The sequence below is a fragment of the Parambassis ranga genome, chromosome 5 (genome assembly GCF_900634625.1).
Source record: "Parambassis ranga chromosome 5, fParRan2.1, whole genome shotgun sequence".
Taxonomy (NCBI): domain Eukaryota; kingdom Metazoa; phylum Chordata; class Actinopteri; family Ambassidae; genus Parambassis; species Parambassis ranga.
In genome coordinates this window covers 5,569,033-5,638,700 of record NC_041026.1, presented here as the reverse complement: position 1 = coordinate 5,638,700, position 69,668 = coordinate 5,569,033, and the positions used below count along the sequence as shown (strand labels likewise).

At 43.8% G+C, this 69,668-nt stretch overlaps 7 protein-coding genes and 1 long non-coding RNA gene across 13 annotated transcripts; 3 read left to right on the top strand and 5 right to left on the bottom strand.

The window, feature by feature from the left end:
• Nucleotides 1-1,250: 1,250 nt before the first annotated feature.
• Nucleotides 1,251-3,229, bottom strand: LOC114435714 (tripartite motif-containing protein 16-like). The gene has a single exon (XM_028405630.1). The coding sequence runs from the start codon at nt 3,190-3,192 to the stop codon at nt 1,546-1,548; it is 1,647 nt and encodes a 548-aa protein (XP_028261431.1). The 5' UTR covers nt 3,193-3,229; the 3' UTR covers nt 1,251-1,545.
• Nucleotides 3,230-14,805: 11,576 nt separating this feature from the next.
• LOC114435752 (tripartite motif-containing protein 16-like) lies at nt 14,806-17,052 on the bottom strand. The gene has a single exon (XM_028405696.1). The coding sequence runs from the start codon at nt 17,006-17,008 to the stop codon at nt 15,362-15,364; it is 1,647 nt and encodes a 548-aa protein (XP_028261497.1). The 5' UTR covers nt 17,009-17,052; the 3' UTR covers nt 14,806-15,361.
• A 5,562-nt stretch (nt 17,053-22,614) lies between these two features.
• On the bottom strand, nt 22,615-40,346 carry LOC114435753 (tripartite motif-containing protein 16-like). 2 transcript variants are annotated; one of them, XR_003670609.1, is made up of 3 exons: nt 40,157-40,346; nt 25,771-27,513; nt 22,615-22,839 (listed from the first exon to the last, which is right to left on the bottom strand). XR_003670609.1 is itself a non-coding variant. In XM_028405697.1 (2 exons), exon 2 carries the CDS (start codon nt 27,498-27,500, stop codon nt 25,857-25,859), a length of 1,644 nt encoding a protein of 547 aa, XP_028261498.1. In that variant the 5' UTR covers nt 27,501-27,513; nt 40,157-40,346; the 3' UTR covers nt 25,301-25,856. The 2 variants fall into 2 exon arrangements, 1 of the variants encoding a protein (XP_028261498.1); XM_028405697.1 differs by lacking the exon at nt 22,615-22,839 and having other exon boundaries at nt 25,301-27,513.
• On the top strand, nt 23,538-36,281 carry LOC114435821 (uncharacterized). Its single transcript, XR_003670657.1, has 3 exons — nt 23,538-23,574; nt 29,122-29,124; nt 36,233-36,281. It is a non-coding gene; the product is annotated as an uncharacterized LOC114435821 (long non-coding RNA).
• On the bottom strand, nt 37,932-40,296 carry LOC114435746 (tripartite motif-containing protein 16-like). Its single transcript, XM_028405691.1, has one exon. It carries the CDS (start codon nt 40,141-40,143, stop codon nt 38,488-38,490), a length of 1,656 nt encoding a protein of 551 aa, XP_028261492.1. The 5' UTR covers nt 40,144-40,296; the 3' UTR covers nt 37,932-38,487.
• Nucleotides 40,347-41,478: 1,132 nt separating the features above from the next.
• Nucleotides 41,479-43,840, top strand: bmp15 (bone morphogenetic protein 15). The gene is made up of 2 exons (XM_028405698.1): nt 41,479-41,982; nt 42,186-43,840. The coding sequence occupies exons 1-2, from the start codon at nt 41,607-41,609 to the stop codon at nt 43,151-43,153; spliced, it is 1,344 nt and encodes a 447-aa protein (XP_028261499.1). The 5' UTR covers nt 41,479-41,606; the 3' UTR covers nt 43,154-43,840.
• A 4,355-nt stretch (nt 43,841-48,195) lies between these two features.
• Nucleotides 48,196-50,093, top strand: leap2 (liver-expressed antimicrobial peptide 2). The gene is made up of 3 exons (XM_028405727.1): nt 48,196-48,434; nt 48,636-48,805; nt 49,165-50,093. The coding sequence occupies exons 1-3, from the start codon at nt 48,354-48,356 to the stop codon at nt 49,220-49,222; spliced, it is 309 nt and encodes a 102-aa protein (XP_028261528.1). The 5' UTR covers nt 48,196-48,353; the 3' UTR covers nt 49,223-50,093.
• Nucleotides 50,094-52,971: 2,878 nt separating this feature from the next.
• Nucleotides 52,972-66,558, bottom strand: phka1a (phosphorylase kinase, alpha 1a (muscle)). Of its 5 annotated transcripts, none has more exons than XM_028405681.1 (35): nt 66,259-66,558; nt 63,541-63,699; nt 63,400-63,447; nt 63,147-63,315; nt 62,977-63,059; nt 62,816-62,896; nt 62,116-62,214; nt 61,887-62,033; nt 61,530-61,583; nt 60,963-61,085; nt 60,776-60,871; nt 60,577-60,684; nt 60,410-60,488; nt 60,200-60,334; nt 60,023-60,132; nt 59,802-59,946; nt 59,646-59,724; nt 59,405-59,568; nt 58,249-58,410; nt 58,077-58,171; nt 57,842-57,987; nt 57,604-57,757; nt 57,374-57,532; nt 57,166-57,295; nt 56,993-57,094; nt 56,787-56,902; nt 56,404-56,439; nt 55,881-55,916; nt 55,759-55,794; nt 55,551-55,580; nt 55,092-55,136; nt 54,754-54,915; nt 54,625-54,678; nt 54,105-54,305; nt 52,972-54,031 (listed from the first exon to the last, which is right to left on the bottom strand). In XM_028405681.1, the coding sequence occupies exons 1-35, from the start codon at nt 66,334-66,336 to the stop codon at nt 53,858-53,860; spliced, it is 3,795 nt and encodes a 1,264-aa protein (XP_028261482.1). In that variant the 5' UTR covers nt 66,337-66,558; the 3' UTR covers nt 52,972-53,857. The 5 variants fall into 5 exon arrangements, with proteins under 5 accessions (XP_028261482.1, XP_028261483.1, XP_028261485.1 ...); XM_028405682.1 differs by having other exon boundaries at nt 59,501-59,568; XM_028405684.1 differs by lacking the exons at nt 55,759-55,794; nt 55,881-55,916; nt 56,404-56,439.
• Between the last annotated feature and the right edge of the window lie 3,110 nt (nt 66,559-69,668).

Sequence of the window (69,668 nt, the reverse complement as noted above, 5' to 3'; positions counted from 1 at the left end):
CTTGATTGTTGGTGGTTTACCCTGTTGGTAGGAGGTAACATTTGTGATTTTTACAGTTAACAACTTAATGACCATATTAACCCTTTACCTGCAGGCCTGTGCTCATGTACTGTAGTTTCTGGCTTGTATATGGAGTTATAGGGAGTATTTTAGATAAGATAAGATAAGATAAGATAAAACTTTATTAATCCCGAAGGAAATTCTTGTGCCAGAGGTATCAAGTCACATTAAATGCAGTTAAGTACAGAGTATAAGTATAAGTGTCACTATAATCCAAAATAAGAGTATAGTACGCAGTATGAGCACAATATATGATACATGGATACAAATTTGGAGATGTAAGGTGCAAGTAAACATAAATATAGACCAGTGGAGGGAATGACAGTGATGCCTGACATGATTATCTAGCGCTTCTCCCTACAGAAAGGGGAGGAGTTATACAGTCTGATGGCCACAGGCAGGAAGGACCTCCTGTGGCGTTCTGTGCTGCTCCTCGGTAGTCTCAGTCTACCGCTGAATGTGCTCCTGTAGGACAGCAGTGTGTCGTGCAGGGGGTGAGACGTGTTGTTACGAATACTGAGGAGTTTCCTCAGTATCCTCCTCTCTGTCACCTCCACCACAGACTCCAGCTCCACTCCCAGCCTGTGGTGGAGGTTTTAGCACATAATTGTGTGTCTACACACTGTGTGTGTATGTTAGAGAGGAAGAGAGCCATTTGCATACTGTCAGGGAAGGAAAGTCGGGAAAATAAAGTTACTAAGTAAGTGAAGTGTACCTAATTCAGACATACAACGGCGATGCATAAGCATGTAAAATGAAAACATCCAGGAGTTCTGGCGTCTGAAGTTGTGGAACTCGCGGGTTGGTTGAAGTTGCAAAAAGGAATGTGGACGTGATGACGTCAGACGCAGGAATCCCAACCCCCAGAGCTGCGTGCGTGCTAAAATGGAACGATTCATTATTATCAATGAAACAATTTTGATGGAGCTCCTACGTCTGGAACATTCCTCACACAGAGTTTTTCCTCTTTACTGAAAAAAATAAGATTAAAAATATAAAAAAAAATAAACAAATTACTTTGATGAATTATATTTATTTCATATCATGTGTCACACACAAAGCATCCAACATAAAAGATCAAACTATTATATAATGACAAACTATTATATGTACTGTAAAATGTGAACAAAGATTAAACCATCATCATCAGGAAACACCAGCACAGCAGCTATAAACTACAACTATCAGCCTGATCAGATATATATTTATAGAAGATGTGTAAATGTATCTACAGCTTTGATCACTACAGTGTCTGTGCAGACTTCTGATTATTTTCACCTTTCTCTGTCACACTGAGTTCTGTCTGTGTGTGACGTTGTTTACTCCACTTTCAAAGATGGCCGACTGTCTGCTGAGTCTGCATGTAGAGAATTCTTCCTGTAATAAATGTGATGAACTTTAACAAGCTGTTAACCCCTCACAGCTTCTTTAGAGAGCTGCAGACATGTTCTGATCATAAACCTGTCCTCTGCCCCTGTCATTACTCTATTGGACTTTAATCAGCTCAGCAGTGGCTCCATAATAACCATAAGGGCAAAGTCCAGCATAGAGAGGCTGAGTGAATGTGGTCTGGACTCTGTGGAGGAGAGTCATGGTTTCAGAGACGCTGTAGAAGGACAGAATACCTGCTCTGTGATCCAGGTACACTCCTACTCTGGAGGAAGGAGGACCTGAGACCTCAGTGTGGATGTTTTTGTGGATAAATCTATAACTGTTTGTGTCACAGTCTAATGACCAAGATTTATCATTGTCTCCAAACAACTCTGCTCTGTTCATATTCTTGTATGCGACTGATACATGAACTCTTCCTCTCCACTTCACCTCCCAGTAACAACGTCCAGTCAGACTCTCTTTACTCAGGACGTGACAGTAATCAGTGAATCTGTCTGGATGACTTGAATAAGACTGTTTTTCTCTCATTAATGTTACTTTCCTGTTCCCCTCAGATAATAACAGATGTGTGTTTGCTGTGTTTGGATCCAGGGTGAGTTCACATGAATACTTCAAGAAGTCAGCTCTGGTCTGTGGTTCTGACAGTAGAACATCCACTTCAGTCAGTGAGACGTTTGTCCACGTCTCCCTCAGAGTGTCCTGTAGTTTGTCTCTGAGCTCTGACACAGCTGCTGTCATGTCCTCAAAGTACCTCAGAGGACGGATGTTGATGCTGGATGAGTGTGTGGACTCACTGAGTGCTGGCAGTGAGCGGTACTTGTGTAGAAAGTGGATGTGGTCCTCTGTGTGTGAGAGCTGCTCCAGCTCGGCGTCTTTCCTCTTCATCTCAGTGATCTTCTGCTCCAGCTCCTCCTGACGCTCTTTGACTCGACTCACTTCAGCTTCCTCCTGGGATCTGACCTGCTGCTTCACATCAGAGCTTCTTTTCTGGATCAGACGGATCAGCTCAGTTAAGATCTTCTGACAGTCCTCCACTGTTTTATCAGCAGAGCCTCTGATGGCCTCCACCTCCTGTTGGAGCAGCTTCACATCTTTCTGTGCCTCCTGGATTCCCTGCTGGAGGTTTGTCCTGCTTCCCTGGAGCTCCTTCTGCTTCTCAGCTCTCTCTGCTGCAGCTGGGACTGTGTCATGGCCTTTATGTTCATCCATTGTGCAGAGATAACAGACAGACTGCTGATCAGTGCGGCAGAAGATCTTCATCACCTCATCATGACCAGAGCAGATGTTCTCCTGGAGCTTCTTGGAGGGCTCCACCAGCTTGTGTTTCTTGAATGCAGCTACATCATAGTGAGGTTGGAGGTGTTTCTCACAGTATGAAGCCAAACAGACCAGACAGGACTTGCTGGCTTTCAGCTTCCTGTCAGTGCAGAAATCACAGGCCACATCTTCAGGTCCAGCATAGCAGTGATCAGCAGGAGCAGCTTGGAGTCCAGTCTTCTTCAGCTCCTCCACTAACTCTGCTAACAGGAGGTTTTTCTCCAGGACAGGCCTCGGTGTGAAAGTCTTCCTGCACTGAGGACAGCTGTGGATTCCCTTCCTGTCCTCTTCATCCCAGAAGCTTTGAATACACTTCATGCAGTAGCTGTGTCCACAGGGGACAGCCACCGGATCCTTCGGGAGATCCAGACAGATGGAACAAGAGAACCTCAGTGAGTCCTGCTGGTTACTTTGCTGCGCCATTTCAGCTCTCGTCCTCCTCACCAGGAAATGGAAGAGCTTTTACATTTACTGACTGATATGCTGCAGTTTGGTCATTGGACTTTGAGTTGTTGGCAGATCTGTTAAAGAGGAGGAACCAGGAAATGTACTGTCAGAGCTGCACTCTGTGTTGGAGAGAGAGGAGGGGCTGTCAGTGGTTCTTTGAACAACAAGCAGGTTGAGTCACATCCCAGCCTTCAGTTTCCTGCTTTGGCAGCACGTTCAGCTGTAAGGTGCAGGTTTAAAGCTGAGGTCTTTGTTTATTAGTTTATTATAGATCCCCATTATTCACTGCCTCAGCAGCAACTGTTCTTCCAGGGGTCCACAGTTGTGATATTGAAATAGTAAAACTTCATGTGCTCAATCTGAACTAAACATCTATATATAAATATACATACTTGAATACATCACAATACTCGAATACTCGAATACTTCACAAAGACAGTTTTAACAATCCAAGCAAGTCAACTGAGTCAAACTAAACAAGCAGATGTAACTCGTACCTCAGTGAGAACACACCTGACTAATTTACTCAGGTTCAGCTCAAGAAGAGAGGGATGGGTTAGTGCAAAGGGTAAACACAGGGTGTTTATTTCCTGTCAACAAACATCAAAATCACAATTTAGATTCTGATCCCAATATATATAAAAATAAACAGAAAGTTAAATGTCCCTTCAGAGCTTATTGCTGTCTGATATCAATGTCCATCCCTGTGTCCAGTGTATATGTGCTGTGTGCTACCCAGGTAGGATGTGCGTTTGTGTGTATGTATGCTTGTATGCTTGCTGCAGCTTAGATCTTACCTGCTCCAGACATCAGGAAGATGATGAAGATTAGAATCCTGATCCTCTCTAACCCTGCCTCATGTCAGACAGGGACTCTGCATGATGTCATCACTGTTCCAGAATGGAGATCCAGCAACTCAAATAAAAACAATCTGCAACAGCAGGAAAAAAAGTAATTATTCATCATTTACTGTACAGACGTTAAAACCTCACCCTGGGGGTCCAACTGGACAAAAAACTGCAGTGGTCCACGAGCAGACTGTACTTCCTGAGGAGACTCAGGTCCTTCAGTGTTTGCAGCAGGGTGCTCCACATGTTCTACCAGTCTGTCATGGCGAGCACCATCCAATCTGGAGGAGGTGGTGAGGGACAGGATGCTGGCTAAACTGCTGTCAATCACAGCCAAAGTTGTTGTTTAGCGTGTTTTATCGCTCCTGTCACGCTTTAACTTTAATCACAAGATCCTTGAGGGTGTTTTGCTTCACATGTTTAGCTAATAATTAGCGTAATTATCCACAAGAAGCGAAGTAACGGTTTTATTTTTATATCTACGTCGTGTACATCCGGGGTCTTCCAAGATGGCGACCGTAGCAGACGCATGTTTTTATGGTTGAGCAGTTTTTTGAATCTCTATCCTCTGATATCGTTCCGTTAGTCCTAATATGATGCTATAAATACCTACAAACAGTGTTAAAACAGTCTCTTGGCATTTTGGAAGACTCGTCGTTAGTTAATACAAAGTTATTTGCTTTTTTTTAAACCGACGAACGGAGTACTCAATCACAGCTAGCCTAGAGGGAGCGACGGTGTTTCTGTGTGGAGCCCTAATCTTCTTTCAACATGATGCAAAACGAAAAGGGGTCAAAACGCAAAGAGAAAGAACCTCCTATCTACAGAGAAGGTATGGTTTTTGGAGTTCCCTTAAATGCTAACAAGACACCAACAAGCTCTTCAGCTGCTGCACCTACTGCCTCAGTCAACATGGATCATGACTGTTTAAGCTCTGAAACTCACTGCGACCTCTGCCGGACACACCGATCAAACCAAAGGAGAAACGTTTCAACGTTGTTGAAAACTATTCAGGAATTCGAGAATTGGCTAGAAATATTGTCACAGAGGTCATAAGGAGAGACTGGAGTAGCTGATCAGTCTTCCCAAGATCACAGAATTTATGAAACATTGCGTCTTAAACGCAGTGGAAGAGAAGTGGATGCCAGCGGACTAGTCACATACACACAAGCATTCCCCATAAGACAATATCTCTAAAAAGAACAAAAACATAACATAAAGTGATGAATAAACTCTGATCGGCATGTAGAAATAAAAGTTGTGAGTGAGACCCCTAGCTGACTGACTGAAGACTGACTATTGCCATTGATAGGAATGAATCAGTACAGTTTGTGAGGTGTATTTGTTATTTGTGATGAAAAGTTTGTGCATGTAAATATATCTATAGTCATATTCACACTAAAAAAGGTTAAACATCAATGCATCAACCTGATCTTTGTGTTGGCACACGGTTTAATGTTTGTATAAGTGTTTGTGAAAAACAGCTTCTAAAATTGATCAAATTTCATGCGCGTCTGTGATAAACAGGCTTTGTTAGTGACTAAAAATATTATGCAGAACAAGGGTTAAAGTTGTTTAGAATAGACCACTCCCGAGACTCCTCCCGCTAACCTAAAGTAAACGCCTACTGATCAGTGTAACTGTAGAAGGGAGGGACGGAGGGACTACCCCTCCCCTCCGCTTAGAGCCAACTGTTGAACGACGCCTCTTTCCTAAGGGAGGGGTTGCTGGGGTTTTTGGGGTTTTGCTGATTACTATACAGTTGTTTTAATAAAGTTTTAGGTGTGTGTGTCTTTTCCTTTTCATACAAGCTTAATAAAACATTGCTGAATATTTTAACAAAGGCCTCAGTCAAAATGAGTATAACACCAGTTCTACTGATTGGCAGCAGATATCCTGATCGTCTCAAAGTAATTAAAAAAGTCTCTGAGAAATGGGAGAAAAGAACAAAAGGCCACATGGCCAAAGGAGGGCACATTTGATGTGAGTGTGTGTACTGATATGGAACTACGAATAAAAAACTATAAATCTAAACATAAATCTAAAAAGCGGGAGAAGAAAAGGGAAGTGGAGCTTGAAAACATAAAAATGTTTAAAACCGAAGGCCAGAATTACAGGAAAAAACGTCTCTGAAGCGTTGAGAGAACTGAAAAACAATAACAAAGCTAGCACTAAAACTGCTAAACGTAAAATGAACACTGGAACGCTGGAACGTACCTGTCGTTAACTGGGGCGATTCATTTCGATGGGAACTTTGACAACGGTTTAAGTGACTCACATTTTGATGATCAAAATGAAGGACACCCACCCGCTGATGTGCAGCAGGGATCCCTCAGGAGAACTCCTAATGCTAACACAGCTGTAGGTCCCCAGCGGGGCACCCCACAACAGGCAGGTGCATGGGTGGATCCTACAAACATAACAATTAAAACACCATCTCCTAATGGTAATCCAGCACAGGGGTGGTCGCCTGAACACTGCAGCACCACTAGGAAGGGACAGGTAGGAGGAAAGTTACCAGTCCTAGACTGCTATGCAGAGAAGAGGAGGCGCATGAGAGATCAAACTGGATCCACTGCTTATTGGGTTGAACTTGAAAGCACAGACATTGACCAGGACAGAGCAATTAATAGAACAGTGATTCAGGAATTAGAGGAAGACATAGATGTACAACATGGAGCTGTATGTGCACAGTCAGGTGAGAGTAGTGCAGGTAGGCAGCAGGAAAAAGAGAGAAATTATGATCTTAGATACAGACCAAACATACATCCACCTGACAGATACACTGATCAAGGCCAATTTCCAATTCTGATTAAAGGGGCTCAAGGCCATTACATTCCATGTCAATCCACTGACCTTGCTGGGCTGGTTAGCAAACTGCCTGATGTCCATGAGGGGGCTGGTAAGTGGATTATGGCATTTGAGGAAGAGACTGTGGGCAGAATTCTAGCTCTGGGGGACATCAAAGCTGTGTGGGCCCAAACCATGGGTACCCCAACAATGGAGAACTTACTGAGGCACAGTGGAAAAGGCTGGATTCTGACCCCAATGGCTGATGGGATTGAATTCAATGCCTATCGCGAAGCACTGTGGCAAACACTGCATGCTAACTATCCATCTAGGATAGACCCGAAAGCACTGAAGGGAGAGCCGCTCCTGGACACTGAGAATCCAGCTGCCTACATCAGTCGTCAATTAGATGGAAACAAGAGACTGAGGAAGAAATTGAGCAAAGCCCTGTGCTATTGACTTTGTTCAGAAATGTAGCTCTTAGCGTAAGTTCAATCAGGAAGACTCTGTTTCCCATCATTCTCCATTTATCCCTATCCACTTCCTAATCTCTCTCCTTCCACTTATCCCTCACTCCTCTGCTCCCCCTCTCTTCCGCTCTCTTAGTCGGGTGCTTAATAGAAAGCACCTCCCTCACCAATCAGCTGTCACTTTCGGTCCCTCTCCTGACCAATCACAGCTTAGCACGAAATTTAAAAGTCTCCATCTCCTCTCCAGCTGTCTTCGAACCCGGCAACCCTCCTCCACCCCAAGCACCACCAGATCCACGCCAGTTCAGGCCTCCTATCTCCTGCCCTCCAGCTCTCCACTACCACCAGTTCTAGACCCCGGGGGGATCTTCTGATCCAGCGGCCTCTCCTCTTGTGTTTTTCCCCCTTTTCGGATGTGGTCTTCACAACGGGACAGTTTGCTGTCTCTCATGATTGAAATGCAATTGTGGAAGCTCTTCCAACTCCTGTCCGAAGCAGACTGGACGATGTAGTGGGTCTGACGTCTACGCCATGCAGACAATTTAATGACCACATTGTGCACATTGTAGACAAGTACAGAAACGATGAAGCCAAACTCAAAGACCAAGACAAGCTTCTCCAACATAAGCTTGCTCAAATGCAACTAACTGATCTGCAGAATAAAGGGAAAGTAAAACCCACGCTGCAGTAATGAAAAGAACTCACACGACAACTGCTACAAACAGCCGCAGCCACGAACGTGATGCAACAACAAAACGTATGTGGTGACCCAGGACATTTCGCTAACAAATGCCTGAGGCTGCAAGCTGGTCCCAACTAGGTCTAATCGTGGTTGTGAGCCCCAGCCGATGCAACGCTGTGGTGGCGGTCCTGTAACGTCCAATAATAGCTATGAAAGCTGACAAAGAACCAATCATTTAAGTTGAAACTAATGATCTCCAAATTCCAATGTTATTTGACACTTAGGAAACACTCTGGAAAGTTTGTTAAGACAATAGGATTTTAGAGATTACACAGTTCATTCCAATGACAGCTCCAGTGAGAACAGCTACTAGAAACAAAGTTCCAATTCTAATTTTAGATCAAAACTCCTGTACATTTTTTAGGTCGAAGCCAGAAGTAAGGAGCAGGACAAAGTATTATGGTGGAAAACAGGGAGCCACAGTAGATGACAAAGGGTTGTAGAGGTCACACCAAGGTGTCATAGTCGCACCAGTCACATTGTTAACCATATGGATATCACGATTCCACAGTATAGATTACTGTGGAAGGGGGGATGTGAAATAAAAATAAAGATTATGGTAACTTAATGGTTAATGAAGTTCTAAATCAGTGTGAAATTCATGTACAAAACAATGTTCTAAGAGTACAAAAACACCGGTAGGACACATTCCTACTCCAGAAGGACTGTTTACCTCAATTATGTTGATGTGATAAAATCAGTGCACGGGAAACAATATACGCTTGTTGTAATCGACCGATTTATCAGCTGGGTGGAGGCGACTCCATCCAAAGATCTTGGAACAATTGTTGTTAAATTTCTGATAAGGGAAGTTATTCAATGATTTGGTGATTGGTAAAATGAATAAATAGAACCTTAAAGGCAAAAATGAGTAAAAATCTGTGCTAGCACAAAGTTAAACTGGGTTGATGTGTCTTCACTTGCTTTAATGAGCTACTGCATGTAAATGAATCGCAGCACGCATCTAACTCTGCATGAAATGCTAACGGGTCGACCCATGCTAGCGCCTCAGCTTCTTATATGAAGTAACTAATGTTAATACATAGATCAGTCTATCTGCAGGAGAAAAGGTGGGAGCTAACTCTCAACCAGGAGATTGAGAGGCCAGTTGTGCCCGGTGACCAGGTCTACATCTAGGTGTTCAGAAGGAAGTGGCACCAACCCTGACAGGAAGAACCATATAAGGTTGTCCGAGCAACACCCACGGCTGTTCAGGTCGAGGGGAGCACAACTTGGTATCATCTGACTCATTGCACAAAAGTGCAGAGAGAAGACAAGGGTGACGTGAAAGCAAAAACTGAGGAGCGAAATGACTCTGACTCTTTGCATAATAAACTGATTGCTACTTCTGTTGAGGATCTCAGTGAACCTTCTGGTCCAAGGAGATCCAAACGGTGAACTCCAGCAGAGGGAACTCCAAAGAGGAGCCAAAGTCAATAACTCAGATGAGAACGAAGCAACACACTCGCACCCACAAGTAGAGTCAGAACCCATGCCAGTGTACTCATTCACACTCCGTAACAGTTATGACATAACAGATACATCACCACAGTATGCTAAAGGACAACTGTGTGGGGTAATAATAACATAGAAAGGACTGAAAGAGTGGGATATAAATGCATGCCATGTAAAGCTAGATGCAGGAAATCCATACAGGATAGAGATGAGACTTACATCCAGGTTCAGAACTGATTTTATGTACGTTGTGCAGATGCAGGTGATAAATGCTGACATAGGATTTGATCAGAGAGTCATTTAAGTTACTTAAGTGCTGTTGCAGTTAGACAATGTAGAACTAATTTACTAGCTACCCCAGTAAATTCAATCACATAACTGAATATTTGAGTGCTGTAGGTAAACAACTACACACAACCAGTGTAATGGTCTGGCAAAACAGGCACATGTTAGTTTGGGTAAATGCTGAAAAAGGAGGTGTGTATAAACTGTTTGGGAAATGGTGTACTAACATACCTAATGAAACTGCACCAGAGGGAACATTTACCATTGCTATGGAGAACTACAGGACCTGAGGGGGGAGGTGTATGAGAATGATGTAAGGGGGGACTCTCTTAGGAAGGGTTAGATTTTAGGAAAATTTTGGCAAAAGGCAGCAATCCATGCTGCAATAGTTCTGATTATAATTCTTTTTGACATGTTGCATCGTGTCCGTGCTGATGGACTCACAACTGAATGTAATGATGGGACTACAGAAAGCCCACATGCTACATTTCTCTACTCTACAACAGCAGGCCCAAGACCACATCGCTCTCCAGGAACTGGGAGTGAGGACACCTGATCTGTTTCCAGATCATCATCATATCTGGAGGACGATCCAGAGGAGGAATGAATTGACATACACCTGACATACATGATACACATGACAGAACATACACATAAAGTGCAGCACATAGGTTCATAGGGAAGATGACATTCCTACATTCAATAAAGAGCATCACATCTTCATTGTCATATATTCATGATTGATTTCATAACATTCATAATCAGTTTATGTTTTGTTTCCAGTGATCTCATTAATTCAGTAATTCCATAGTTATTTGGTCATTTAAACATTTACTCTAAGGTTGTTAACATGTTCGTTTCATTGTGAAAGGTGTTCTCAGTTAACATGGTCGCCTGGCGGGAGGGGCCGTAGGAGACTTTTCCCTGGAGATAACAGCCGACAGGGTTTTTCACTCCTACACTCTGAGAACATCCTTAGGATTGCTTTGCTATCAGTTGCCATATTATCGTTCATATTCATGCATATACAGATTTAGCTTTGTTGACACATGTGATATTGATGCACTCATATAACTGTCAGTTATCATTTACTTTGCACTTCACATAAGCAGTTTGCCATTATTCATTTAGTCAAGACTCACTCATGCACACATAGACTCACCTGTGCACACAAAGTAACACTTCTGATGACAACATTAATTTGATTGACACACTTCAGGTGGGAAGAACCCAACTGAGGGGGGATATGTGGAAGAAAAATGTTCATGTATTGATAGGTTAGGTTCCTAGAATGCTTTTTCTTGGTACTTCCCAGAACCAAGGAAGTGTTTAGTTCAACAGTTGAAGAGTTGAAGCGCTAGGTCGGAATAAACTGGTTTGTCCTCGGTTGAACTGGCTATGTATGCAAAAACAAGTCAAGATGATAGGAAGCAGATCTGGAAACACACATAAACACCCTCTTTAGCACACACACGCACAAAGACCATGCATACACGCACACACACACACACACAGGCAGGCTTGGCTATAAGAGATCTTCAGCTTATGGGTTCAGGGGACTGTATCTGAATTTTCTGGCTGATACATGTCGAACAATTGATCTCAATAAATTCCCGCTGAAGGCTGACTTCTGGCTCTTGACCTTTTGTTCAATTCTAATTGACAACAAGGCAAAGAGCTGAGACATCTCTAGCAGACTTACAGAGCAACATTGTCGCCGCAATTAACGTGCGTGCTGATAATCTGGAGGGCATGATCACAAAGAATGCAGTGAGCATCGAAGCTTTGAAAAAATCAGTGGATTTTGCATTTGCAGAAGTTGAGTCACTTAAGTGTGATGTGAAGGAAATCCAAACTGCCAACAGAAGATATGAACAGCAGATAGCTGACCTGCAGCAAAAGCTCAATGAGGCTGGAAGATACGGTAGGAGGTGGAACCTCAGACTCCATGGCGTCCCTGAAGGTAACGCAGAAGACATCAAAGCCAAAGTCATCAACATCTGCTGCGCCGTGTTGCCTGATTCTCAGCAGAAAATTGCAGAAAACATTGATATTGTCCACCGCCTAGGGAAAAACCAGGGGCCTGAAAACAGACCCAGGACCACCTTTGTCCGCTTCACTAACAGGTCTTCAAGAGATCTTCTGTGGCGAACGGCAAAAAAGAGCGAATACCTCAAAAATAACAAGCTGAGGTTCGCTGAAGATCTAACAGCGGATGACAAGGCAACACGCAACAAGCTGTGGCCCATGATTGAAGCGGCAAAAAACGATGGAAAGAAGGCTCACTTCGCAGGTACTCGAGTTATCATTGAAGGGAAAGAAATCATCTTGACTGTTCTCAGGTGAACACATTACCCTCTAATGTGGCTCCCCACGACTAAAGGACTTTATTTTGCCTTTTGACTTTTTTGGACTTTTTTTGAGGTTATGGATCCTTATTGCACTATTGTATTAGCAAAACTCGTGTGTCTTCTTTCTAGAAGAAGCAGTATGCTAAGGATGTAACAAAACTCAAGAGACACTACTATATTACTTTGGTTTATTACTATATTAGCAGAGGACAAGTTAAGGTGTTAAAAATACAAAACCTTTTTTCTTTTTGCCTTTATATACATTTTAAAGAAAGTCTTTAATCTCCCACGCTGCACCTTATTTTTTATAATACAGAAGCTGAAAAGTGTTGCCACACTTAATATTTCTTACTTCACAGGGAGACTGTTTTGCACTGAGTTACAGCCTAATTTATCATTATAACCCTTTAATGGATAGAGATTATTTCTTTTGGTACTTAAGACCTTTCTTCTTCATAGTATTTGATCTTTTTTGTTACATTGTCTTTCTCTGTTTTTTCTCTTAATGCCAGGGGGTTGAGACAGAATGTCAAACGAAAAGCTTTATTTTTATTTGCAAAACAACAAAAAAGATTTTTCTTTTTTTCAAGAGTCACATTCAGTTATGGATGATGCACAGTTATGGAGGGCTCAGTGGTGCGAAGACATTTGGCTGTCTCATGGCTCAGAGCGAGCAGCAGGTACTGCTGTTTTGAAGAACTCCTTTAATGGGGCTATTTTACATTCTGAAGGTGATCCTACAGGTCAGTTCTTTATTGTGGTTATTAATACCAATGAGACTTTAATCTTACTTGTTAACCTTTATGGGTATAATTCAAAGGTTGAAAATGACAAATTGTTTGATGTTTTAGAATCTGGCTCCTTACATTGGCTTTCTATGTTTCCAAACGCAATGATAATAATGGGGGGAGACTTCAGTGTTGCTCTAAATGGTCTTCAGGACAGATGGCCTCCTCTAGCTGATTATTCAAAGGCCTCTACCTTAATACAATTTATGCATAAATTTGATTTAATGGATATATGGAGAGAAAAAACCCTGGTGTGATCTCATACTTGGAACAATAAAACATATACTAGCTTATCACGCATAGACTTTTGGTTGAGCTCCAATTGTTGGGATAAAAATACTGTTAGGGTTAATATCCTCCCTGCTCCTTTAACAGATCACAATCTCCATACAAATCTCTCTGAATTCTAATATTCATCATAGAAGCTCTTACTGGACACTGAACAGTTCCATCCTCACACATGAAACGGTTTCTACAATGGTAAAAGTCTCTAATTGAACGTTACTGGAAAAAATCTGTATCAGAAAATCAATTCTGCAATAACTGGGAACTTTTACAATTTGAGTTAGTTAGTGAGTTAGTTAGTTAGTGAGCTAACATACTGTAGTTCACTTGTCAAAAAAGCCTGAAGAAGAAAACATTGTCTCAAAAATAACATCTTTATCACAACAAGCTCATGGAAACTTAGCTGAAAATGATTCAATTAATTAATCAATCTACAAAACCAGTTAGATGACATTTATAGGTCGAAGGCCGAGGGGGCGTTTGTAAGAAGTAGGAGGAGATGGCTAGAGGAAGGAGAGCAGAATACTGCTGATTTCTTTCGGCTTGAAAAATGTCAAGCTAAAAGTAATACCATACAAAAATTAAATATTGATGGTAAAGTTACAGATGACCCCAGAGAAACAGCTAAATATTGCTCTGACTTTAAACTGTATGATTCTAAATACTGCGAAGAACTTACCTGTCAATTCATGGACTCTCTCACAGAAACAAAACTAATTGACACTGATTCAAAAGAATCTTGTGATAAATCACCAACTCTACAGGAAGTTGTATCTGCTATTGAACATCTCAAACTTAATAAATCTCCAGGCACTGACGGTATTACCTCTGAATTTTACCAAATCTTCTCTAAACAGCCAGCACCTTTCCTTCTTGGTCTTTTCTCTGAATGCATAAGCAGTGAATCCCTGCCTCCTACTCTGGCCCAGGGCCTTCTAATAAAATTTATAAAAAAAAAAAAGACAGGCAACCCCGCCCCCTATTTGAACGGCGGCTGTGATTGACGCAAAGATTGGCCAATAGGAGAAAGGTTCAGGCAGGAAGTGTCCAATAAGAACAGACCAAAGGGGCGTGGCCACGGCTGCATCAGAGCCAAAGAACAGAAACAGAAGTGTGTTTGGCTTTTCATTTGAAAGGTGAGACCTGTTATTTAAATATCTTCACGTTTTAATCGACTTTATTCACACCAGAGAGATTCTGTGTCATGATTTTGTACAAAATTACTCACTTACATTCAATTCCACGTTTATTTTAGAGGTCAAAAAAGGGGAAAAAAAGAATTTCTGATTTTATTTACAGATTAAATGAAAGCAACGATCGTCATATCTGTCATCCATCCACACTGAACCTCTGCAGACCTGCATGAGCAACAACAACATTTGGTACCACTGAACACCACAGTGCGGCTCATGTTCTTCGACTTCTCTTCTGCCTTCAACACCATCCAGAGACTGTTGAGGACTAAGTTAGAGAAGATGCAGGTGGACGCTCCCCTGGTCTCGTGGATTGAGGACTACCTGACAGACCAACACTTCAGAAATATACTGAGAACTACATCAACAAACAGTCAAGATACACATGTGTGGAATTACATTTATTTCACATGTCACACACAAATCATCCGACAGAAACGATCAAAGTCTTTTTATGATGATGATTATTTTCTTTGTGAGTCCATTAAAGTGTAAAACGTCAGAAAACAGTGAAACATGTCCACTATGAGCTCCCACAGCTCCAGGACTCACTTTCTTTGTTGGAGTTCAACAGTACAGAGCCAAAGAATCATCATCAGGAAACACCAGCACAGCAGCTATAAACTACAACTATTAATCAGCCTGATCAGATATATATTTATAGAAGATGTGTAAATGTATCTACAGCTTTGATCACTACAGTGTCTGTGCAGACTTCTGATTATTTTCACCTTTCTCTGTCACACTGAGTTCTGTCTGTGTGTGACGTTGTTTACTCCACTTTCAAAGATGGCCGACTGTCTGCTGAGTCTGCATGTAGAGAATTCTTCCTGTAATAAATGTGATGAACTTTAACAAGCTGTTAACCCCTCACAGCTTCTTTAGAGAGCTGCAGACATGTTCTGATCATAAACCTGTCCTCTGCCCCTGTCATTACTCTATTGGACTTTAATCAGCTCAGCAGTGTCTCCAACATAACAAAGCAAAAGTCCAGCATAGAGAGGCTGAGTGAATGTGGTCTGGACTCTGTGGAGGAGAGTCATGGTTTCAGAGATGCTGTAGAAGGACAGAATACCTGCTCTGTGATCCAGGTACACTCCTACTCTGGAGGAAGGAGGACCTGAGACCTCAGTGTTGATCTTGTTGTGATAAAATCTATAACTGTTTGTGTCACATCGTAATGACCAAGATTTATCATTGAATCCAAACCACTCTGCTCTGTTCATATTCTTGTATGCGACTGATACACGACCTGCTCCTCCTCTCCTCTCCACCTCCCAGTAACAACGTCCAGTCAGACTCTCTTTACTCAGGACCTGACAGTAAACAGTGAATCTGTCTGGATGACTTGGATAAGACTGTTCTTGACTCATTCTTGTTACTTTTCTGTTCCCCTCAGATAATAACAGCTGTGTGTATGCTGTGTTTGGATCCAGGGTGAGTTCACATGAATACTTCAAGAAGTCAGCTCTGGTCTGTGGCTCTGACAGTAGAACATCCACTTCAGTCAGTGAGACGTTTGTCCACGTCTCCCTCAGAGTGTCCTGTAGTTTGTCTCTGAGCTCTGACACAGCTGCTGTCATGTCCTCAAAGTACCTCAGAGGACGGATGTTGATGCTGGATGAGTGTGTGGACTCACTGAGTGCTGACAGTGAGCGGTACTTGTGTAGAAAGTGGATGTGGTCCTCTGTGTGTGAGAGCTGCTCCAGCTCGGCGTCTTTCCTCTTCATCTCAGTGATCTTCTGCTCCAGCTCCTCCTGACGCTCTTTGACTCGACTCACTTCAGCTTCCTCCTGGGATCTGACCTGCTGCTTCACATCAGAGCTTCTTTTCTGGATCAGACGGATCAGCTCACTGAAGATCTTCTGACTGTCCTCCACTGTTTTATCAGCAGAGCCTCTGATGGCCTCCACCTCCTGTTGGAGCAGCTTCACATCTTTCTGTGCCTCCTGGATTCCCTGCTGGAGGTTTGTCCTGCTCACCTGGAGCTCCTTCTGCTTCTCAGCTCTCTCTGCTGCAGCTAGGACTGTGTCATGGCCTTTATGTTCATCCATTGTGCAGAGATAACAGACAGACTGCTGATCAGTGCGGCAGAAGATCTTCATCACCTCATCATGACGAGAGCAGATGTTCTCCTGGAGCTTCTTGGAGGGCTCCACCAGCTTGTGTCTCTTTAATGGAGCTACATCATAGTGAGGTTGGAGGTGTTTCTCACAGTATGACACCAAACAGACCAGACAGGACTTGCTGGCTTTCAGCTTCCTGTCAGTGCAGAAATCACAGGCCACATCTCCAGGTCCAGCATAGCAGTGATCAGCAGGAGCAGCTTGGAGTCCAGTCTTCTTCAGCTCCTCCACTAACTCTGCTAACAGGAAGTTTTTCTCCAGGACAGGCCTCGGTGTGAAAGTCTTCCTGCACTGAGGACAGCTGTGGATTCCCTTCCTGTCCTCTTCATCCCAGAAGCTTTGAATACACTTCATGCAGTAGCTGTGTCCACAGGGGACAGCCACCGGATCCTTCAGGAGATCCAGACAGATGGAACAAGAGAACCTCAGTGAGTCCTGCTGGTTTCTTTGCTGCGCCATTTCAGCTCTCGTCCTCCTCACCAGGAAATGGAAGAGCTTTTACATTTACTGACTGATATGCTGCAGTTTGGTCGTTGGACTTTGAGTTGTTGGTAGATCTGATAGGGGAGGAACCAGGAAATGTACTGTCAGAGCTGCACTCTGTGTTGGAGAGAGAGGAGGGGCTGTCAGTGGTTCTTTGAACAACAAGCAGGAGGAGTCACATCCCAGCCTTCAGTTTCCTGCTTTGGCAGCACGTTCAGCTGTAAGGTGCAGGTTTAAAGTCTCCTTGAAGAATATTCCAGAAGCAGGTTCAAAATGAATAAATAAACAACAGCATGATGGTTCCTTTAATGTAAACACACTGAGTGCCTGTACGGACATGAACATTCTCTCTGACGGAGGGCTAAGGCCTCACTGGGTTGGTTATAGCAGCTATTAGCTAACTCCTGTTAGCTGTAATGCTAGCATTTGTATCAACCCCTGTGTCAATGGACATAATGTGGACGGGACAGTTTTTGGGTCCATACTGGTCAGGCCTCTTACATGATCTGATGTAATCTAATCAATCAGCTGTTAGCATTGATTAGCTGTGCTACACCCCCATGATCAAATTTACATTCATGTTTCTTGGTGTTTGTTTTATTGTTCCATGAATAATTGATCCCACCTCACTCAGTGTTCTGGGGTGACCAGCAGGTGGCAGCACTGTTACACACACTGCTCCAGGTTTTCCTGTCAGTATATCCATCCATCCATCTTCTACCGCTTATCGGGTCGCGGGGGCAGCAGTCTAAGCAGGGACACCCAGACTTCCCTCTCACCAGACACTTCCTCCAGCTCCTCTGGGGGAATCCCGAGGCGTTCCCAGGCCAGCCGAGAGACATAGTCTCTCCACCGCGTCCTGGGTCTTCCCCGGGGCCTCCTCCCAGTGGGACATGCCCGGAACACCTCCCCAGGGAGGCGTCCAGGAGGCATCCGAACCAGATGCCCGAGCCACCTCAGCTGGCTCCTCTCGATGTGGAGGAGCAGCGGCTCTACTCCGAGCTCCTCCCGGGTGACTGAGCTTCTCACCCTATCTCTAAGGGAGCGCCCAGCCACCCTTCGAAGGAAACTCATTTCGGCCGCCTGTATTCGTGATCTCATTCTTTCGGTCACTACCCAAAGCTCATGACCATAGGTGAGGGTAGGAACGTAGATTGACCGGTAAATCGAGAGCTTTGCCTTCCGGCTCAGCTCCTTCTTCACCACAACAGACCGGTACAGCGACCGCATTACTGCGGAAGCTGCACCGATCCGTCTGTCAATCTCCCGCTCCATTTTTCCCTCACTCGTGAACAAGACCCCGAGATACACAAACTCCTCCACTTGGGGCAGGAGCTCTCCTCCCACCCAGAGAGGACAAACTACCCTTTTCCGGTCGAGAACCATGGCCTCAGACTTGGAGGTGCTGATTCTCATCCCAGCCGCTTCACACTCGGCTGCAAACCGTCCCAGTGCACACTGGAGGTCCCGGCTCGATGAAGCCAACAGGACAACATCATCTGCAAAAAGCAGAGATGAAATCCTATGGTTCCCGAACCAGATCCCCTCCGGCCCCTCGCTGCGCCTAGAAATTCTGTCCATAAAAATTATGAACAGAACCGGTGACAAAGGGCAGCCCTGCCGGAGTCCAACATGCACTGGGAACAGGTCTGACTTACTGCCGGCAATGCGAACCAAACTCCTGCTCTGGCCATACAGGGACCTAACAGCCCTCAGCAGAGGGCCACGGACCCCATACTCCCAGAGCACCTCCCACAAGATGCCGCGAGGGACACGGTCGAACGCCTTCTCCAAGTCCACAAAACACATGTGGACTGGTTGGGCGAACTCCCATGAACCCTCCAGCACCCTGCGGAGGGTATAGAGCTGGTCCAGTGTTCCGCGGCCAGGACGAAAACCACATTGCTCCTCCTTAATCCGAGGTTCGACTATAGGCCTAATTCTCCTCTCCAGTACCCTGGCGTAGACTTTCCCAGGGAGGCTGAGGAGTGTGATCCCCCTGTAGTTGGAGCACACCCTCCGGTCCCCCTTTTTAAAAAGAGGGACCACCTGGTTCCCTTCTCGTTTACCACTGTAGCGAAGCTTACCGTAACTTAGCGGTTAGCATTAGCGCTTAGCATGGCTTCTTCCACTCGCTCTGCACCTCCCTCTCCTGCTCACTGCACGGTGTGTGACATGTTCAGCTGTTCCTCTGCCTCCTTTAGTGAGCGTGAGGTGTGCACAAAGTGTAGCTTATTCACAGTCTTGGAGGCGAGGCTAAGCGAGTTAGAGGGTCGGCTACGCATGTTAGATAATAGACCTGTAGCCGCAGCAGCTAGCCAGCAGCAGTTAGCCTGTGCGGACCAGCCTGCCTTAGCTGATGTTAGCCTGCTGGCGAGAGATAAGCATAAATACAGTAGGATTAAAATTCACGTCGGTGTTAATGACACCCGGCTTCGCCAGTCAGAGGTCACTAAAGTTAATATTGAGTCGGTGTGTAATTTAGCTAAAACCATGTCGGACTCCGTAGCGTTCTCTGGTTAGTGATGGGCAAATGAAGCTTCATGAAGCAATGAGGCTTTCCAGCGGTTCATTACTCGAAGCTTCATCCAGTACTCACTAGTGACATCTGCTGTTCGAGTTAACTATTGACTGCGACAGCCAAGTCATTCAAATGGATCTTAGTTTTAACAAACTACCGCAATATAGCTTTATATTCTCTATTTTCATAATAAAGATTTTTGTCAAACCCATATACAAGTCTGTTTTATGTCACTCTGCTACCTCTTTATCCCTGTCTATTCCTAATAATGATTTGGACCCAAAGTGACTCTGCTATCAGTTTGGTTCTCATTGGTGGTTGTGCTTTTGTTTTTCATGGTGGGATGGGAGTGCAGTGCTTGTGTAGGGACACAGTATATGTGTTTTTCTGGGGTTAATCATTTTTTATCTAAAAACAAGACTTTTTTCACAGTGTGCTCCTTTTGCTGATGATCTCTCCTGCCTTAGAGAACACCCTCTCACAAGGCACAGATGATGCTGGTGAACACAGGAACCTCAGTGCCAGCTGGTGTAAATGAGGATACACATGTTTTTGTGTATGCCAGTACACCAGTGGATCCTCATTTCTTCTTAAATTGTTTTCATTTAGGTACCGCTCCACTTCCACAATGGCATCTGCTGTGGCATTAGAGCTTCGTCTCTCTTCATCCACACTTGCATCCAGCAGAGACCACAATTCACCTACAAATAGTGAAATAACTGATTGGAAATAATACGTAGAATGTAGAAGTCTTACGGCTGACGTGCAGCAGTAGTGATGTCAACACCAATAGCAATTTGCAGAGAATGAATAAAAACCTACCAGAGCTGCTGGTACCTTCAGCTGCCTCTGATGGACCTGGCAGTTGAACAGCTTCAGTGTTTCCAATGACCACAGCACATTCAGCCTTTAGCCGCCGCACTGCCTCTTGTGCCTTGTTTTGGCTGAGGAATCCAAGTGTTTTGAACCTGGGGTCCAACATAGTGGCCATTGTCATCACACTTAAAGATTCATTGCCTGCCACATTTTCTCTGACACGTCTTAAAAGGTTATCAGACAGCAGCCTTGCCACATCATTATTAGGATGCTCAGGTGACAATTTTTTTAGCTTTTGTACGTATTTCACATAGGGCAGGGATCTGATCAAATGATTTGCGAACTAGCAAATTCAATGCATGGGCGATACAGATTGAGTGTCTGATTTGTAACGCTTTAGCACATGCAATCATGTTTGATGCAGCATCTGTAACAAGGCATTTCACCTTATTAGTAATCCCCCACTCTTCCATGTGGGTACGCACCACTTGCGCTAAATTCTCAGCTGTGTGACATGAAGGAAAATGCTCCACTCCAAGCAACACAGTGCCTAGCTTATCATGATCATCAATGAAGTGGCAGGTGATTGCCAGGTAGGCCTCCATATTCATAGATGTCCACATATCTGCAGTCAAGCTAACAGCAGACACACCATGAATGTCTTCTTTTGCCTTCCCCTTGGCTTTGATGTATCTCACCCACCATCTTCTTCAATGCCTGGGAGTTATTCATTTCAATGAATGCAGATACTTATTATGAGAATACATTAACTTATTATTATACATATACACACCTTTCTGGTCGGGAGAACATAGTTGGGATCCAACAAATGGATGAGCTCCCTGAACCCCACATCTTCCACTACTGAAAATGGCTGCGAGTCTTTTATGACCAGGTTGACCACAGCCTCATCCAGCACCTCCTTTCTGGAACCTGTAATGATAACAATGAATATAAAGTGCAACCAATTGATAAGATACAAAAATACACGGTACACACACTATGTTTTCAATAATGAAAATCGGATAATAATAGCTTACTTTGGCTGGTGTCTGGTCTGTCTGCAGATACATTTTCATGTATTGCTCGATAATGCCTGAGCATTGAGGAGGTATTGTTGTTGTACACGAGCTCTCTGTCACACAGCAAACACCTCACCTAACAAACAAAAATGTGCAATATAATTAACACAAAATTATTGCTGATGATACTCACATAATTACATAACAATGTAGGCCTACACAAACATTATACAAACTTTGTTGTGAGCAGCCATTTCAAAGTATTCCCAGACGGGAGACGTTTTCCTCTTTCTTGATGGCTCCATTTTAAGCTAAATCTTCTTCACTATTCACTATTCTATTCTTTACTACCACGACAACTCACTACTACAATCTCTACTGCTGACACTGCGCTATCCACCTACTACAACCCACGAAGCGCCCGCGGTTCTTGCCGCTTTTATTTTGAAAACTGACACGGAAAAACGAACCTCTGAATTTTACCAAATCTTCTCTAAACAGCCAGCACCTTTCCTTCTTGGTCTTTTCTCTGAATGCATAAGCAGTGAATCCCTGCCTCCTACTCTGACCCAGGGCCTTATAACTCTAATACCTAAACCAAAGAAGGATTTACTCCTCATCGACAACTGGCGCCCTATTTCCTTACTTAATAATGATTACAAAATATTTGCTTTGATATTTGCCAAAAGAATCTAATTTGTTCTAGATGACATAATTGATGAGTCTCAGTCTGGTTTCATGAGGAACAGACATATTTCCAATAATGTAAGATTAGTACTTGAGTTAATTGATTACTCTGATTTATGCCTTGATCAAAGTTTCATTCTTTTTTTAGATTTTTACACAGCTTTTGACACAGTTGAACATCATTTTATATTCCATGCCCTAGAAACATTTGGTTTTGACCCTTTTTTTTAGCAGTGCTGTCAAAACAATGTATAAACATGGAAACTCCTCGATCAAACTGCATCATGGGACTTCTCCCCGTTTCTTTCTCAAACGTGGGGTCAGTCAGGGATGCCCCATATCACCTTATCTTTTTTTGCTTTGTACGCAACTACTCACAGACTCTATAAAACTGAGTCCATTAAAAGGAATCCTGATAGCAAACACTGACATTATCATCAGTCAACTGGCTGAAACAACCTAGTTTCTAAAAAATAGCTCTCAGGTTCCTTTAGCTATCGATGTGATAAATGCTTTCTCTCTTGCATCTGGACTTTGCTTGAATATTAAGAAATGTGAACTGCTTGCTCTTAAACCCTGTAATACCCCCTCTATTTGTAGTATACCTATAAAAGACTCTGTCACTTACCTTGGAATAGTCATTAATAAAGATAAGGACAAAGGCTCCAGTGACCCCTACCAGCATCAAAGGGCTCAGTGTGGAGGTGGTGGAGGAGTACAGATACCTGGGAATGTACTTGGACCACAAACTGGACTGGAGTAAAAACGTGGACACTGTGTACAGGAAGGGCCAGAGTCGCCTCTACTTTCTGAGGCAGCTGAGGTCCTTCAACATCTGCAGGACGATGATGAGGATGTTCTATGAGTCTGTGGTGGCCAGTGCCATCATGTATGCTGTTGTCTGCTGGGGCAGCAGTCTGAGGGACATAAACAGACTCAACAGAATCATCAGGAAGGCGGCCATGTTGTGGGAGAGGACCTGGACTCTCTGACAGAGGTGTGTCAGAGGAGGACGTTGTCCAAAATAAAGACCATACTGGACTGTCCCTCTCACCCGCTCCACACTGTACTGAACAGCTACAGGAGCTCATTCAGCAACAGACTCCGACTCCCACGATGCACCACTGAGAGACACAGGAAGTCATTCCTGCCTGTCTCAATCAAACTACTGAACTCTGAACTGTGACAGTCACTCAGACACTGCACATTCATGTCATGCTCTTTACTATGTAAAGGTTTATACAGTAGTATGTTCTTTAGGTAACAACTCAGGGATTTAAATGCTGTCTGTATTTAGATATTTATTATATATTTCTATTTCATTTCAATTATCTTTTTCTTCTATGTGTCTGTAACAAATAAGAATTTCCCCCCGGGGATAAATAAAGTGATTCTGATTCTGATTCTGATTCTGAAACCAGATGTGATTTCAATTTTAACTCAATTATTGATAAAACCCCAAAAAAACTTAATCAGTGGCTTCAGAGAGATTTGTCGTTGAGAGGCAGAATCTTATGAACCAAAGCTGAGGGCATAGCCTCATATGCTGCTTTCTCCCTTGACATTAACAAAAGGGTTTTAAAAGTTATCAAAATGCTGTTTAACTTTGCCTGGAAAAACAAAACTCATTACATTAAAAAATCAGTAATAATGAACACATATGATAAAGGTGGCCTTAACTTGTTAGACTTTAACACCTTAAATACCTTCAAAATCATTTGGCTTAGACAATTTGTCAAGAACCATCTTCTATTTGGAATTTCATACCGAACTTTTTTTTTTTTCTCAAGTGGTTTGAACTTTCTTTTATTTTGTAACTACAATATTGAAAAAGTCCCTTTAAAGTCTTATTTTCATAAACAGATGCTTCTTTCCTGGTCATTAATTTATAAACACAACTTTTCTCCTCATAGATATTACATTTGGAATAATAAGGACATCTTACACAGGAACAAATCTTTATTTGACCCTCTCTGGTTTAATCACAGCATGCTTCTGGTCCATCAGTTATTTAACTCCAACGGTTTAACTCCAAGTCTTTTGTGAACAACGTTTTAAAAATATTACTGATACCAGCTGCTCTTTTTGTTTGGGTTCCTCTGAAGATGTCTTTCATTTGCTCTGGTCTTTGCTTCTTCTACCAGCTTCTGGACAGATGTCTGTGATTTGATTTCATCTTCTATTGATCCTGATTTTCCCCTTTGTTTGGAGCATGTACTGTTTGGCTTCATTACCTTTTCACTCACAAAGACTAATCAATATTACCTCATTAATCTTATTATTTTGTTATCTAAATGGTATATTCACAAATGTCGTTACACAAATCAAAAACCTGTTTTTGTTGCATTTAGGAATGAGGCCAAACAGTACATCAAGACTATAGAAAAATCTCATAATTTGAAAGCTATAAAGACTTTACGTTTATGTGCTCTATACAATATTTTGTATAATTCTTATTGTAAAAATAATGTTTGTATATGTAACCCCCTGGCACTGTTCCTTGTTTAAGGTCTAATAAAGTTAATAAAAAAAAACCATCGTGTACTTCCGGTATGACTTCCGTAAACTCGACGCAGCCGCAAACTTTGGGAAAACTTCTCCCAGGCAAGACAGACAACCCCGCCCCCTATTTGAACGGCGGCTGTGATTGAAGCAGAGATTGGCCAATAGGAGAAAGGTTCAGGGAGGAAGTGTCCAATAAGAACAGACCAAAGGGGCGTGGCCACGGCTGCATCAGAGCCAAAGAACAGAAACAGAAGTGTGTTTGGCTTTTCATTTGAAATGTGAGACCTGTTATTTAAATATCTTCACGTTTTAATCGACTTTATTCACACCAGAGAGATTCTGTGTCATGATTTTGTACAAAATTACTCACTTACATTCATTTCCACGTTTATTTTAGAGGTCAAAAAAGGGGAAAAATAGAATTTCTGATTTTATTTACAGATTAAATGAAAGCAACGATCGTCATATCTGTCATCCATCCACACTGAACCTCTGCAGACCTGCATGAGCAACAACAACATTTGGTACCACTGAACACCACAGTGCGGCTCATGTTCTTCGACTTCTCTTCTGCCTTCAACACCATCCAGAGACTGTTGAGGACTAAGTTAGAGAAGATGCAGGTGGACGCTCCCCTGGTCTCGTGGATTGAGGACTACCTGACAGACCAACACTTCAGAAATATACTGAGAACTACATCAATAAACAGTCAAGATACACATGTGTGGAATTACATTTATTTCACATGTCACACACAAATCATCCGACAGAAACGATCAAAGTCTTTTTATGATGATGATTATTTTCTTTATGAGTCCATTAAAGTGTAAAACGTCAGAAAACAGTGAAACATGTCCACTATGAGCTCCCACAGCTCCAGGACTCACTTTCTTTGTTGGAGTTCAACAGTACAGAGCCAAAGAATCATCATCAGGAAACACCAGCACAGCAGCTATAAACTACAACTATGAATCAGCCTGATCAGATATATATTTATAGAAGATGTGTAAATGTATCTACAGCTTTGATCACTACAGTGTCTGTGCAGACTTCTGATTATTTTCACCTTTCTCTGTCACACTGAGTTCTGTCTGTGTGTGACGTTGTTTACTCCACTTTCAAAGATGGCCGACTGTCTGCTGAGTCTGCATGTAGAGAATTCTTCCTGTAATAAATGTGATGAACTTTAACAAGCTGTTAACCCCTCACAGCTTCTTTATAGAGCTGCAGACATGTTCTGATCATAAACCTGTCCTCTGCCCCTGTCATTACTCTATTGGACTTTAATCAGCTCAGCAGTGGCTCCATCATAAAGCCAAAGTCCAGCATAGAGAGGCTGAGTGAATGTGGTCTGGACTCTGTGGAGGAGAGTCATGGTTTCAGAGACGCTGTAGAAGGACAGAATACCTGCTCTGTGATCCAGGTACACTCCTACTCTGGAGGAAGGAGGACCTGAGACCTCAGTGTGGATCTTGTTGTGATAAAATCTATAACTGTTTGTGTCACATTCTAATGACCAAGATTTATCATTGTCTCCAAACCACTCTGCTCTGTTCATATTCTTGTATGCAACTGCTACATAAACTCCACCTCTCCACTCCATCTCCCAGTAACAACGTCCAGTCAGACTCTCTTTACTCAGGATCTGAGTGTAAACAGTGAATCTGTCTGGATGACTTGAATAAGACTGTTTTTCTCTCATTCTTGTTACTTTTCTGTTCCCCTCAGATAATAACAGATATTTGTTTGCTGTGTTTGGATCCAGGGTGAGTTCACATGAATACTTCAAGTCAGCTCTGGTCTGTGGCTCTGGTTCTGACAGTAGAACATCCACTTCAGTCAGTGAGACGTTTGTCCACGTCTCCCTCAGAGTGTCCTGTAGTTTGTCTCTGAGCTCTGACACAGCTGCTGTCATGTCCTCAAAGTACCTCAGAGGACGGATGTTGATGCTGGATGAGTGTGTGGACTCACTGAGTGCTGACAGTGAGCGGTACTTGTGTAGAAAGTGGATGTGGTCCTCTGTGTGTGAGAGCTGCTCCAGCTCGGCGTCTTTCCTCTTCATCTCAGTGATCTTCTGCTCCAGCTCCTCCTGACGCTCTTTGACTCGACTCACTTCAGCTTCCTCCTGGGATCTGACCTGCTGCTTCACATCAGAGCTTCTTTTCTGGATCAGACGCATCAGCTCACTGAAGATCTTCTGACAGTCCTCCACTGTTTTATCAGCAGAGCCTCTGATGGCCTCCACCTCCTGTTGGAGCAGCTTCACATCTTTCTGTGCCTCCTGGATTCCCTGCTGGAGGTTTGTCCTGCTCACCTGGAGCTCCTTCTGCTTCTCAGCTCTCTCTGCTGCAGCTGGGACTGTGTCATGGCCTTTATGTTCATCCACTGTGCAGAGATAACAGACAGACTGCTGATCAGTGCGGCAGAAGATCTTCATCACCTCATCATGACGAGAGCAGATGTTCTCCTGGAGTTTCTTGGAGGGCTCCACCAGCTTGTGTTTGTTGAACGCAGCTCCATCATAGTGAGGTTGGAGGTGTTTCTCACAGTATGACACCAAACAGTCCAGACAGGACTTGCTGGCTTTCAGCTTCCTGTCAGTGCAGAAATCACAGGCCACATCTTCAGGTCCAGCATAGCAGTGATCAGCAGGAGCAGCTTGGAGTCCAGTCTTCTTCAGCTCCTCCACAAACTCTGCTAACAGGAGGTTTTTCTCCAGGACAGGCCTCGGTGTGAAAGTCTTCCTGCACTGAGGACAGCTGTGGATTCCCTTCCTGTCCTCTTCATCCCAGAAGCTTTGAATACACTTCATGCAGTAGCTGTGTCCACAGGGGACAGCCACCGGATCCTTCGGGAGATCCAGACAGATGGAACAAGAGAACCTCAGTGAGTCCTGCTGGTTTCTTTGCTGCGCCATTTCAGCTCTCGTCCTCCTCACCAGGAAATGGAAGAGCTTTTACATTTACTGACTTTATATGCTGCAGTTTGGTCATTGGACTTTGAGTTGTTGGCAGATCTGTTAAAGAGGAGGAACCAGGAAATGTACTGTCAGAGCTGCACTCTGTGTTGGAGAGAGAGGAGGGGCTGTCAGTGGTTCTTTGAACAACAAGCAGGAGGAGTCACATCCCAGCCTTCAGTTTCCTGCTTTGGCAGCACGTTCAGCTGTAAGGTGCAGGTTTAAAGCTGAGGTGTTTGTTTATTAGTTTATTATAGATCCCCATTAGTCACTGCCTCAGCAGCAACTGTTCTTCCAGGGGTCCACAGTTGTGATATTAAAATAGTAAAACTTCATGTGCTCAATCTGAACTAAACATCTATATATAAATATACACATACTTGAATACATGTCCGAATACTTCACAAAGACACTTTTAACAATCCAAGCAAGTCAACTGAGTCAAACTAAACAAGCAGATGTAACTCGTACCTCAGTGAGAACACACCTGACTAATTTACTCAGGTTCAGCTCAAGAAGAGAGGGATGGGTTAGTGCAAAGGGTAAACACAGGGTGTTTATTTCCTGTCAACAAACATCAAAATCACAATTTAGATTCTGATCCCAATATATATAAAAATAAACAGAAAGTTAAATGTCCCTTCACAGCTTGTTGCTGTCTGATATCAATGTCCATCCCTGTGTCCAGTGTATATGTGCTGTGTGCTACCCAGGTAGGATGTGTGTTTGTGTGTATGTATGCTTGTATGCTTGCTGCAGCTTAGATCTTACCTGCTCCAGACATCAGGAAGATGATGAAGATTAGAATCCTGATCCTCTCTAACCCTGCCTCATGTCAGACAGGGACTCTGCATGATGTCATCGCTGTCCCAGAATGGAGATCCAGCAACTCAAATAAAAAACAATCTGCACCAGCAGGAAGAAAATTAATTATTGATCATTTACTGTACAGACGTTAAAACCTCACCCTGGGGGTCCAACTGGACAAAAAACTGCAGTGGTCCACGAGCAGACTGTACTTCCTGAGGAGACTCAGGTCCTTCAGTGTTTGCAGCAGGGTGCTCCACATGTTCTACCAGTCTGTCATGGCGAGCACCATCCTCCGCCAATCTGGAGGAGGTGTTGAGGGACAGGATGCTGGCTAAACTGCTGTCAATAGGAGCCAAAGTTGTTGTTTAGCGTGTTTTATCGCTCCTGTCACGCTTTAGCGAAGTAACGGTTTTATTTTTATATCTACGTCGTGTACTTCCGGGGTCCTCCAAGATGGCGACCATAGCAGACGCATGTTTTTATGGTTGAGCAGTTTTTTGAATCTCTATCCTCTGATATCGTTCCGTTAGTCCTAATATGACGCTATAAATACCTACACACAGTGTTAAAACAGTCTCTTGGCATTTTGGAAGACTCATCGTTAGTTAATACAAAGTTATTTGCTTTTTTTAAACTGACGAATGGAGTACTCAATCACAGCTAGCCTAGAGGGAGCGACGGTGTTTCTGTGTGGAGCCATAATCTTCTTTCAACACGATGCAAAACGAAATAGGGTCAAAACGCAAAGAGAAAGAACCTCCTATCTACAGAGAAGGTATGGTTTTTGGAGTTCCCTTAAATGCTATTGAGACACCAACAAGCTCTTCAGCTGCTGCACCTACTGCCTCAGTCAACATGGATCATGACTGTTTAAGCTCTGAAACTCACTGCGACCGAGATGATGATTTTCCACCTCTGCCGGACACACCGATCAAACCAAAGGAGAAACGGCAAAGAGCTGAGATATACAGTGGCTTGCAAAAGTATTCATACCCCTTGAACTTTTCCACATTTTCTCACATTATTCCCACAAAAATAAATATATTTTATTGGAATGTTATGTGAAAGACCAACACAAAGTGGCACACAGTTGTGACGTAGAAAGAAAGTTAAACATGAGTTAATTTTTTTTTTTACAAATTAAAAACTGAAAGGTGCAGTGTGCAAAAGTATTCAGCCCCCTTTTCTCTGAGTGCATCCAATTGCCTTCAGAAGTTGCCTGATGATTTCTGACTGATCGAATGTTGACCTAATGACTAGATACAGTCAACCTATGTGTAATTTAATCTCAGTCCAAATACAGCTGTTCTGTGACGGCCTCTGTGGTTTGTTGAGAGAATATTGGGGCGCAAACAGCATCATGAAGTGCAAGGAACACACCAGACAGGTCAGGAATAAAGTTGTGGTGATATTTAAAGCAGGGTTAGGCTATACAAAGATTTCCCAAGCTTTGAACATCTCACAGACCACTGTTCAGTCCATCATCAGCGAATGGAAGGAGTATGGCACAACTGCAAACCTACTGAGACATGGTCATCCACCTAAACTAACAGGCCAAACAAGGAGAGCACTGATCAGAGACACAGCCAAGAGGCCCATAGTGACTGTGGATGAACTGCAGAGATCTACAGCTAAGGTGGGGGAATCTGTCCATGGGACAACTATCAGTCATGCACTGCACAAATCTGGACTTAATTGAAGAGTGGCATTAAGAAAGCCATTGTTAAAGTAAACCATAAGAAGCCATGTGAGTGACCTAGCAATCATGTGGAAGAAGGTGCTCTGGTCAGATGAGACCAAAATTGAACTTTTTGGCAAAACGCTATATGTGGCAGAAACCTAACACTGCACATCACTCTGAACACACCATACCCACTGTCAAACATGGTGGTGGCAGCATCATGCTCTGGGGCTGCTTCTCTTCAGCAGGGACAGGGAAGCAGGTCAGAGTTGATGGGAAGATGGATGGAGCCAAATACAGGGAGTCTGCAAAACACTTGATACTGGGGCGGAGATTCACCTTCCAACAGGACAACAACCCTAAACATAAAGCCAAAGCTACAGTGGAATGGTTTAAAATGAGACATATTAATGTGTTAGAATGACCCAGTCAAAGTCCAGACCTAAATACAATCGAGAATCTGTGGCAAGATCTGAAAACTGCTATTCACAAACGTTCTCCATCTAATTTGACTCAGTTTGAATTGTTTTGCAACGAAGAATGGGCAAAGATTTCAGTCTGTAGATGTGCAAAGCTGGTAGAGACATACCCCAAAAGACTTGCAGCTATAATTGCAGCAAAAGGGGGTTCCACAACGTATTGCCACAGGGGGGCTGAATACTTTTGCACACTACAGTTTTCAGTTTTTTAATTGTAAAAAAAAAATGAACTCATGTTTAATTTTCTTTCTGCTTCATAATTGTGTGCCACTTTGTGTTGGTCTTTCACATAACATTCCAATAAAATATATTTATGTTTGTAGTCATAATGTGAGAAAATGTGGAAAAGTTCAAGGGGTATGAATACTTTTGCAAGCCACTGTATTTAGCAGACTTACAGAGCAACATTGTCGCCGCAATTAACGTGAGTGCTGATAATCTGGAGGGCATGATCACAAAGAATGCAGTGAGCATTGAAGCTTTGAAAAAATGTGTAGTGGATTTTGCATTTGCAGAAGTTGAGTCACTTAAGTGTGATGTGAAGGAAATCCAAGGAAACTGCCAACAGAAGATATGAACAGCAGATAGCTGACCTGCAGAAAAAGCTCAATGAGGCTGAAAGATATGGTAGGAGGTGGAACCTCAGACTCCATGGCGTCCCTGAAGGTAACGCAGAAGACATCAAAGCCAAAGTCATCAACATCTGCTGCGCCGTGTTGCCTGATTCTCAGCAGAAAATTGCAGAAAACATTGATATTGTCCACCGCCTAGGGAAATACCAGGGGCCTGAAAACAGACCCAGGACCACCTTTGTCCGCTTCACTAACAGGTCTTCAAGAGATCTTTTGTGGCTCACTTCGCAGGTACTCGAGTTATCATTGAAGGGAAAGAAATCCGGCCAGAACATCTTGACTGTTCTCAGGTGAACACATTACCCTCTAATGTGGCTCCCCACGACTAAAGGACTTTATTTTGCCTTTTTTCCTTATTGCACTATTGTATTTGCAAAACTCTTGTGTCTTCTTTCTAGAAGAAGCAGTATGCTAAGGATGTAACAAAACTCAAGAGACACTACTATATTACTTTGGTTTATTACTATAGTAGCAGAGGACAAGTTAAGGTGTTAAAAATACAAAACCTTTTTTCTTTTTGCCTTTATATACATTTTAAAGAAAGTATTTAATCTCCCACTCTGCACCTTATCTTTTTATAATACAGAATCTGAAAAGTGTTGCCACACTTAATATTTCTTACTTCACAGGGAGACTGTTTTGCACTGAGTTACAGCCTAATTTATCATTATAACCCTTTAATGGATAGAGATTATTTCTTTTGGTACTTAAGACCTTTCTTCTTCATAGTATTTGGACTTTTTTGTTACATTGTCTTTCTCTGTTTTTTCTCTTAATGCCAGGGGGTTGAGACAGAATGTCAAACGAAAAGCTTTATTTTTATTTGCAAAACAACAAAAAACAGATTTTTCTTTTTTTCAAGAGTCACATTCAGTTATGGATGATGCACAGTTATGGAGGGCTCAGTGGGGCGAAGACATTTGGCTGTCTCATGGCTCAGAGCGAGCAGCAGGTACTGCTGTTTTGAAGAACTCCTTTAATGGGGCTATTTTACATTCTGAAGGTGATCCTACAGGTCAGTTCTTTATTTTGGTTATTAATACCAATGAGACTTTAATCTTACTTGTTAACCTTTATGGGTATAATTCAAAGGTTGAAAATGACAAATTGTTTGATGTTTTAGAATCTGGCTCCTTACATTGGCTTTCTATGTTTCCAAACGCAATGATAATAATGGGGGGAGACTTCAATGTTGCTCTAAATGGTCTTCAGGACAGATGGCCTCCTCTAGCTGATTATTCAAAGGCCTCTACCTTAATACAATTTATGCATAAATTTGATTTAATCGATATATGGAGAGAAAAAACCCTGGTGTGATCTCACAACAATAAAACATATACTAGCTTATGATGCATAGACTTTTGGTTGAGCTCCAATTGTTGGGATAAAAATACTGTTAGGGTTAATATCCTCCCTGCTCCTTTAACAGTCACTTCAAGACTGGACTACTGCAACTCTTTATTGTCAGGATGTCCACATTACTCCATCAACAGTCTGCAGCTGATCCAGAACGCAGCAGCTAGAGTTCTGACAGGAAGCAGCCAAAGGGATCATATCTCTCCAGTCCTAGCGTCTCTTCACTGGCTCCCAGTGGACTCAAGAATACACTTCAAGATCCTTCTTCTAACCTACAAGGCTCTTCATGGACTTGCTCCATTGTATCTGCAGGACCTGATTGTACCATATGTTCCTAATAGGACACTCAGATCTCTGAGTGCAGGTTTACTAGTAGTTCCTAGGATTCATAGAAGTAGAATGGGAGGACGAGCTTTCAGCTATCAGGCACCGCTATTATGGAACCAGTTACCAATCTGGGTCCGAGAGGCAGACACTGCCTCCACCTTTAAGACTAGACTTAAAACTTTTCTGTTTAGTAAGGCGTACAGTTAGCCTTAGACCTAGTGTGTAGCACAGCTATGCTGCTCTAGGCCTACGTTGTCGGGGGGCACAAACATGATCCACTGAGCAGTTTCCCTCTCACCCTCTAACCTCTCCTTTTCTCTCCTTAGTCTGGCTCACACTGGTCTCAAGACCTGGATGCTGACCTGCAGTCCGGCCCGTGAAGTCTCTCTTGCTCTACGTTGTCGGGGGGCACAAACACGATCCTCTGAACACCCTCTGACCTCTCCTCCACTCTCCTTAGTCTGGATCATACTGGGTAATATCGTCTCATAATCTGTGTTAACTGTCTTCCTTGTAGTTCTGTGCCTCGCTCTCGCTCTCTCTCTTTGCAGGTCTCAAGACCTGCATACTGACCTGCAGTCTCTCCTGTGCTCATCGACTTCACTAGCCCCTGCTGCTCATCTTTACTACCAAATTACTATTCCTACTTATGGACTGACGATATATATAGATATCATTACAATATATCACTGTTTCATCTTGCTGTCATGTTTGCTCTGTACTGTATCATGTTTGTATCATGTTTGCTCCTCCCTCTCTCTCTCTCTCTCTCTCTCTCCTTCATCCTCTCCGACTAGCAGCAGGACTGGTTCCCCCTTAAGTTGACGGGTCCTGCTCAAGGTTTCTTCCTCTTAAAGGGAGTTTTTCCTTGCCACAGTGCTCTTAGGGGGGTTCCTGTGAAGCGCTTTGAGACAATGTCTGATTGTAATATGCGCTATATAAATAAAACTGAATTGAATTGAATTGAATTGAATTGAATCACAATCTCCATACAAATCTCTCTGAATTCTAATATTCATCATAGAAGCTCTTACTGGACACTGAACAGTTCCATCCTCACACATGAAACGGTTTCTACAATGGTAAAAGTCTCTAATTGAACGTTACTGGAAAAAATCTGTATCAGAAAATCAATTCTGCAATAACTGGGAACTTTTACAATTTGAGTTATCAAAATTCTTGAGAACATACTGTAGTTCACTTGTCAAGGCAAAAAGGGCTGAAGAAGAAAACATTGTCTCAAAAATAACATCTTTATCACAACAAGCTCATGGAAACTTAACTGAAAATGATTCTCACCAATTAATCAATCTACAAAACCAGTTAGATGACATTTATAGGTCGAAGGCCGAGGGGGCGTTTGTAAGAAGTAGGAGGAGATGGCTAGAGGAAGGAGAGCAGAATACTGCTGATTTCTTTCGGCTTGAAAACTGTCGAGCTAAAAGTAATACCATACAAAAATTAAATATTGATGGTAATGTTACAGATGACCCCAGAGAAACAGCTAAATATTGCTCTGACTTTAAACTGTATGATTCTAAATACTGCGAAGAACTTACCTGTCAATTCATGGACTCTCTCACAGAAACAAAACTAATTGACACTGATTCAAAAGAATCTTGTGATAAATCACTAACTCTACAGGAAGTTGTATCTGCTATTGAACATCTCAAACTTAATAAATCTCCAGGCACTGACGGTATTACCTCTGAATTTTACCAAATCTTCTCTAAACAGCCAGCACCTTTCCTTCTTGGTCTTTTCTCTGAATGCATAAGCAGTGAATCCCTGCCTCCTACTCTGACCCAGGGCCTTATAACTCTAATACCTAAACCAAAGAAGGATTTACTCCTCATCGACAACTGGCGCCCTATTTCCTTACTTAATAATGATTACAAAATATTTGCTTTGATATTTGCCAAAAGAATCTAATTTGTTCTAGATGACATAATTGATGAGTCTCAGTCTGGTTTCATGAGGAACAGACATATTTCCAATAATGTAAGATTAGTACTTGAGTTAATTGATTACTCTGATTTATGCCTTGATCAAAGTTTCATTCTTTTTTAGATTTTTACAAAGCTTTTGACACACAGGCGTGCGCACACACATGTGATCGTACTGCACCAGCGGACAGAGAGCGCGCATTGAAAACTGTGCCAAGCGACGCGCTGTCTGTTGGACAGGTCTCAGCAGCCTGGCTGCTGGTATGTTGACGGTGAGTGTTTTCAGGTGCGGCGTGATCTCTGTGCGCATGTAGCAGTGCTCCGTCAGTTAAAGCAGCTGGACATATTTTATTTTATTTCTATTCAAAATTGATTTTGTTATTCTAGTCTATATAAATGTCATTGTCTGTACTGTATCTCCAAAGGTACAGCAAATCACTCATTAAGGAATATGACAATGTTTAGATTTTAGTCTTAGTGAAACTGAGGGAAATTCAGGCCCAGGAAAATCACCTCTTATCAATTCGATCGATAAGGTCATTCAACCAACGATTATTGAATTAATCAATGATTTGCATCCCTATTCTGACCTGTTATTAATAAAGATTGAGACGATTGGACCAGTTGTACTTTTTTGGAATATTTGAAACCCTTTTTTTTAATGCGGCCTTAATGCGGCCCAGCCTCACCCAGACTATACCCCCAGCGGCCCCCCGGGTAAGTTGACTTTGAGACCCCTGGTGTACAGGAAGGGCCAGAGTCGCCTCTACTTTCTGAGGCAGCTGAGGTCCTTCAACATCTGCAGGACGATGATGAGGATGTTCTATAAGTCTGTGGTGGCCAGTGCCATCATGTATGCTGTTGTCTGCTGGGGCAGCAGTCTGAGGGTGAGGGACATAAACAGACTCAACAGAACCATCAGGAAGGCGGCCATGTGGGAGAGGACCTGGACTCTCTGACAGAGATGTGTCAGAGGAGGATGTTGTCCAAAATAAAGGCCATACTGGACTGTCCCTCTCACCCGCTCCACACTGTACTGAACAGCTACAGGAGCTCATTCAGCAACAGACTCCGACTCCCACGATGCACCACTGAGAGACACAGGAAGTCATTCCTGCCTGTCTCAATCAAACTACTGAACTGTGACAGTCACTCAGACACTGCACATTCATGTCATGCTCTTTACTATGTAAAGGTTTATACAGTAGTATGTTCTTTAGGTAACAACTCAGGGATTTAAATGCTGTCTGTATTTAGATATTTATTATATATTTCTATTTCATTTCAATTATCTTTTTCTTCTATGTGTCTGTAACAAATAAGAATTTCCCCCTGGGGATAAATAAAGTGATTCTGATTCTGATTCTGATTCTGAAACCAGATGTGATTTCAATTTTAACTCAATTATTGATAAAACCCCAAAAAAACTTAATCAGTGGCTTCAGAGAGATTTGTCGTTGAGAGGCAGAATCTTATGAACCAAAGCTGAGGGCATAGCCTCACATATGCTGCTTTCTCCCTTGACATTAACAAAAGGGTTTTAAAAGTTATCAAAATGCTGTTTAACTTTGCCTGGAAAAACAAAACTCATTACATTAAAAAATCAGTAATAATGAACACATATGATAAAGGTGGCCTTAACTTTTTAGACTTTAACACCTTAAATACCTTCAAAATCATTTGGCTTAGACAATTTGTCAAGAACCATCTTCTATTTGGAATTTCATACCAAACTTTATATTTTCTCAAGTAGGTGGTTTGAACTTTCTTTTATTTTGTAACTACAATATCGAAAAAGTCCCTTTAAAGTCTTATTTTCATAAACAGATGCTTCTTTCCTGGTCATTAATTTATAAACAACTTTTCTCCTCATAGATATTACATTTGGAATAATAAGGACATCTTACACAGGAACAAATCTTTATTTGACCCTCTCTGGTTTAATCACAGCATGCTTCTGGTCCATCAGTTATTTAACTCCAACGGTTTAACTCCAAGTCTTTTGTGAACAACGTTTTAAAAATATTACTGATACCAGCTGCTCTTTTTGTTTGGGTTCCTCTGAAGATGTCTTTCATTTGTTCTGGTCTTTGCTTCTTCTACCAGCTTCTGGACAGATGTCTGTGATTTGATTTCATCTTCTATTGATCCTGATTTTTCCCTTTGTTTGGAGCATGTACTGTTTGGCTTCATTACCTTTTCACTCACAAAGACTAATCAATATTACCTCATTAATCTTATTATTTTGTTTTCTAAATGGTATATTCACAAATGTCGTTACACAAATCAAAAAACCTGTTTTTGTTGCATTTAGGAATGAGGCCAAACAGTACATCAAGACTATAGAAAAATCTCATCATTTGAAAGCTATAAAGACTTTACGTTTATGTGCTCTATACAATATTTTTGTATAATTCTTTTGTATATGTAACCCCCTGGCACTGTTCCTTGTTTAAGTTCTAATAAACTTAAAAAAAAAAAACGTTGTGTACTTCCGGTATGACTTCCGCAAACTCGACGCAGCCGCAAACTTTGGGAAAACTTCTCCCAGGCAAGACAGACAACCCCGCCCCCTATTTGAACGGCGGCTGTGATTGACGCAAAGATTGGCCAATAGGAGAAAGGTTCAGGGAGGAAGTGTCCAATAAGAACAGACCAAAGGGGCGTGGCCACGGCTGCATCAGAGCCAAAGAACAGAAACAGAAGTGTGTTTGGCTTTTCATTTGAAATGTGAGACCTGTTATTTAAATATCTTCACGTTTTAATCGACTTTATTCACACCAGAGAGATTCTGTGTCATGATTTTGTACAAAATTACTCACTTACATTCATTTCCACGTTTATTTTAGAGGTCAAAAAAATAGAATTTCTGATTTTATTTACAGATTAAATGAAAGCAACGATCGTCATATCTGTCATCCATCCACACTGAACCTCTGCAGACCTGCATGAGCAACAACAACATTTGGTACCACTGAACACCACAGTGCGGCTCATGTTCTTCGACTTCTCTTCTGCCTTCAACACCATCCAGAGACTGTTGAGGACTAAGTTAGAGAAGATGCAGGTGGACGCTCCCCTGGTCTCGTGGATTGAGGACTACCTGACAGACCAACACTTCAGAAATATACTGAGAACTACATCAATAAACAGTCAAGATACACATGTGTGGAATTACATTTATTTCACATGTCACACACAAATCATCCGACAGAAACGATCAAAGTCTTTTTATGATGATGATTATTTTCTTTGTGAGTCCATTAAAGTGTAAAACGTCAGAAAACAGTGAAACATGTCCACTATGAGCTCCCACAGCTCCAGGACTCACTTTCTTTGTTGGAGTTCAACAGTACAGAGCCAAAGAATCATCATCAGGAAACACCAGCACAGCAGCTATAAACTACAACTATTAATCAGCCTGATCAGATATATATTTATAGAAGATGTGTAAATGTATCTACAGCTTTGATCACTACAGTGTCTGTGCAGACTTCTGATTATTTTCACCTTTCTCTGTCACACTGAGTTCTGTCTGTGTGTGACGTTGTTTACTCCACTTTCAAAGATGGCCGACTGTCTGCTGAGTCTGCATGTAGAGAATTCTTCCTGTAATAAATGTGATGAACTTTAACAAGCTGTTAACCCCTCACAGCTTCTTTAGAGAGCTGCAGACATGTTCTGATCATAAACCTGTCCTCTGCCCCTGTCATTACTCTATTGGACTTTAATCAGCTCAGCAGTGACTCCATGAAAATAAAAAACCCGAAGTCCAGCATAGAGAGGCTGAGTGAATGTGGTCTGGACTCTGTGGAGGAGAGTCATGGTTTCAGAGACACTGTAGAAGGACAGAATACCTGCTCTGTGATCCAGGTACACTCCTACTCTGGAGGAAGGAGGACCTGAGACCTCAGTGTGGATCTTGTTGCGATAAAATCTATAACTGTTTCTGTCACATCGTAATGACCAAGATTTATCATTGGATCCAAACCACTCTGCTCTGTTCATATTCTTGTATGCGACTGATACATCAACTCCTCCTCCTCTCCACTCCACCTCCCAGTAACAACGTCCAGTCAGACTCTCTTTACTCAGGACCTGACAGCAAACACTGAATCTGTCTGGATGACTTGAATAAGACTGTTTTTCTCTCATAAATGTTACTTTTCTGTTCCCCTCAGATAATAACAGCTGTGTGTTTGCTGTGTTTGGATCCAGGGTGAGTTCACATGAATACTTCAAGAAGTCAGCTCTGGTCTGTGGCTCTGGTTCTGACAGTAGAACATCCACTTCAGCCAGTGAGACGTTTGTCCACGTCTCCCTCAGAGTGTCCTGTAGTTTGTCTCTGAGCTCTGACACAGCTGCTGTCATGTCCTCAAAGTACCTCAGAGGACGGATGTTGATGCTGGATGAGTGTGTGGACTCACTGAGTGCTGACAGTGAGCGGTACTTGTGTAGAAAGTGGATGTGGTCCTCTGTGTGTGAGAGCTGCTCCAGCTCGGCGTCTTTCCTCTTCATCTCAGTGATCTTCTGCTCCAGCTCCTCCTGACGCTCTTTGACTCGACTCACTTCAGCTTCCTGCTGGGATCTGACCTGCTGCTTCACATCAGAGCTTCTTTTCTGGATCAGACGGATCAGCTCAGTGAAGATCTTCTGACTGTCCTCCACTGTTTTATCAGCAGAGCCTCTGATGGCCTCCACCTCCTGTTGGAGCAGCTTCACATCTTTCTGTGCCTCCTGGATTCCCTGCTGGAGGTTTGTCCTGCTCACCTGGAGCTCCTTCTGCTTCTCAGCTCTCTCTGCTGCAGCTGGGACTGTGTCATGGCCTTTATGTTCATCCATTGTGCAGAGATAACAGACAGACTGCTGATCAGTGCGGCAGAAGATCTTCATCACCTCATCATGACGAGAGCAGATGTTCTCCTGGAGCTTCTTGGAGGGCTCCACCAGCTTGTGTTTCTTGAACACAGCTCCATCATAGTGAGGTTGGAGGTGTTTCTCACAGTATGAAGCCAAACAGACCAGACAGGACTTGCTGGCTTTCAGCTTCCTGTCAGTGCAGACATCACAGGCCACATCTTCAGGTCCAGCATAGCAGTGATCAGCAGGAGCAGCTTGGAGTCCAGTCTTCTTCAGCTCCTCCACCAACTCTGCTAACAGGAGGTTTTTCTCCAGGACAGGCCTCGGTGTGAAAGTCTTCCTGCACTGAGGACAGCTGTGGATTCCCTTCCTGTCCTCTTCATCCCAGAAGCTTTGAATACACTTCATGCAGTAGCTGTGTCCACAGGGGACAGCCACCGGATCCTTCAGGAGATCCAGACAGATGGAACAAGAGAACCTCAGTGAGTCCTGCTGGTTTCTTTGCTGCGCCATTTCAGCTCTCGACAAGTCTGAAGAGTTTCACTTCCTCATCAGGAAATAGGAGCGTCAGTCAGCACGTCATGTTTACTTTCACATTTGCTGGCTGATCTGCAGCAGTTTGGTTGTTGAACTCTGTCACTGTGCAGCACAGAGATTAGACCGATCCCTCAGCTGGCAGATCTGTTAAAGAGGAGGAACCAGGAAATGTACTGTCAGAGCTGCACTCTGTGTTGGAGAGAGAGGAGGGGCTGTCAGTGGTTCTTTGAACAACAAGCAGGAGGAGTCACATCCCAGCCTTCAGTTTCCTGCTTTGGCAGCACGTTCAGCTGTAAGGTGCAGGTTTAAAGCTGAGGTCTTTGTTTATTAGTTTATTATAGATCCCCATTAGTCACTGCCTCAGCAGCAACTGTATGTGTGTGTGTGTGAATGAGTCACTATCTTTGTGAGGAGAAAGAACAAGCAGCGGAGAACAGACAGAGAATCAAAAGGAGGAGACAGATGTGGACATGCCCAGACGTCTCACTCGTCATCCAGACCACGAGGACTTTGTTTTACTCAGATCCTTCTCCACCTCACAGACTCTCAGATGGAATTTTTTTGGTTTGAGTTTTGCTTACATGTCACATCAGGTTTAAAACAACAGAAAAAAACATGGTAAAAGAAGAAAAAACATAGTTTCAGCTCCTCCCTGCTGAGAACAATTTGTTTACCAGAATCCAAAACCTCCCAAGATTCAAGTTAAACAGACAGGACCAGAACTCAGAGGCTGGAAGTCTGGATGCAAAGAGTTAACAGACACAGGCCAGGAGAGTAAAACAAAGCACCCTTCAGCTTTGGGGTAGATATAACTTGCAGTGTCACTGAACCACCAGAGGGCGCCAAAGTGACGCTCAAACTTCAAATGACTGTTGTTTAAAAAACAAAATCATGAACCTGTTGATGTTAAATTTCATATGTCTAGATAGAGAAATACAATAGTGTGTTTTAGTGTAAATATAAATCCACAAATCAATATAAAAATCAAGATTAAAAAGAAATATAGCTCTAAAAACATACATCATGAAGCCTGGAATCAAACTGATGCCATCAAATATAACCACTGAATTCAATCATTTGGTCTTTTTAGCTTAAGGTTAAAATATGACAAAATATTTTGAAGGTTTTTGAAGGACAAAAAAATTGGAACCCTTTTAATTTAAATTAAATAATGTACAAAATGTGCCATGGGAAAAAAAGGAGGGGAAAATGCGTCACGTCACTTTTACGCACCATTACGCACGACTCACGTGACTTTCCTGCACCTCCGAGGGGTTAATTAGGGGTCACCATCAATTTCAGGAAGTGAATTGTGAAGTCCAAGATGAGCGGCGACCAGGTGAGCCAGTGAAGCACGCCCCCGGCCGCCGCACGGACGATGGTTGCCAAGTTTAGCCTCGTTGGTGGAGCTCGCTAGCACCGAGGTTTTATAAACCAACATGAGGGCGACCCGCGCCGCACACTCTTTACTGCGTGTCTGCGTCCTGTCCTGTTTTATCTTCCTGACGTGCTCCACCTGCGCCGGAGGCGCAGCGGCAGCAGCGGCATCAGCAGCCGGCCGGACAATGGCCTCTCATCCCCCCACGTTGAAGCGGAGCCGCCGGTGTCACCAGAGCGCAAAGCACAAAGGGACGCACCACCGGCCGCTGACCGACGAGCAGAAAGCGGACCAGAACCTGCAGTTCATGCTTAGTTTGTACCGGAGCGCGGCAGAACCGGATGGCAGGCCCAAACAGCACCGGAAGTTCGGCTCCAACACGGTGCGCCTGCTGAGACCGACGGCGTCGTCGGTGCACTACCTGCCTGCGTCAGGAGGTGAAGGAGCCAACTTTATATCTGTCTGTCTGTTTAGAGCATGGAGTTCTGAGACCTGACTCACTTTGAGAAAAGTTTAAACACTCCTCCTGATTGGCTGATGTGACTTTTAGTCAGCAGATAGATCAGAGAAAATATCTGATCCACTGATGTTTGCAAAAACAATTGAAACTGTGACTAACTTCCTGCTCTCTCCTCCTCAGACCACTGCTACACCTTCACAGTACAGTACAACCTGGACACTCTTCCCTCGGAGCAGCTGGTCAGAGCATCCTTCGTCCACCTGCGCTCCTCTCCCTCCCCTCCCTCCACATCTTCCGCAGCCACCCGGCCCCGCTGCAGGGCTCAGATCACCTCGCTGGGTGCGCACAGCCTGACGACCCTGGAGCCCCACGAGCGCTGGACAGAGACGGACATCACCGCTCACGTCAGCGGACACATCCTGCAGGGGGGCGACCGCAGAGAGGGGGCGCATCTGTCCCTCACAGCCCAGTACTGGTGCACAGAACCCGGAGAAGACGGCGGCTTCTGGTGGCGGTGGAACCAGGGGAGGGAGCGGTGGAGCGGTGAGCCCCACCTCGAAGTCCCCTCTCTCCTGCTGTACCTGGAAGAGGAGAGGGAGGTGAAGGAGTGGATGGGAGAGCTGCTCGGAGCTGAGGGGGAGGACGTCGTGAGGAGGGTCGGGCAGTGGCACCCTTCCGTTCGCCGCCGCCGCTCCAAAGACTCTGCAGACACCAAAGATCCTCTGCTGGATGCTCTAAAAAACGCTCCCACTCCCCCCTCGTCTTTCTCCACCCTCCCCTCGACCTCCATCATCTCTGACCTCTCCGGTTACAAACGAAAAACCAGCACTTCCAAGAGCCGATGCAAGCTCCACTCCTTCCGCCTGTCCTTCGACGAGCTCGGCTGGGGCCACTACTTCATCGCCCCGCCCATGTACAACCCTCGCTTCTGCCAGGGCGACTGCCCGAGGGTGCTCCACTACGGGTACCACTCCCCCAACCACGCCATCATCCAGACGGTCATCAACGAGCTGGGCATCGGAGATGTTCCTCCGCCGTCCTGCGTGCCGTACAAGTACATGCCCATGAGCGTGCTGGTCGTGCACAAGAAGAAGGTGGAGTACCGGGAGCTGGAGGACATGGTGGCCGAGTCCTGCACGTGTCGCTGAGGACATGATGGCCGAGTCCTGCACGTGTCGCTGAGGACATGATGGCCGAGTCCTGCACGTGTTGCACAGACTAAAGCCGGGTCGTTGTTCCGATCTACAGCGGCTCACAGCGGCTAACCTCAGTGAGCTGGAGGCTGGAAGGAGGAAGCTGTTGTGGTTTCAGATACTTGCTGTTAAAGCACTTTAAAAGGCAGCTGAGTGTGAACTGTGTGTGTTTATAATATTTGTACTGCAGCAGAGAGCACTGAGTCGGTGAAGATATTGGTTCCTAATTTCTTAATCACTTTCACGTCATTTTCCCACCATCAAAGGGGCGACTGGAAAAAAAAACTAGAAGCATTTTAAAGCCATAAAAAGTCATTTAAGCAAAGGAAACTAGATAAAAGTACTAAAAACAACGTCTTATTTAATGACAGTGAACACATGTAAAATCCATTCTTAGTATTCAGCCTTGTTTTCATGTTTTTTAAGACCTGATCAGGGCTACTCATCTCATTTCTGCTCCATCCTCTGTAGACGAAACCAATTTTAATGGACAAGGGGTCGGCCATGTTGGATGTAAGTGTAGAAGCTTTGTGGTGTAACATTTCTGCAGTTTATGATGTCAGCGTTTATACATATTTATAATGTTGGGGTGCTACTTGCCTGTCTTATGAGGGGAAAAAAAACTAAATATATATATACATGATGAAGACTGATTGAAGAGATGATGTTTTGTAGTGGGGTTTATTACAAATAAAAGCAATAATTTTACAAGTTTATTACAAATAAAAGCAATAATAAAATAAAATGCATGTTTTCTAAAGCCTGAGTTATTGTGGGGTTTTTCTTGTTCAGCTCCTGTATGGTTAGAAACAGCCTGCATCAGGAAGATGCAGTAACCCAGAGAGTCCAAAAGATGGCGCCATTGAGTCAGTCTGAAATCCTCCACATGCAAACAGAAACCCTGATGAATGTGTGTTCTTTACCTGTCCAAAGAGAGGAGAGGCGTCACTGCGCTCCCTATCAGGAGAAGAATCTGTGGAAGGTCGTGAGAGATTTGAAGGCTAAAGGTCAGAAATAATCAGTGTTGGACCTTTCGCACAGATTAGTACAGGTGACCTACTGACACAGAAAGAAGAGCCTCCCTCTGTGCTCTGAAAGGTGAATAAATACATAATGTCACGTGGTCAACATCTGACCTGGAAGCAGTCACTTTTATTTATTCACTGCTGTAGAAGTCTGTTGTGCAAAAGGCACCTCTACAGCCTGTTTAGGCCCCAGAGGGGCCCTCCAACTGGTGTCTGAGGCCCCGTTCACACTGGAGAAAGTCCAGCTAGAGTAGGGTTGAATCCAGATCGCCTAGAAGCTGGATACGTTCAGACCTATTTTCAAATCACACACAATCCAGCTTAACCCCGCTTGTTTGTTGTCCTCCAAACCGCTAGGTGGCGCCTCGTAATATACAGAGTCCGTTCAGGCCGCAGTAGGACCTTGCGTGTGTGCATGCGTCACACGTTTTTTTTGTCCCATGTCGCTCGTTTTTTTGTTACTTTCCCAAACTTCCCAAAGTTAGACATTCAAACTTTGTTTTGTTGGGTCACCATGCCGTCAACATGTTTCAGGGGAGTCCGAAAATGTGTTAATCCCATTTATTTCATTAGCCGGATTTGCATTCAGACCTGAGCCAGATGTAAGCCAATCCATCTAGATCCACCTCCGAGAGGTGGATTCAAATCAATCCGGATATATCCAGATACAGCCCGAATCCTGCTCTAGCTGGATTGATTTCCCCAGTGTGAACAGGGTCAAACACAGGTTATAAATAATCTGACACCAACCAAAAAGTTGGTGGTGTCATGCAGGGAGGTCTCCTACTGTGACTCCAAATTTCATACAACGCCTCTGCACTTTAAACGCTGTAGGGCCGCTACAGGTTTGTGGGTCCATGGAGCTGCCTACTTTGATTGCTGGTAATGATGTCGTACAGTGAAGTAAGGGTTAAAAAACTGAGGCGTTGTTAGGTGGAAAGGGTGGTGCTGCTGCTTTAACTATGTTTGACAGAGTGCGGGGTCATAATGGATCCCAGTGTTTCAGAGGGTTTGGAAGATCTGGGTGTAGATAATGATTAACAGAGGGCCCAGGATTGAACCTGGAGGAACACCTGCAGCACCTGCAGCACCGCCTTTCCTGACATCATGTCTTCATGGATCTCATTGGCCGATAAGTCAGACCATACTATCAATAATCTTCCCCCAGACACACATGCAGCAGGTAATGGCCTGTGTGTGTGTGTGTGTGTGCAGACGCTCACGGACCCACATCAGTGTAGATATCTATGTGGGCTGAACGCACAAAACAAACACACAAACTGCTGATAAGCTGTTTGCACGAAATCAGCTGGAACGTGTTTCATTCATTTTTCATTTGTTTCATGGTTTTTTAATGAAACTCTGCTGCAAACAAACAACACATTGCCTCTGTTTGTGTCATTTAATGTTCATTAAACTGTCAATAAAGTTATATTTGATTTGTGTCCCACATCTATTTAAAGGTGCAGCGACCTCTGGTCACAGCAGATCTTCTGATAACATCTTTACATGAGCAGTGCTGCTCTGTTATTCATGACTGTCTGGAAGTCCTCATGTTTTACTGGATCTCCTGTCGGCGTCCTCCAAGGATTTCTGTGTGTGTGTGTTTGTTGCTATCTTAACCTCCTCTGACACACTGTTCTAAAAACACACACAGGCTCAAAAAGCGAACTTAAAGGTGTCGGTTTTTCCGGGAAGTTGTGTTTAGGTGACTCATGTACTATGTCTGCAATGAGTCACACCTCTTATGTAAAGAATGCTACATTTAGCATGTTAGCATTATTATGTTCATGCATGTTTGAGTAGCAGGGAACTCCAAAACTGTCAAAAACAGGCTAACAGGCTAATTCAGTTGCTAACATATGGTAAAAAGAAACTAGCTTAGCATCTGCTACGTGTCCATGCTAATTCATTAAAAGTCATGAGCCTGAGCTGACGCCTCTTTATATTTTCTTTCTGCTAAATGCATAAAATGTGGATTAAATGAAACTGTGCAGCAGTTTGAGGAAGTAGTAGTCCGACTTTTTCCCCGTAAAAATAATTCCATTAATTCCACATCTGGTTACATTTTAAGAGAGAGAGCGAGAGATAAGTGCTGTTACAGCATCTGCTAATCAGACAATCGCTGGCTTGGGCTCAAGGCCTTTCTCCATTTATAGAGCTTTTCTGTGCAGCCCGTTTCTGTGAAGGCCGGCCCTGCACGGTCCACACGAGGACTGAAAGCTGGTCTGATGAGGTCACGTCTGCAATGTTCCTTCGATCCGTTTGTCCAACAGGAGTTCAAAGTCCAAATATCACAATGTGCTGACTGGAGGACGGCTGTTTTTACTGTGCTAGAAGTGAAACCGTGGACAGCTGAAAATCCAGAATGTCACTCTCTCTCGTTTTACTGATGTGAGCTCAGCTCTGAGCAGCTCTTCTCTCCTTCTGATGAGTCACGCTTGGCCATAAATCATGATGCAGATGTTCGGAGTTTGTGAAGCTTTCGATTCCTGTCAGTCTCCCGGTCTTCTGGGAGGTGATGAGAGACGTTACAGGAATCAGTGCAGGAATTTTCCATGACATCCACCCGTGATCCCCTGCGCTCCTTCAGTTCAGGGCTTTAAATGTAATCTCCAGCCTCTGTGTCTTGGCTAGGACTCCATCTTGGAAAGCAACTTGATCATCTATTCCAGACTGACCTGAAATGCCTTTTAAATACCATTATGTGCACAGTAATCTTAAAGTAAACATATATTTGCACATTTGCACACAAGCCACGACACGTTAGCCGCTACTGCCCAGATGCTAAGCTAGGCCCCTCCGAGTGAGGAGCTCACAGTGTTGAGACATGCTTCAATAGCTCAGACCAAAGCCAGCACGCAGAAATGCAGACCACTCTGGACGTATGCTAACATTAGCTTCCTTAGCAAAGAGAGTAAATATTGGAGATATTGCATGACAGGGGCTCTTGAGTTTGTTGATCTTGTTGCCTTTGTTTCGGAGGCACCACCTAGTGGCCACTGTTGGTATTGCAAGTCCAACATCATTGTGGTGGTTGCTACCTATCTTCCAGCTGAGCTGCGTCTCATAAAAACAAATTCATCACTTGGTTTGTGTCATGTTTTCTGGTTTGAAAACACTTTTCTCGTCTGCTAATAGCTTTTTTATGTTAGTAAAGTAAAAGTGCCTTTAATGCTGATATGTTCCTCAGAAATCCACGCAAAGATCGGACCTTCGTGGCATGTTTTGTTACCTTTTTCTGTCGATTTGCTGACCTGATTGGTCGTATTTAGCTTTGTCAGCTGCTTCCTACAGGTAAAGGTGTGTGAAATACAAAGTATAGTGCACACACATGGACGATCAGGGCTGTTTAGAAGCTGGGAGGGCAACGATGTGAATGAAATACATGCAACAAAAGTTCATTCTGACTGTTTTGGTCAGTTTTGGTTGAGGTTCTCAAGCTTTGTACACATTTATGCTAACATGCTAACACTGATGGATGGATAAAAATGGAACCTCTCCCACACGATGACCTTTAACCTCATTAAAACGCCTTTAAATCTGTGTCTTTCTGCAGTGAGAGGGAGGCACTGTGTGTAGTCACGTGCCGGCATCATGTGTGATGTGTACCTGCTTATGCAAACCGCAGCTCATATAGGCGTGCAGCCTGTGTTGTATAAGTGTGTGTGAGCGGTCAAGACATCGATTAAACCTTATCACGCTGCAGGTTCATTCACACACTGTAGCATTGAAAAGGAAACACACACTTGACCTCTTTGTCACCGCTGACCTGTTCCTTTGTGTTACCATCACGTGTGTGTGTGTGTGTGTGTGTGTGTGTGCATGCATTCCCTTTCTCTGCACCCATGTCAGATTTAGGCCATATCAGAGAGATAAAGATGCAGGGAGGGAGGTGGGCCTGACTCTGGGAGCTTGTTTCCCGCCCTCCTGCTCTGCCTCTCCAGGGATCACAGCTCCACTATATAAAGTCGAGCCCAGCCCGCCGGAGTTCGCTGAGTCAGGCTGAGCTGAAGAGACCTCCACAGCTGACACAGAAAACCTGGACTGGAAGCTGACGGAGCAGAGATCCGGAGATCAGACACACTACCAGCCGGACAAGATCACTCAGACAATAAAGGAGGATAAAGATGGAGGAGAGCGGCTTCTACACCCAGAGGAAAGTGGCGGCAGCAGCTCTGTGCATGGTGCTGCTGGTGCTGACTCAACAGGTGAGTGGACTCTAAACTCCAAAAATCCTTAGTGTGTTAAACTAAAGAGCAGCTTCACTTTAAAGGGGAAAAACACTGTACACTGTAAAAAAACAAGCAGGACTCTGAGCCTAAATATATGTTTTAAAGTAAAATGTGTCCAGAGTTGGTCTGTACAAAGTTGACTCACAATTGATTGATTGATTGATGGGTTTTCCACAGGTGCACGCGGGCCCGGTGGTCACGCCCAGCTCTGACCACAGTCCACATTCCCACGGCGTCCATGTGCTGAGGAGGATAGCTCGGATGACCCCGCTCTGGAGGATCATGAACAGCAAACCATTCGGAGCGTACTGCCAGAACAACTACGAGTGCTCCACGGGGCTCTGCAGGTAAATACAAAATGATCCATATCTTCAAGTTTACAGATTTAAAAAACATGCTGATGAGTCATCCTGCACACGTGGGCGTGTACTTCTTTAGCATCCAATGAAATGCTTTTTCACCTCTGAGCTAGCACAGGAGGTTAGCCTAAAAACAAAGCTACTCGCTAACACTACCCGGAGGCTAATACTTTAAAGCTTATAGGCTATTTCTGCAAGTTTGACCAAATTTTGTTAAAGTTAAAGCTAGCTAGCTAACATCGCCACTAATCCCGAGACAGCGGTCCTTTAACCTGCTGCAGGCCTGAATGTGACAGAACGTTGTTGTCAGGGACTTAAAGACGTCCTGTTTGTGTGTTTGTCTTCAGGGCGGGTCACTGCTCCACCAACCACCGGCCCTCGTCAGAGCCCGTCGTCAACTACTGAGACACGTCACACCCGGACACAAAGCAGACCGCCACATGAGTCCTGAAGGGTTCTGATAGCTAGGATGTAGACTGTTTTTTTTCATTTTTCATTTTTTAAATCAGAGTTTGTATTTATGTGTGTTTTTGGTGCATTTTTAGAGGGCTAGAAAATATCAGCTCAACTATATAAACGTAAAGGAGCAAGAGTCTTCAGCCCTGAAAATGGAAACAAAAGAAGTTTTAATCTCATCCTGCAGCCTTGAACTCAACACCAGAGCTGATGTGAGCAGAGTCTGATGTCTGCGCAGCTCGATAACACACACACGAAAGGACCCGAGTGAACAGCAATAAGACTCTTTTATCTGTCCTGTCTTGTTGCTCTGCGGGAACATTTACATCTTTAGCAACTTCTGAACAAATAAACCGACAAGTGACGGAAAATAAGAGTAAGAAACGGAGCAGAAGTTACAAAATCAACCTTCAAATTGACATTTTTAAAAAACATTTTTACACAAAAGTTAGAATAAACAACATATTTTAAAGCGCTGCTGCAGATTTTATTTATTTTTTATTTTGCTTCGGTGTAAACAGGATGCACCCGGTTCCTTTGGTTCTTGTTATTTTGAGGTGTTAGAATAATCAATGGCCCTTCCTCAGAGGGGAACCTCTCCTGCTCAGACAGCCGTCCATCATCTTATTAAGACCCAGCTGTGCTGAGAGTACAAACATTGGTTTTTGCACATCTGTCTGGTCGCTGGTATTTTGTACACTCAGCTCATGTTTGAGTATGTTTGCACTTTTAAACCCAAATTATCTTTGTACTGTGTTCTGCCAACTGTACTGTGTTTCTACATGTAGAGGACGGGAGGAATAAAAACATAAACATCAGACGCATCTCATCGCCGTGGTTTCTTAATAAAGCACATGAACATGAGTAATTGATCGAAGGTTCCTGCGCTGTTCGGGCACAAAGTCACTGCCACACCTGGATCATTAAAACACTTTCCACCGGCTGCTTGACATGATTCTTTTTCCGTGTTCTTGCTGGCAGGATTTTATCTGCTGTCAGCGTTCAAAAGTCAAACAGCTGTTGACGTTCGGACGTTTCACAACTACACAGACGGGCCAAGTGTGCCAAAGACGACCCAGAGGGAGTGCCTGCCTGTCGCACGCATTGTAAATGACTGTATCCATGGGCAGGAACTGCAGGAACTCATGGCTGCGCCTCCTCATCAGCCCATTGTGTCATAGTTGGATCCCTCTGAACCCATTTGTTCCACTGCAGGAGCTAAAGGGCCTGTACCTCTGTATTCTCCTCTATTCCCACTGTAGGAGATCTGTAGTGATTGCAGCTTGTCCCTTAAGGAGTTCCTGCAGGAAAAGTTCCTGTGGTTACAACTTGCACAAAACATGCATGTTTAGTTCCTGCAGTGGAAAAGCACCTTTAGAGTAGCTAACTGTTGGTCAAGGCCTGTTTTTACTGCCCGTACTTTCAGTGATGAGGACTCATGAGGCTGTTGCAGCTTTTAGGACGGTTTTTCCTTTCCCTGTTTTACAGGAACCAGCCTGGACTAGACTAGACTACAGTCCGTTACAGCTGAGAAGATGTTTTGAGTGGTGATGTTTTGAGCGATGCCTGTTTTTGAGCTGGCTGCCATCTTGCTGGCCGACAGCATTGCTGCCCCTCACTGATGTCCCTGCAGCTGATGCAGATCTGCAGATCCACACACACGGTGGATCACTTTAAAGTTCTCTGTGCAGCGAGGTGAACCTGAGACAGATCAGTACATTAGCTGTGTTTACTCTTCCTTCACGTTGTTCTTGGTGCTGCTGTGGCCTGATGTTGAACTTGGCCGCTTCCTCCGCCTCCTCATCCATCTGGGTACAAGTCATCTGGCACATCTGATGCGCACATAGTGTTCTTCACATAAAGTGGAGCGGCCAACTCGCTGTCACATGTTGACCCTTTAGCAGAGCTGGGGTGATGAGAGCCGCCAACAAGCAGATCCAGACCCCGTGTGAGGTCGGCTTCTCTTCTGCTGTCATGTTTGTTAAGCCGCTGCTTCTGACGGCATGTCTGTGGTTCCTGTATTCATATATCTGCAATGTAAACACGTCAGTGATGCCATTACCACCCAGATGACTGAGATTAGAACAGGAAGTGACAGCACAGATTATAACATGTCTCTCTCACCTGAGGCAGACCTGCAGGTGTCCACACACTCTGGCCTTTGTTTATTTTGGTGAATGTAGCATCAGTGTTGTCTTATCATCAGTGTATTCATCCCGTGGCAGGTCTCCGAACACTTTGGAACACTCCTCATGTTGTTGCTTTGTGATGTTTCGGGGGACAGGTTTGTCGGCGTCCACACGTGCACATGCTGTGTGTCACAGGTCAATATTTTCGGGCCTGCGCAGCGTCTGTCTGTGTTTATCTGCGCTCTGTTTGCCTGGTAGGATGTATATACCCCAGGTCAGGTATTTCTGTCTTTGTGGATGGCTATGCTTCGGACTCTGAACACCACCTTCCAAAGTTCACGCTGCTTTATCTGACTGAATATTTTCTGCTTCCGGGAAATTCTTTCCATCTTTGGACATGCTTGTGTTGTTTTTGTTTTTGTGCAGACCGCAGTGAATCCACTGTATGGATTCTTTGGAGATGACTGGCTGGCTAATGAGAGCAGAGGTGCAGATAAACATTTGTCGTCACCAGTCTGTGAAGTCGGGTTTGTCCCTTGTGTTTAAAAAAAACAGGACACTGTGTATTATTTGACTGCATTCCAATCATATCAGGGTTGTTTCTTGCGGACCTCTGACTAAAGTTTATTTTGTCCCAGTACATTCAGATACATGAGCCGGCTCATCTGTAAATATTATTCCTGGTAGAATTTAATTTGTGGGCATGTTGCAGCCTTATTCCAACATAAACATCGTTTTTTGGGTTCATTTTCAGTCATTAATAGAAACAGCACCGACATGCCAGCAGCTACTGTGGCACTGGATGAATGGTGCTGACTGAGCGCCACGCTCCACCTGCTGGATGCTTTTAACCCTTAATGAGTGATGCGCAGTGGTGGAGGAAGTACTGAAGCTTGGTACTTAAATAAAAGTAGAAGTGCTACATCAACAAGTCTTAAGTACTTCTACTTTTAGCCAGTCATGATGCCAGTCATTGAACAGTCATTGAACAGGCATTCAGCATGTTTACTGTGTCAGTGTTCCTGCTGTAGATTCATGTTATGATTCATGTTCATCAGACATTCATGGATGGACCTGTGTTAGCAGACAGCAGCTAACTAGTTAGCTCACTGAGCCAGAGCACCGGCATCATGACTGAGGCTCATTATAGAAACACAGCTGCAGCGTGACACCACCTCCATGCAGAGTCTGACCTCACATCAGTCCAGCACTGTGTTCATCACATGGAACAAGGAACTACAGACACTGTAGAAATGTAGTGGAGGAGAAAGTACAGGTAGCAGCTGCAACATGGAATGGAGTCAGAGTATAAAGTATGCACTATTACTTTTACTTAAGTAAAGTAGAAATACATAAAAAATTACTCAAGTACAGTAACGAAGTACAAGTACTTTCCATCACTGGTGATGAGAACATGTCAGCGAAAAACAATCGGCAGGTAAAACTCGATTTTAGATTTATAGAAAATATTTCACTTGCTTTTTCTGCAGTTTACAACATGATTAATCACTGTGCGCCGACACAACAAACAGCTGGAAACATAGTTTGAATGCATCAAAAATGCACAGATAGAAACAGATTTTCAGAGTTTTATTACAGAATTAGTTCCAAAAACAACTAGTTTGCTCACTGGTAACAGACTCTCACTCAGCCATGATGGTTTACATGGAGTGTGTGTGTACATACTGAAGCTAAAGTCAAGATTCATTTCTCCTAATTTACCCCCACGTTACAGCAAACCGTCACACAGCCGACCGTTAAGCTCAGAGTGATTTAAATGAAGGCACTACGCTGTCCTGATCCTTCACTGCATTACATTCAACAGCATCTATGTGTAAGCGCAGACCACAACATGCTCAGAAAATCAACGCAACGCATTCTAACGATGTGCCAGAAGTAGGGTGCCGTTCACAAACTTTTATAAGTGCATCCATGTTGAGAGCGGCGACCGGATCCCGTCTATGATCATCAGATAAGATCGATAAAATAAATAATATTCTTTCATTACATCACACAGCATGTAGGACTGGAGGTATGTCAACATCAACTTTATGTAAATTAGTAGAATTATTCAGGGCAGCTGAGTTTAATCTGTGAGTAAACAGTGTGAGAAGAACACAATCACTTCGATTACATGGATTTTTTAATACCACACAGTATTTATTCTCTAATTTACCAGAAAAGTCCGCACTGCGTCGTCTTTGTTGCCAAAATCTGTCACTAGTGCACCGAATGCGTATCACTCTGCCACAGAAAATAGTCTCCAATAGTTTGCGTAACATTAGCTAAAAGCTACAGCTGAGCCTTCTCAGGAAGTGACATCACATTTGTGCGTTCTGTGTTGTGTAACAGTTAGGATGCTGTGTGGTGAATGCTCCTTTAAAACAGAAACTATGCTCACTCAAGACGTCTACACACACACACACACACACACACACACAGTTATTGTGTTATCTCACTGCACGGCGCATGCCCCGCTTGGCAGGAAGTCCTGCACGTACACCGCCACGGCCTTGGTGAGGTAGGTCATGCTGCCGAAGCGGCCACTGGGGGCGCTGTCGTACAGCAGCCTGCACACCCCGGTGGACGGGTCCCTCTCCAGGATGTGCTCCTCAGCTCCCAGGTCCCTCTGGAAGAAGAAGAAGAAGAAGATGATGATGAAATCTGAGTGAATAAGAGACGGCTCTGGAGCCGACGCTCACCTGATCCTTGTAGAACATGTCGTTGGCCAGGTGGACGATCTTCTCCACGTGAATGATGGAGCCGATGCTCTGGATGTCCACGTCGGCGAGCATCGTGAGGACCAAGATGGCCTCCACCAGAAGCTGCCGGTACTCCGGCTGAGGGACACGGTTCAGAACGGTCTCCACGTGGACGGAGAACTTTATCTCAGCTGGAGTCATCTAGATCGGAGGAAATGTGGCGTCAGACATAAAACAAGGACATTTAAAGCTGCTTGGTGACTGCAGGAACTAACGGGCCACTTTAGAGCAGCACGGCTGCAGAACCTGCCCAGCAGCAACTCTGAGGAATCATGAAAATATCCCCTGTAAAACTCTCCCTGCCTCTTGTGTTTAACAACAATCTCTGACATATCTACAGTTTCTATGCTTTTCTTCGTTACCATGGTGACACATATGATGATTACTGACAAAGGACTGGGAGGCAAAGCGGCCTTCAAAGCTTCAAAACAAAGTTGCTGATGCTTTTTTTTCCTCTGACCTCTCTTGTGGTTGAAGAAGGAAGGACAAACCCTTCGATGGACAGACCGTGACACTGCAAGACAACATAAACATTATGAAATTCAAAAACAAAAAACGAGTTGTTTACACAAACAAACAGTGTCTCGACCTTCTGCAGGATCCTCCAGACTTTCTGGTAGAAGCCGACGGGCACTCGGTTCAGTGCTCCGTCTAGTCGCCTCCTGCGCAACCACTGCCCGTGTCTGGTATCCTTGGCAACTGGGATGCTTTCTGGGATGTCAAGGGATTCAATGGAGGGAAGCCGATACCTCTGAACAGTTAAAAAAAAACGACAACAGACAGACAGGTCAGTGCAGCTCTGTTCGTTCTGCAGGATTAGAGCCCTCTGCCTCTTCTGTGTCGAGGCACCCAGCAGACAACTATCTGAACATGAAGGACGTGTTTACGGGGGTGGGAGGAAAAAAAACAAAAAAGGCAGATCTTTACCCCAGATTCGATGTTTTCTATGTCCAGGGACTGAGCTCGCACACCCTGAGAGGCAGAAAACAGAAAGGAGGGGAGAGAAATAAAACAAGCAAAAGAAGAAGATGATGCACAAAATGGAAAAATAAATAAAAAGCTGCTGCAAAGCTGGTGGATGGAGAGCAGACAAAGCACGTGGGGCGCAAAGTCAGGGGCAAGGAATGATGCTGAAAGAGTGCAGGTGTGGTCATTTTAAATGAATTAACCCGTTAGACCATGAATGATTGAGCAGCTGACAGAATGACCAGATTAATCTGAGTAATCTCTCAGAACGGTGAGCTGAGGCTACGCTAACCACAAATTAACTGCAGGCATTGAAGCTGCAAAGCATCGGACTCTCAGAGCGGCGCAGTGTTAATGGCTCTGCTGTGCTCTGTAACCATCACAGGAATTAATTGATCAACACAACACGACTGCCGGCACCTTACGAACAGACGTCACCGACTGGTCGAGCTAAAAAGGAAAAAAACAAAACAAATGAAGGACCTGTTTCCAGACAGACATGGCAATCACTGAAACCTTCATCATCATCATCATCATCATCATCATCGGCTATGTCAGAGACGACCTGTAATCTCTGAAACTAAATCAGAGTGAAATTAAAAAGTAATTATTTCCTTCTTTTTGTCACCTTCACTGAGTCACCCAAAGAGACCCTGCGGTTCATCTGCAACAGAGGAAACTACATCAGCACAGCCACATGAGTATTTTAATTCAACTCATCATGATTATCATCATCATCATCATCATCACCTCGATGAATGGATCTGTCAGAGACAGCCTGGGCTCCTGGATCAAAACAAAAACAAGCAGCATTTATGAGGGTTCCTCAAAGTCCATAAATTCCTACAACACCCACAATGCAACTGCCAACTGGCTAAAAGATTCAGGTGCGTTTAGCTAGTAGCAGCTAATGTAGCCTCAAGCAAGTGAACGTTTCTTCTTTACTCAGCTGCAGTTTCCAGGGCTAAGAAATGAAGAAGTGCAGTTCCACAAGTGGCCACTTGGGTGGGTGCTTCAAAAGCAAGATGGCGGTTGTGTTAGCTCCCACTCTGAGCTTCAAAACTGCTCTTCAAGGAGCAACTTGACATCACAGAAACGCAAACGATCTTCAGGGACTGACTCACTTCTGAAGCCACCCCCGAGTGGCCATTAGAGGAACTGCAGGTCAGACTCTATGTGATACAGCTGAAGGCTCTGCAGCAGAGTAACCTGGCTTTGAGTTAAACTTAGCAAAAAAAACTGCTGAAACACACATATTCTGATCGATCGTCACCTTAAAGGGATCCGTCAAAGACAACCTGTGCTCCGCCTGCAATACAAACATTAGAAATCAGCTGAGATTCCGGAACCATCTGTAAGAATTAAAGGAATTAATGGGAGTCCCCAGATTGATGTCTCCATCTTCAACCAGAGCAGCTCATGCTTTGAATTAAACACCTCATTCCATCATCATCATCATCATCATCATCATCATCATCATCATCATCATCATCATCATCATCATCATCGTCACCACCTTACTGGGGTCCGTTAGAGACAACCTGTGCTCCAGCTGCAAAAAACACACAAGTCAGTTTGCCAAAAAAAACAAAAATTCAAAAAATAAGAGCCTCTGTCTCCTCAGTCTATTCAACATAATGATGAATGGCTGCCTACCATCCTCATGTCGCTCTTCAGTTTGCTGATGCCGGCTCTCTCGCTCTTGGTGGCGCCCACGTTGCCGAGGTGATGGATGGAGATGGCAGGACTGACGCCGGCGTCCATTTCTCGTACTGCGGAGGATAAAACACACACGACCAGCTTAAAAGTGCGGACGAGTGATGATTGAAAAGTCCGTGGCTCGAAACAGGAGATGGACTAACTGCTGCGCTGAACTCCAAACTCCTTCCCGCTGAGGATGTGATGGAGCAGATTCTTCAGTTCAGACGGACTGAGGCTCATCAGACTCTCTGTGGCTTCTTCACCTACACACACACACACAAGGTTAATTTAATATTAGGTTTTAGGAACGTATGACCGAACACCTTCATCCTACCTGAACAGTTGAGAGACTGAGCCAGTTCGGTGGCCATAACCTGGATGATGAGTCCGATTCGCAGCCTGAACATCTCGCTGAACAGATTGGGTTGAGTCCTGATGCTCATGGCCAGATACACCATGATCTCCTGATAGGAGAGAGAGGGGGAAAGGATGAGGAACAGGGGACAGTGACGCAGATGATGGTAGAGGACGGTGATACTCGCCTGGGTGAGTATGGCGACGCTGATGTTGTTGTCGCTGGCTTCGTCGATGAGAACAGCTAGCTGGTCGGGAGGAATCGGCGCGGCGATGGTTTTCTCTCTGGGCTCCGGAGGCAGGCCGACAGTCAGGTGTTTCTGGTGCGCCAGCAGATCCGAGCAGGCCTACAGAGAGCGCGAACACAACAACTCACATGTATGTCCAGGAGCACATATGAAGTGCTCTGTCTACTCACCGAGTCGAGCTCCTCCACCTTCTTCCTCAGCATGCCCGAGATCATCCTGATGAGGCCCCATTGTTTGAGCTCACCGGCCTTCTCGTACAGGTCGGTCAGCAGAGACCTCACCGTGGAGCCTTTGCCGTGCAGATGGGTGTCCCAGTCCATCCCCCTGTCCAAGAGACACACAGACGTTTCCATTCTTTAACCTGTAGCATCGCTGTGGTTCAGGTTCAGGTATTTAAAAAGATCTCACTTGTCTTTGAAGAGGATGAACAGGATATCAGCCTGGTCCTGCAGACTTTGTGTATCTTTGAGCAGCTGGACCAGGGCGGTGTAGTCGATGGCTCCGCTGGCGTCTCTGGGGATGCCGCTGTCTGTAGTGACCGTCACCCCTGGGCTCTGGGAGACACACAGAGAGTCTAATGCAGCCTTTGAACAAGCTTCCAGGACCTTTAGTGTGTGCAAGGTAACGGAGAAGAAGGAAAAACCTGAGGCTCCGCAGGTGCAGGGGAGTCTGGGAGGTTGAGGTTGAGTGATGGCTGAGGGGAACGGAACAGCTTGTTTGGCAGGTACATGTTGACGTCTGCACAAAAAAACAAAAACATCCTTAACATGATTGTTTCTGTGATATTTAATTAATGTGTTGACACATTCACTCACTGTGCACGTTGAGGTCCTGAGCCTTGTTCATCAGAGACACCATCTCTTTAGTTTTAGTGGCCACGGCCTTAAACCTGCCCAGACCTCCTGCCTTCAGTTTAGGCTTCTTGGGAGCAGCGTGGGCCAAGAGGTGGTCCAGGTACTGAGCCAGGTCATCGGCCTCTGGAGGACGGACGGCAGAACAAAGAGGAACAAAGAGGTGTCGGATAGACAGAGGAGTCACAAGGGGTTAAAAAAAAGCTTTAAAAAGGTTGTAACATATCAACCTAACAATATAAAGCTATTTTATATTTTTAAGGAGTTTGTTCAAAGGACTACACAAAGTATCTGTGGCTCTACTTTCACACTGTCAGACTCCTGTCAGTGGCTTTTTCAGCCAATCAAAGGCGTTCAATCCCGTCAAGAATGGAGACTGCTGCCCCCTGCTGTGTGTGAGGAGTTATTCAAGTTCTTGGATGCAAACAATAAAAAGTTTTTCACTATTATTAAATTAAAAACGCACAAAAATCATGCAGATATTTGTGTTTTTAATCTGAATTTTAGGTAAACTGACCCTTTAATCTGTCAACATGCAGCATCAGTCACACGATGCCTTCAGGGACATGCCTACATACCTGTCATGCAAGTGACAAAACACAACACAGAGCAGCTTTTCAGCATTCCTCTCAACGCAGCATTTCTCAGCTCCAACATAAGCTCCTTATTTAACACAAACGAATGCGTTTCATCTTTTATTGCATGTTTTTATTTGATGTTTTTGTGCACATGGATGTGTGAGAACCCAAAAACAGAGGCTAAAATGTGTCAGCAAACATGTTTGGGCTGCACCTGAGGAAGTCTCTGTGTGGGAAACACTATGTTAATATGTTAATATGTAAATTTAAGCAGTAAACAGTGTGTAAATCCAGAGCTGAGAAACTCGAGGGAACAGCCAGGAAGAGTGATGATGTGACCGAACAAAGCAGGAAGTGGTGATTAATGATTACATAAGGTCTTAGTGAGTTATTAAATATTCATTAGATTGATTTTAATTTTTTAAACAGGAATAGATCTGCTGAATTAGCTGCAACTTGGGAAAAAATCTTAGTATGTTAATGAAGATATATTTTTTTTTGTCACCATTCCCCTCCATCATCCAGCTGTTCCTTTTTCTTACCATCATCATAACGTAACTCATGCACGTATCCATCGCCGCTACTCTTATCATCATCATTCTCTTCGTCTCGGCGGCCCATGCTGCCAGGACCCTTACCGTCCAGGAAGCTGAGGTGAGCGCAGCAGGAAGTGGTCAGGAACTCCGACAGCTTCCCCGTCTGGATCCTGCAGGAGGGACGTTTTTTTGTTTTGTCTGTGATCAGGAGATGGGGAAACACAAACGCGTGTGAGGAGACGCTCACCTCGCTCCTCCGTAATACCCGTCCTGCAGCTTCTTCAGAGTCGCCAAGACAGCAGGGTCCAGGTTTGTGTGATCCTCAGCTGGAAAACAGACACGATCAAACACACAAACAGGGAGCATCAGGGCGTTACAGACACATACTGAACTCTGTGCTCACTCAGCATCGTCTGCGAAATGGGAAAAGTGACGGTCGGCCGTCCCGTCATCCTCCACCTGGAGGAGAGGTAGGCGATCTCCGTCCTCAGCATCTCCACGATCATTTTGTTGTCCAACGCCAAGTAGAACTGCTGGTGGTCGATGAACTGCGGCAGCGGAACAGAGAGGTGGTGAACTAAAGGCACAAGTCTTTTAGGTGGAGTATCGCTGCGTCTCACTGACCTGAGGTGTGAATGAGAAGATGGTGTTTCTGATGATGTAGAACTTGGAGGTACCCAGCACTCCGATCCTCCTATAGGGTCGCCCCGTGAGACCCAGCCTTGGGTTCCGACCTGCAGCAGAGCAGATGTTTAAACTTTTTTTTTTTTGCTTTTAAGTGCTATAAAAACGAGTTTGTACCAAGTCTGGCGTAGATGTGGCTGAGAACTCTGGAGGGCTGCACGTGGATGGGGTGGATGTCCGCCACCGTCTCCACCTCGATGCCGTTCTTCAGCAGCAGCTCTTTAATCTCCTCCGTCTCTGCCAGGATCGACACTACAGGGGAGGACGAGAGAAGATTTTAAGTTTGTGTTCAAACCTGAGATTTTTTTGTGCTAACACCGGACTCACCCTGTACGACCACGTCAGGTTTGGGGATGGTGGAGAAACGCCGGTTAAGAGGGTCGATCTCTCCGGGAGCAAGAAAACCCTGAAGAAAAACGGTTGGACTCTCTGTTATGGAGTCTTAAATCTTATCAATACCTCTGTTATCATCTTTTGGTAATACGATAACTCACCTCAGTTAGGAGGTTTCCCAGGATGTAAAGAGACTGCGCCCACTTCAGAGGACATTTGCCCATGGGAACCCTCTCCACCGAGTGAGGGTTCATGTACTCCTCCTCCACCTGCACGGGCACACATCATGTATGTATTGTAAAAATCTCCCTCAACACTCTTGACTAACATGTGACCACATCACATGACCCTTCCTTCTACCTTCTCTGGGGGGACGCTGTAGAGCTCTGGCACCAGCCGTATCCCATCTTTCTGCTTGATGAGGATTCCTTCCAGAGCCTCCTGGTACTCCTGCACCTGGATTTACAGTGAGCGAGTGTGTTATCCCAACAGCAAACCTCCTCAGAGCACAGCGTGTCGGTCTATGACTCAAAGGATGTACAATGACCTGCTCAGGGCTGTTGATAAAAATGCCGTCCAGTATGAAGTAGGTCCAGAACAGAGGCCACTCGCACTCGATGTTTTCAAACAGCTTCAGCTCTGCAGACTCATAATACAGTCTGTTTGGATCCTTGACAGAGACACAGAGAGATGTATCAGCTGCTCAGCTCTCTCACTCCGACATTAATTACGCAGTGGATATGACAGGGATAGGGAAAAACGAGAACACAATAGTTTCCAGCTCTCTCTAACACAGTAACATGTTAATATAAATAGTTAAAATTGAACTCTTAGCTCCTGAACTCACTGATTTCTAAAGAAATGAAAGGACAAAAGGCACGGTCTGGTCGCCACAGTCCATTTACCAAATGGCCTCTTCAAAGGTCCCATTATGTAACATCTTAGCAACCCAGGCATCGATTCAGCTTCCTGCAGCCTGCAGCCTGTCTGCACTCTCTCAGTGTACACACACACACATCAGTCTCCTCCACGTCTGCTGCTTTGATGATGACAACATTAAAACCATCTAAATATAGGGAGATACCTCTCAGACAGAGGGAGGATGGTGGTTTACCTCTTTCGGTGTTTTGTGTCCGTCTCTTAGAAACCTGCAGCAGCCATACCGACCCTGAACAGACACACAGGAAGTTTATCTACACATTCAGAGCCAGCAGCTCACATCACATATCAACTCTAAGAAGCTAATAGTCCAACAACTATCAACATTTAACTATTTAATGAGGAGGAGACATTAAAAGGAAAAGAACAGAAAAAAGAAGAAGTACAGGAAGGAGTAAAGGGTGAAGGAGCAGGTGAAGAAGAAGATGAAGGAGGAAGAGTAGAAGTAGAAGTGGTGAGGAAGAATGAGAACAAATAAAAAGGAGAAGTGGGTGTGGGGTGCAAGTTAAAGATGATGAATGTTCTTCTGCACCTGTAGTTTGGAGATGATCTCTTCCTTGGTCATGTCCACAATGCTAATGTCCTCCACTGCAAAGGCCGGGTATGAGATGATGGCCAGGACACCGGCGTCCACCTCTTTGGACATGGACGCTCTGGGTAACATGGACGTCAGGATGGACTGAGGAGGAGGAAGAGGAGGAAATAACAGAAGAAATGATGCTTACGCTGCTTTTTTCCTGTGTGTGTGTGTGTGTGTGTACCTGGCAGTGCTGTATGTCATCAGCCAGCGCGTGGACCACAGATCCAGGTCCTCCTTTAGCTCCAAACAGGTTGAGTTCGTCCAACGCCTCCAGAGCTGCCTGAAGGACGCAAAGCAGCATTAAAAAGAGTCAACAGAGGTGAAGGAGGAAGGAGGAGGAAGAGGGGAGAAATGAGGAAGAGAAGAATCATCATCATCATCATCATCGACAGAAGAAGAGAAGGAGAAGCAGAGGAAGCAGGAAGAGGAGGAACTTTCGGCAGTGGTGCCTGTTTTCAAAGTCTTAATTTAAACTGTGTGTGTGTGTGTACTGAACATGCTGTGTTATTTCTGAGTGAGAAGCCCGATACCTGATACCCCCCGTTCACTGCCAGCCAAGGACGGCAGACACACACACACACCACACACACACACCACACACCACACACAGAGACGCTGCAACTGGGAATAAAACTTCACAACAACAAGCTTTATCAACAAGCTATAAAGCTTCAGTCAACCGGAAGGAGGCCGTGAGATCAAACCCCGCAGTGAGAGACAGCGTGTACACTCTTAGCACCAAAAGAAAGCCTGGTCAGCTGATCCAGAGTCAGGGTGGAGAGCCTGGGCGTTGTAAAGGTCACTTTAAAGGCCGCTGCAGTGACGGAGCACCTTTTACTGGAGCACCTGTTCAGGCTCTGCTCTCACTGTGTGTTATTAACCTTGGCCATGCCGATGGAGCTGGCGTTGATCTCCGTGATGCCCTGGTTGGTTTTGTCTCCTCTCTCCCACATCCCATAATCCTAAAAGAAAAAGAAAATGGCTGCTTCAGAAACAGCCGCACAGCAGCTGCGTTGAGTGTCAGTGAAGCAGCAGGACTTACAGCCACTTTGTAAGCCGCCTCGATGTAGAACATGAGATTCTGGACAACGTCCACCTCGTCCTGGGTGTAGATAATATGCAGACCTGTAGACATATAAAGCACAAGGCGATGACATCATCCATTCAGCTGCTCAGATGTGTAGCTAACGCTACAACAGCGCTGCCTCTCACCGGACGCCGTCATCTGAGCGAGGAAGAGCAGGAAGAGCGAGGTGGCGTCCACCTGCAGGTGTCCCCACTGGTCGTCCCCGACAACAGTAGCACAGGTCTGGGGGTTGTACTTGGCGTGGAGCGAGTCGGAGGTGCTCCGGCTGTATTTGAACTTCTCCACCTTGTCCAGCTGTGGGTGGAGGATGCGGGGCGTAAACGTTTGTTATATGAAGTTGATAATATGACATGTACTGTGTGTACGGCGTCTTCCCACCTGCCTCATTATGCACTGGAGGACACCTCTCATTAGCTTCACCACACTCTGGACAGACAGAGAGAGAGGGAGGGACGGTGAAATATCAACATCAACAGACTCCTTACAAACATGAGATCTGCTGTTCAGACACACACCGACCTGCTCCAGCTCGTAGGCCTTGGCCTTGTCTTCGTCCCTGTCAGCATTCTTCCTGTAGGCCAAACTGAGGGCCCACACAGACACCACGCTGTACACATTGTCTCTGACCCAGGCGTCTGGCTGATCGGGGCTGCCTCGAAGAAGACCCGTTACTGGATCCTGTCAGAGAAGTCACTCTGATCACAATGAGCACCCCAAAGGTCCTATACTTAAACCCTTTAGAACAAGTGTCCTTAACCACAAAGCTCCTGTCCCTATTGGGTGTCTGTATCTTTTAATGCAAACATCAGGCCATGGCTACACCCTTTACCCACACAAGCGGGGAAAAAAAACAAAAAACAGGGCAGGAGACCCAATATGGCTGATAAAGAAGACACAAGACTTTACATTTTTAACACCTGAAGGTGGGGCTTATCCCCTTATGATGTCATAAAGGGCTTGTGAAGTATACAAGGTTATTTACGCAATGACATGATATAGACCACGTATGTATTTGATTATATAAGCTTACACTTAGAGAAAAACACATCTATAACTCTTACAGAGAGTTAGGGAGGAACTCTTTGATGCGGTGAAGGCCGAAGCACTAGGAGGGACAAAGGGTTTCATAGTCATAAATATGTTAGACCAATTATGATAATTAGTAGGTGGAGATAAAGGGGCAACATGTCCCAATATGGGAATACCAACGAGGGTCTTGAAGAACTGTTTATCTATTATGCAAATGTACCTCAACTTTCAATAAAACAAGCCTGTGTCCAGGGGAAGGGCAGAACACGTATGGACGGGAGTGAAGCAGACTGAAAGGCCTGTGTTCACTGTGTTCTCCCTTTTGCAAAAGGCGAAACTACAAAACCCAGGGTATTTTCTTTCACTCAATGTTCTGAATACAGGAGACGGAATCTGACAATCCGGGGTGACCAGGGAAGGTCACGACAGGCTACACACATGAATGGTGCGTTCAAGTGCATGGGCTCCAGATTGAAAAAGAAAGTAAAGACACAAGGTCTAATGTAGATTTTAGGGGGTCTTCACACACAGTTGAGTTTAAAAACAATACAAATTTACATTAATATGAGACTTTAATCACTTTTAATCATAACATCGTCATGAACAAGGATAAAAACGGATTTAGCGTTTAGCATGTCTCCTTTTCTCTTGGGGCCATATGCTCAAAGACTACACTACCCATAAGCCCTCCTTCTTCCTGTTGTAATGAGAATGCTGCACAATCATATGAGGAAATGTGGAAGTATGCAGTGAACCAACATTACGTTCCCTTCATGTTTACAGATCCTTTGCTGCAGCTAAATGTTCAGTTTCTTTCAACACACTCACAGAAATGTCACGCAAAGTGGTTTCTGGGTCAGTTTTTACAATCACACTGCAGGAAAGTGTTCTCTCTCCTAAAAGGCAACATGACTATTGTGACTTATGTGGTGGCTAAAAAGTGTTAAACCCTTTAAGAACAGAGGACTTAAGTCAAAATGCTTTTAATGACATGCATTATTGATGACTGTTGGCTTGCAGCTGCTCTCAGTGAGCAGAATCTGGTCGTCAGTGCAGCGATCCATCTGAGCAGTGAACTGTAAAACAGCCACTTGGGACAGATTCAAAAGGTGACCTCACAGCCAGCTCGTCCACTCTGATATGTCAAGTTTTTGCTGACTACACGACCACAAACTGAGCGGTAATAGGATTCTCTCCGAGGCCTTTAGGAAGATATGTTTCAGATGCTTGCATTTGTATTTTCATTTATAGGATTAATCAGCACTTTTACATGTCATCAATGCTTCTGAGCTGTGCAGACACAGTGTGTGTTTCACTGTATCACTTGTGAAATCAGAGAAAGTTTTAAGAGTGATACCAATATTGTTGAATACTAGCTTTTATTCCTGAAGAACAGACTGTTGCTATGTATATCAGACCGTTGCTAAGGAGCCAGATCTGATAACTGGAGGGGACCACACATATCCAACCTGCTTAAAAAAGTCCTCTAACATTCATTTTAAATTAATACCATGTGTAAGGTTGTTTTTTTTAAGTAGCTGCGTAGTAAGTGAGATAATAAGGAACAATCCAGTCACTACATCTGATATTATAGGACAATATATCGGCTTAATATTGATATTTTACCAAACATTATGCAGAAATAAAGTTCCATATAATCTTCAACTCTTTACTTTACTACTAAATAAATAAATCAGAATCTATCAATCTATCATTTAGGCTCAATATTATGTTGTTTAGAGAGAGAGACCAATACCAAGCCGATATCGGCCAATAATATCGACAGACTGATATATCTGTCAGGCTGTAATCATTAAACTTATTCTGTGCTTGGAGGAGTGTTGGTGGTTATAACATTAGATTCATAAAACTGTTTTGGAAACATAACTGTAAACTTTAATCCTGTGTGTGTGTGTGTGTGTGTGTGTGTGTGTGTGTGTGTGTGTGTGTGTGTCAATGTTTTCTGCCAGGAAAAAGGGGCAAGAACTGGCCTGAGGACAGTGCAGCTCCATTAAACCCACTGAAGAGTGTGTGTGTGTGTGTGTGTGTGTGTGTGTGTGTGTGTGTGTGTAAGAACACTGACACCTTGCGAAATATCACCAACTGCATGAAAACATGAGAGTTGCAGCCACCTAGCTAACATTACCGTGACCCTACTAATGTTATTAAGCAAAAACCTTTGGACTAAATTCACTTGTGAACACTCACTTGGTGCCGCAGGATTGTTTGCTGCACCATCCGAGCATAGTTGTCCAGTTTAACGCCCGAGTTGCTTCTACTTCTCATGGTGACAGGTCAGCGCTTCACTTCAGGTAGTAAAGAACTTCAAAAAAACTAGTTAAATCCTCCACAGACAGGTCATGTTCTTCATTTCTTGAGTTCAAAAAGTCAGAGAGGTCCGCGGCTTTCACGGCTGCAGCCTGGCTGTCATTAAAATCAGCTCCAGCAGGCGAACACCCCGCAGCCAGGAGCTGAAACCTGAAGCTGCGGTAAGCTAGGCACCGGAAGCAGCGGCTGTACCGGATGGATAGAGGCGCTGCCTTCAAAATAAAAGCGGAAGTGCGCCGCTTTGCTCTTCAAAGTATGATATGAATTATCAAAGTTTCTCAAAGCGGCAATATCATAAAATGCGATGTATTTTAATGTAATTTAACCCTCATGTGTTGTTCGGGACATTTTTGTCCTCTGAGAGAAATTTTTCTGTTTATTTTGGCCATAACTTTGTCAATATGTGGACAAATTGAATCATTTTTCCTCAATAAGCTTAATTTTACATACATTTTGTTAATATGATTTTAACATTTTTCATAGGTCAACAGTACACTGTGGGCAAATTTTACCCCCTAATGTGTTGTTCGGGGACAAAAACGTCCCCTAACTTTAACGGTTTTAAAAATATATTAGATAAATATTTTTTTGAATTTTTTTTGCATAGACCTTTTAATTAACTTCAGTTCTAATCAACAGTAGTGAAAAAATCATTTTCCCCCAGGATTTTAACCCTTTAATCACCAATTTTATAAGGGGTGGTGCTGAAAATTGAAAAAAAAAAACACAAAATGGCTCATTTTTAATAGAAAAGGTGAATGTGGACTGGATTCTTTTTAACCTTTATTATAGTCTTGGTCATGTCAAACATCAGTAAAAAAATTGACTTTATTGCATTATTAGTTTTTGCACAGTACTGGATTTTCTTTTTTTCTCCCATTTTGTCCCATAGACTTACATTATAAACACACTTTTTTTGACTGCACAGCCATGGCACTAAATAATCATGCATTCTTGATTGTTGGTGGTTTACCCTGTTGGTAGGAGGTAACATTTGTGATTTTTACAGTTAACAACTTAATTACCATATTAACCCTTTACCTGCAGGCCTGTGCTCATGTAGTGTAGTTTCTGGCTTGTATATGGAGTTATAGGGAGTATTTTAGCACATAATTGTGTGTCTACACACTGTGTGTGTATGTTAGAGAGGAAGAGAGCCATTTGCACACTGTCAGGGAAGGAAAGTCAGGAAAATAAAGTTACTAAGTAAGTGAAGTGTACCTAATTCAGACGTACAACGGCAATGCATAAGCATGTAAAATGAAAACATCCAGGAGTTCTGGCGTCTGAAGTTGTGGATGGGTAAAATAGCTGTTTTTTTTTTTTTTTTTAGCTTTCGGAAAACACGTCCTCCAGTAGAGTGACTTTACTTTTAGGTTAGTGTCTCAGTTGAGATCACTGAATTAGTCTAAGTGAGGTCTAAGTGCCCCTTTTCCATGGTGTGTTGCGCTCCACACGACCATACGTACATGTGCATGTTACTAAATAGACACCATAGATAGATAACTTGATAACATAATAAATAATCATTGACTAACCAAATCTAATCTACAGTTTAGTCCCCTACTAAAATTAGTATTAAAAGTAGTTTAGTAAAGTAAAGTAAAGTAAATTTGTTGCAGCCCTAAAAGTAAGTGACGGGCCCTTTGATGCTGAGAGGTTCAGACTAAACAAAACAAAAACACTAGTGGACTTGCATGCATCCTCCTGGTCATTTAATGGTGACAAGAGCAGCAAGCAGCATGAAGAGAGGATTCACCTGTGCATGAGTGAAGGATTCACTTGTGAACGAATGAAGGATTCGCTTGTGAACAAGTGACGGATCTACTTGTGCAGCCTTCACAGCTTCACAGCCTGGCCCTTCATAGAGCCAGGCTGCACAATCATTTCCAGAGATTGTGCACAAGTGAATCCTCTCTTCATGTTGCTTTCTGCTCTTCTCACCATCAAATGACCACAAGGTCACATGTAAGACCACTTGCCTTTTTGTTTTGTTTAGTCTGCACCTGTAGACATCAAAGGGCCACACATGCATAGCAACACTTTCTTTGTTTTTGTTTACTATGAAGACTCTGTGGTTGTGTGTACTCACAGACAACAAGATCAGTGTGCAAATGGCTCTCTTCCTCTCTAACATACACACACAGTGTGTAGACACACAATTATGTGCTAAAATACTCCCTATAACTCCATATACAAGCCAGAAACTACACTACATGAGCACAGGCCTGCAGGTAAAGGGTTAATATGGTAATTAAGTTGTTAACTGTAAAAATCACAAATTTTACCTCCTACCAACAGGGTAAACCACCAACAATCAAGAATGCATGATTATGTAGTGCCATGGCTGTGCAGTCAAAAAAAGTGTGTTTATAATGTAAGTCTATGGGACAAAATGGGAGAAAAAAAGAAAATCCAGTGCTGTGCAAAAACTAATAATGCAATAAAGTCAATTTTTTACTGATGTTTGACATGACCAAGACTGTAATAAAGGTTCAAAAGAATCCAGTCCACATTCACCTTTTCTATTAAAAATGAGCCATTTTGTGTGTTTTTTTTTCAATTTTCAGCACCACCCCTTATAAAATTGGTGATTAAAGGGTTAAAATCCTGGGGGAAAATGATTTTTTCACTACTGTTGATTAGAACTGAAGTTAATTAAAAGGTCTATGCAAAAAAAAATCAAAAACATATTTATCTAATATATTTTTAAAACCATTAAAGTTAGGGGACGTTTTTGTCCCCGAACAACACATTAGGGTAGTGTTTGCGAACAATGCATGAGGGTTAAATACACAATCTTACGTTTTTAATTCTGTGATTTGAATTTAATATTTTATAATGGCAAAGGCTGATTTTTTTGTGGCATAATGGCAGATTTGATCAAACGGAGATGAAAAGAATCAAGTATGTATAATACCATGTTTCCAGTGTTGTCTTTGATCACCAGGCTTTTGTTTGTTTATTTATTTATCAAATTATGTTCACGGGGCCACGACGTTAATGCTAAAAACGTATCAATTGAACGTCTACGGGAAAAGACTACATAAAAGCCCAGAATGCCTTGGTTCTCTCATGGTCCTACTTTAAAAAGCGTCCGTGCGCGAAATGTTGGAGTCGACGTTGGATTCCGGTTTCTTAATTATGGCGGAAATCGTCAAAATATGACTTTTAAAAAAAATGTAATAAAAATACTTTACGTTTTAAACCTCTTATAAACATTTTGTCGCCGTTAGTTTTGCTCTAATCGCGGTGTTAGTGGTTAAGAACCACCGTGTCTAACCGAGGGG

Bases quoted from the DNA above. Each gene is read 5' to 3' on its own strand.
- LOC114435746 (XM_028405691.1), bottom strand. From the start codon at position 40,143: ATGGCGCAGCAAAGAAACCAGCAGGACTCACTGAGGTTCTCTTGTTCC.
- LOC114435753 (XM_028405697.1), bottom strand. From the start codon at position 27,500: ATGGCGCAGCAAAGAAACCAGCAGGACTCACTGAGGTTCTCTTGTTCC.
- leap2 (XM_028405727.1), top strand. From the start codon at position 48,354: ATGGAGGAGAGCGGCTTCTACACCCAGAGGAAAGTGGCGGCAGCAGCT. The intron at 48,435-48,635 runs GTGAGTGGACTC...GGTTTTCCACAG, and splicing joins TGCTGGTGCTGACTCAACAG to GTGCACGCGGGCCCGGTGGT. The intron at 48,806-49,164 runs GTAAATACAAAA...GTTTGTCTTCAG, and splicing joins TGCTCCACGGGGCTCTGCAG to GGCGGGTCACTGCTCCACCA.
- LOC114435714 (XM_028405630.1), bottom strand. From the start codon at position 3,192: ATGGCGCAGCAAAGTAACCAGCAGGACTCACTGAGGTTCTCTTGTTCC.
- LOC114435752 (XM_028405696.1), bottom strand. From the start codon at position 17,008: ATGGCGCAGCAAAGAAACCAGCAGGACTCACTGAGGTTCTCTTGTTCC.
- phka1a (XM_028405681.1), bottom strand. From the start codon at position 66,336: ATGAGAAGTAGAAGCAACTCGGGCGTTAAACTGGACAACTATGCTCGG. The intron at 59,725-59,801 runs GTGAGCACAGAG...TCTGTTTTCCAG, and splicing joins CATTTCGCAGACGATGCTGA to CTGAGGATCACACAAACCTG. The intron at 54,916-55,091 runs GTAAAGATCTGC...TTAACTGTTCAG, and splicing joins TAGAAAACATCGAATCTGGG to AGGTATCGGCTTCCCTCCAT.
- bmp15 (XM_028405698.1), top strand. From the start codon at position 41,607: ATGAGGGCGACCCGCGCCGCACACTCTTTACTGCGTGTCTGCGTCCTG. The intron at 41,983-42,185 runs GTGAAGGAGCCA...TCTCCTCCTCAG, and splicing joins CTACCTGCCTGCGTCAGGAG to ACCACTGCTACACCTTCACA.